The following is a 52,897-nucleotide window of genomic DNA, read 5'->3' on the forward strand; positions in this document are numbered from 1 at the left end:
AAGGACAGACTTTAGAGTTTCAGACCTGAGTGTGAGTCCTAACTTCATGGCGTGAGGTTGGCCACGTGACCTCGGGCAACTTACCTTCCATGCCTGCTTCTGCGCCACTGAGATGGGGTGATAACACCGACCTCAAAGAATCACTCATTCAACAGTATGTAATGTGGGCCTGCTATGTGCCCAGCCCATGCTGGGCCTAGGGACACAGGGATGAAAGATACACACAGATCCTGCCGCTAAGGAACTCATAGATGGAGTTGGGCGGCCAGTCACTGCTCCTGCCCAGGCCTCCACATTCTCAGGGGGATGAGAACCCCCACCCGGCCTCCATAGGAGGAGGCTCCAGGGAGCTAGCGGGTGGACAAGACTGACTGCCCAAACATGACACAAATACATGCTGGAGGTCATGCTTGGGGTCACTGTCATACACATTTCTGATGTCTTGGGGCAGGCAATAAATACTTTATGTTTTTTTGTGTGTGAGGAAGATTAGCCCTGAGCTAACATCTGTGCCCATCTTCCTCTACTTGATATGGGATGCCGCCACAGCGTGGCTTGACAAGCGGTGCGTCGGTGCGCCTGGGATCCGAACCCGCGAACCCCGGGCTGCCGAAGCAGAGCGCATGCACTTAACCACTATGCCACCGGGCCAGCCCCGATAAATACTTTAAACTGTGGCCAGGCACTCCTATCTTGGTATGCATTTCTCCTGAGAGCTGGTTCTTTTAGGGGAAGGGTCCTGAGCAGAGGAGTGTGAAGCACTGAGGAGCTGGAGCCAATCCTGCTGATAGACTTAAGCAACCCATACTACCCGGGAGGCCACTATGGTTGTAAGCACAGGCCGGGTGGCTTCCGAAGGAACCCATGACCACGTTGTCCGGGTTCCAGGCTCCCCAGAAATGGGCCAAGTAGGAGGGCAAGGCCAGTAGCAGTTTATGGTTATTTTTTCAACCTGTGGACCCGTTAGCTAACGAATACCACCTCCTGTTAGGAGGCAGAAGGGCACCTTCCCATGAGGCCAATTGAAAATCCCCTTCCATTTACAGTGAAACAGCCTTAAATGGGTTTGGTTTTGGGGCCGGGGGACAGGGGATATCTCCAGAGCAAAGTAGTAGAAAACCAAGGTATAGAATAAAAACTGGGTTCTTTCCTACCTGTTATTTTGGGGCAGTCAGGCAAAATAAACCAATATTTTTCGAGCAGCTACTATGAAGCAGGCAGAGTACTGGGAATTCCGTACAGTTATCTCCTTTACGCCTCACAGCCATCTGCAATGTAGGTTCTATTAATCCCATTTAGCAGATGGTAAAACTGAGAAGTTAAAGAGATTTAAAGCGCTTGCCCAATATCACACAGCTGAGTGTGGCAGGGAGGGCTTCCTGGAGGAGAGGGTGTTAGAACAGTGTTTCTCAGCTGAGGGTGATTTTGTCCCCCAGGGGACATTTGGCAATGTCTGGAGACTTTTTTGGTTGTGACAAATTGAAGGTAGGGGGGTGCTCTGACATCTAGTGGGTAGAGGCCAGAGATGCCGCTCAACATTCTACAACATACAGGATGGCCCACAACAAAGAATGATCTAGACCAAAGGTTGGTGGTGCCAGTGTTGAGAAGCCCTGCGTTAGAGCTGAGCCTTGAAAGGACAGGTAGGAGTGCAATGTGGAAGAGATGGTAAGGAGACAGGGCAGGGAGACGTGAGCATCACGTGAGGAGGAGTCCAGTTTGGCTAGAAGTGGAAGGACTGGCAGCCGTGACTGGAAATGTAGGTCGGGAGAGATGATAGGGATCACTAAATGCTATGCTAAGGAGTTGGTCCCGTAATTGGTTTTTAAGCAGAGAAAAAATATCAAACTTTGTCTTAGGAATCATTCTCAGAGATTTTGGGATAATGAGTTGGAAGGTAGTAAGATCAGGAGGCTTAGGAGGGGGTGAAAACAAGGGTCATCGCCAGGCTAGCAGATGTCCTTGGCTATAAGCTCACCCAAGTGGCTTATCATGAGGTTGTCAGCAGAGCTAACACATCAGCTGCAGGAGCAGAAGTCACTGTATCCAAACCAAGGAGAGAGAAGGTCCTGCTCTACCCACACCTCAGGGGGAGGCAGGAACTGTGATGAAAAGGGCAGACTTGAGAGACAGCTTGGGGTGAGCGGGTCAAGGAATCCCAAGTCTTTCAGCTGGCCGGCTGGAGAGATGGGCCAGGTCACCGAGGACCGGGTGGGCCCCACAGAGGGGCTTGGGATTTATCCTGAGGGCGATAGAGATCCATCAAAAAGTCTAAGCAGGAGAGTGACGTGTCAGATTTGCATATTGGAAAGGACACTGGTGGAGAATAATTAGACGAGGGAAATTGTCTAGACTCGAGAGCAGTAGTTCTCAAACTTCAGCGTGTGTTAGAATCCTCTGGAAGGCTGTTAAAGAGATTGCTGGGCCCCGCTCCTGGTCAGTCTAGGAGTTACTAACAAACTCCCAGGTGAGGCTGACACTGCTGGTCTGGGCAGTGCACACTCAGAGAACCAGCGCTCTAGACACTTGCTTCTCAAAGTGTGGTCCAGGCACCCGCAGCCTTGGTACCCTGGGAGCTAGCTAGACCCTCAGCGCGACCCTAGACAGACTGAATCAGAATCTTCCTTTAACAAGGTCCCTGACTGAGTCATACACACATTAAAGATGGAGAAGCACTGGTCCATCGGACTCGCTCACGCTGAAGAGCTGAGGTCTAGGACTCAGGAGCCCTGGGCTTCAGCTCTCGATCAGTCACTAACTCCCTACGTGGTCTTGTGCTTTCACCCATAACAGGAAACTGGGCCAAATCATGGCCGAGGGTTCCTCTATCTGGGACCCTCCCTCAAAAGTGGGGGGTGTTTAGTCCTCAGGAAGAGTGTGTCATGCCTATGGGGCCCGCTGCCCGGCGTTTCTCTTGTAGATGGCTGGGCTTTTAAGAACAACGTGGTCATCAGGAATCACCGGAATCTCCAGGACCGCCTGCGGGCAGCCCGCCTGCTGCTGGACAGGAGCCCCCAGTGCCCGGTGGTGGTGGACACGATGAAGAACCAGAGCAGCCAGCTCTACGCGGCACTGCCCGAGAGGCTCTATGTGCTCCGGGAGGGCAGGATCCTCTACAAGGTGTTGACGCGGGGCAGGGGGCCCAGGGAGGGCCGAGAGAGGGCTTTGTATCAGGCCGACCTGGATTCAAATCGCTGCCCAGCCAGTTACCAGCCATGTGAGCATGGGCAAGTCCTTTCCCCTCTTGGAGCTTCAGTTTCCTCTTCTGCAAAATGGAGATGTGGCCTCACAGGGCATGAAATAACGCACAGGAACGTCCCCAGCACGGGGACTGGAGCTGCAGCCTTCCTGCTGCCTTCTGAACCCAGAAGACTGGCCCAGCCCTGGTTTAGTTTGAAGCTGAGAGAGAACGTTGTTTCGGTTTCATAAACACTGCTCAGAGAAGGAAACTGACTTGCCCAAGGTCACACTGCACAAGGCTCTAATTTCAATTCTAAATCCTCTGAATGGGATGGGCCTCGAGTGGGCGAGTCCAGAGCTGCTAATCTCTGAGGCAGGCCTGAACCTGGAGGCGGGTGTAGGTGGTGGGAAGAGAGTGGGCCCTGGGGTTGGAGCTGGAAATGCTGCAGCAGGAATTCCAGGCAGGAATTGAATCCAGGCTTCCTTTCTGGTAACTGTGTCCCCCTCAAGGCTTCCAGCCCGGCCGGGGTGAGGGAGGGAAGCACAGCCTCTGACCCCTTGGGCACTGTTGGCCTCCCCTGAGAGGGCAGAAACTAAGTTTTATAGCTGCCGAAGGGATTTCCAGCCTTGAAGAGTACATGAAGCCCGACTATATGGCTGCTCCTCTGCCCCAGGTCAGGCTGGCCCCACTCATGCAGATGAGACAAGCGACGACTTGCAGATGAATCCCCGGGGTGCCAAGGGTCACAGCACAAAGATTCAGGTCCTTCTTCCTTTCCTCTCCCCGCGACATGTTACTAAGATGGCATGACTGGGGTAAGCTGGGAGCTGAGTCCCTGCTGTGGGTCAGGCCTTGGGCAAGTACTGGAAACACAACAATGAATTAAAAATGGCCCACACCTTACTGCGAGGTGCTCACACACTGGAGGACGAGGAAGACACAAATGGAGTGTCACAGTGTCCCAGGTGCCGTGAGGTTCCAGAGCAGGGATCAGCAAACCGTCTCTGTAAAGGGCCAGATAGTAAATATTCTCGACTTTGTGGGCCAAGTAATCCCTGTTGCAATGATTCGGTTCTGCTGCTGTAGCACAAAAACAGCTTAGACGATATGTAAACAGAAGGCTGTGAGGCATCAGGACAGATTTAACTCTCAGGCTAAGTTTTCTGACCCCTGGGGAACAGTAGGCTTTTCAGAGGAGGTGACAGTCCTTGGGCCTTAAAGGATAAGGAGCCAGTCCTGCGAGCATGGTTGGTGAAAATCATTGCAAATATCGGGAAGGGGGTGGGCACAGGCACTGGGGCATGTTGGGGCAGGGAGCAAATGGAGAATTGAGGACATTTGGGTTACAGGGGTCTCAGTCTAGACCGTGGAGTTTGGCCTTCATCTTAGGGCAAAGGAGAGCCATTGAAGAGTTTTGAGCAGGGGAGAGGCATGATCAGATCCTTACTTTAGAAAGATTGCTGGCTACTGGGTGAAGAATGGACTGGAGGAGCAGAGACCGAGGACTGAGGATAGTCGGTAGGTATGGCAGCTGCCTAAGTAGGGGGTGAAGAGGGCTGAACTAGAGCAGTGGGACTGGAGAGGCAGAGGTGGTTCTCATGTAGGGTGGGCAGAACTTGATGTGTGCGTGGAGAAGAAGATAAGGCCAGTCTGAAGGTCTGATTAGGGAAGCAAAGCTTATTTGTATAGACCCCTTCCTCCTTTTGAAATGATTCGCTTCACTCCCTCTGGTTTTCCTCCGACTTCTCTGTCCAGTCTTCCCATTAAAGGTTGGTGCCCCTCCGCACCCTCTCCCTGGGCGATCTCAGCCACCTCTGGTTGCACGTGCCCTCGACTACACAGCCTGTCGAGTCCCACACGGACGTCACTAGCCCAGCTCTCTCAGCTAAGCTCCAGACCCACACATTCCTGCACAGCGGAAGTCTGGGACTGCCGATTCATTTCTCTTGCAGGGTAAACCTGGCCCTTGGAACTACCATCCAGAGGAAGTCCGTGCTGTTCTGGAAAAGCTCCACAGTTAATCTGGAAAGATCCCCCAGTTCCAGGTGACCCGCAGGAGGGCTCTTCAAGGCTCGGCTCTCCCTCCAACACAGCTGGCTTTTACCTCTTGACCTGTGTCCCCAGCTGAATCACCAGCTCAGATTTTTCTGATCTAAGCAAACAGCTCTCAGCTGGGGAGTGCAGGCCGCAGCCCTCAATCAGAGGCAACTGTTATAATCAGAACATGAAGCAGCAAGTCAGCCGATTGCTAAAGAATGCACAACTCCACGCTGCCCCCACTGTGGGGACCACGTTCACTGCGGGACGTCTCAGCGTGAGAGCAGTTGCACTCTGTGGCACACTTCTGAGGTGTGGTGTCTCTCTTCAGCCACTCTGATACCGTGTGGTTAGACATGGCATCCCTTATATTAGGTAAATTCATTTCACCAAATTTTCCATTTATGGATTGGTAATTTAAGACACTAAGTTGGTTTTTAGAACCAGGCATTGGGAGAACTCCAGGTGTTTAGAGAAAGATAAAGAATCGGAAGAGGAGGGGGTAAGATTGGGAGGAGACAGTAAAGGTGGTAATCCTCTCCTTGCCAAAAGATGGAAACCAGGCGGCGGTGGCGGTGGTGGTGGTGGTGAGCGGTGAGTTTCCAGGGTAACTTATCTCCAATTGTACCATAGAAGAAGAGGGTACTCACTTGACCGTCTTTGAATATATTTCATAGAAATCTGGCTCTCTGTCCTGGAATCTTCCACTATCTTCGCTTATCAACAGAGTCACTTGCAGGGAGGACTTGCTTCCCCAAAGCATAATAACTTTGACCAAACTAGACAAGAGTCACTGCAGAGCTGTCATTCGGTTGTGCAGAAGCTCATATTTGAAATTCTGATTCTCTGATTTCTTTGCAAGTCTCTTAATGGTCATTTGTGTTAGATTACATCAGACTAATGGATAACTATTGGTATTCATCTTTTTTAACTCTGCTTCTTTTCATATTTGTTTATGACGGCCACAGCCTAAAGTGCACACAGCTGTGACTTGATTTGAAAAAATGTTTTAAGATGCAGCAAGCTAATACAGAATGATTAAAATATATCGGGCTATTTTAGATGGCTTCAGCGTGATCTTTACATTTTCTTTTCCAATTTGTGTCAGCCTGTGCTATCTTTTATTTTATCCCAATGTAATCTGATCAGCAAAAATATCGCATGCTGGAAGGACCTCATTTAGTGGGAAGAACGCTCAGCCTCTATGTGTCATGTGTCAAATGTGGTCTTGTCTTGAGAACTCCTGCTAGAGAATTTTTCACATTGGAATCAAACAACCTTCACAATGTGACATAAAAGAATGGACCTGGGAGACATTTTTCTAACATGAAAATCCATTGTCTTGACTCTGCCTTAGTTGCTACAATGTTAATTTTATTAATGTTGCTATTTTACTCTTTTAAAAATAGTTATCATTAATCACCTACCAGGCACAGGCACTTTCAGATATATGTCATTTAATCACTATATATCTCAAAGAGGAGATTATCATCAGCTGTTTTATAGACGAGGAAATCGAGGCTCAGAGTTAAGTAACTTGTGGAACGTCTTAGAACTAGTAAGTGACAAGCCAAGATTCCAACCCCATCTCTAACTTCAAGGCCAGAGTCCTGGCTCTGCTCCCTGCTAGCTGTGTGACTTTGGCTAAGCTACATTGGTATCTTGAACTACAAAATGGGATATGAGCAGTGCCTACCCCATAGAGGATTCATGAATAAAGCACTTGGAACTGTGCCTGGCTTGGAGAAAAGAACACGGAAATGTTGGCTATTATTATTATTATCATCATCTTTATTGTCCCACAACTGCCTCTTTGGGCCCCCTTTTTAGAGGGTGGAGGATGGGAAAAAGGATGGTAGGAACACAATAAAAACTCTTCATCCTGCCAAAGCAACTGACCAATACTGGCACGAGTTTGTGAGATCCCACTGAGAATGGGTAGCTGTGAAAACGGGAGAACTAAAGCACAGCTGGGCACTGTCCTTCCTAAGTACTAAGTTCCACAAAAGGAGAGAGCATATAAGGCCACGCTCTTCTGAATCACTTCTCAGAAATTCCTTCAATTCATGTCTATAAATGCACAGAAACCTTCCAGTTTTCAACAAATAATAGAAGCTGAACTGAGGAGTTTTCAGAATGATAAAATAGACCTCAGGCATTTCAGTTCAATTCTCTTCAATGTAATGCTTCAGACTAATTAAGCACGGGTTATTTTCTAGGTGCGGAATGACGCAAAGATGGACAAGGTCCAGCTCTTGTCCTCCAGCAGCTTAACCTCCTGGGGGGCCAGACACACACTGCGATGACCGTAATTCAGGGTGGAATACGATGGGTTAGAGCTGAGGAGAAGACTAAGTGCTCAGAGAGCACAGAGGAGGGAGCAATCCCTCGGAGCTGGGTGGATCTGGGAAAGCTTTGTGGAGGTGGTAGCATTTGGGCTGGGTCTTCAAGGACGCCCAGTCCTTCTATAATTTGGGATGGGGACCTGGAGAACATGGGAAGGGAGAAGGGCATTTAAGTGGAGAAAACTACATGCAAAGGTGGAAAAAAGAACATGTGCAGGGGACTGCAAGAGGTTTGGACCCAATTCTAATTCATGATGGAGAAAGGGCTTTTCTCTTTGAAGGTGACTTGTCTGGGGCTGGATACCGAGAATGAACCCATCCTGCTTGGCTAACATTGTAGAGTACTAGTAAGCAAAAGAAGCTTATTAATGTGTCCTGTCCAGCTCCAAGTAGAGTTTGCATTCAGGACATCAATTGATTTGAAGGAAATACTTCATCACGCCATGTCTGTCTGCTTTCACTGGGAAGGTTTCTCCCCTAGTTTGCTTGTTCTCTGACAATGATGCCCTTTGTGGTACCTGGCTTTATGTGGGGGCTCTGAGCCTACACCCGATTCTGGCAGACGCAAGACATTGCCTATGTGCCTGGAAAACTAGGGAGGCCTAGGAAACCACAGCTTGGAATACTGGGAGTTGGCAGATGCCCCCCGAGCAGCTCACTGTCTTTAATCCTTGCACACCTCCCTAGAGTGGGGCTCTCAATTTGTTCCTGGCCACAGACTATTTTATTTCTGGGAAACTCAGCCATTAATTTAAAAAGGTATGTTAAAATATTTTATCCAGCATTGTTAGATGTTTGACTGAGGAAGGATTCCAGAATACCTAATCTGCCATTTAGATTACATCATTTCAAGAAGAGCACATCAGTTGTGTGTTCTCTGAAGTCTTACATGCTTGCAACTGCCAGTCTGTTGTCTTCAAGCCTGAGGGATACCTGGCTGGGTTTCAGATTCTTGTGTTGCAGTTTCTTTACCTCAGACATTTGTGGACATTGCTCCACTGTTCTCTAGTGGTTATGAGAGGAGAAGTCTGAGGCTAGCCTAATTTATTTCCCCTGGCCCTTGAATTGATTTTATTCTGCCTGGAAACCCGTCAGATTCTTTTTTTTTTTTTTTTTTTAATTAATTTATTTATTTTCCCCCAAAGCACCAGTAGATAGTTGTATGTCCTAGTTGCACAGCCTTCTAGTTGCTGCATGTGGGACGCGGCCTCAGCATGGCCAGAGAAGCGGTGCATCGGTGCACGCCCGGGATTCGAACCCGGGCCGCCAGCAGCGGAGCGCGTGCACTTAACTGCTAAGCCATGGGGCCGGCCCAGATTCTTTCTTTATGTTTGAAGTTCAGTGACTTCACAAAGACATATTCCAATGTTGATTATTCTCTATCAAAATTTCCTGGAATACTGCTGTAGTCTGAATGTTTGTGTCTCCCTAAAATTCATATTCAAAATTCAATTCTAAATCCTGAAGTCCAGGGCCGGCCCCGTGGCTTAGCGGTTAAGTGCACGTGCTCCGCTGCTGGCGGGCCCGGGGTTTGGATCCCGGGCGCGCACCGATGCACCACTTCTCCAGCCATGCTGAGGCCACGTCCCACATCCAGGAACTAGAAGGATGTGCAGCTATGACATATAACTATCTACTGGGGCTTAGGGGGAAAAAAATAAATAAAATTATAAAAGAATAAAAAAATAAATCCTGAAGCCCAGCATGATGGTATTAGGAGGTGGGGCCTGTGGGAGGTGCTTAGGTCATAAGGTTGGAGCCCTCATGAATGGGATTAGTGCTCTTACAAAAGAGACCCCACAGAGCTAGCTTGCTCCCTTCCGCCAGTGAGGATACAAGAAGTCTGTGACCTGGAAGAGGGCCCTCACCTGGCCTTGCTGGCACCCTCATCTTGGACTTTCAGCCTCTAGAATTGTAAGAAATAAATTTCTGTTGTCTATAAGCCACTTGGTCTAGGGTATTTTTTGTTATAGTAGCCCAAATGGACTAAGGCAAGTACAATATCCTCTTTTGGTTCTAAGATTTAATTTTTTTTTTTTTAATTTCAGGGACATTTTCTTCTGTTGCCTTGAATATCTTTCTGTTGCATTTATTTTTATATTTATATTATATTTATATATGCATTTATATTTATCTATTACTCAGAAAAAATTATAATTATGAGTATGCTTTATCTCCTTTTCTTCCATAATTATCTTCTCTATAACTATTTTTTAAAACTTTGTTCTTTTCGATTCCATTTTGTGATTTTTCTCAAGCTCTCTGACCCTGATTCTTCTTAAATTGGGTTTATGATTGTGTCAGATATAGTTTGTTGGTTCTCACCCATTCCCACTCTTCCTACCTCTGGATTTCAGGGAGCTGGAAGCCTGAAAACTGCATTTCCCAGACTCCCTTGTCAGCTGCTCTCTGGTTAGGTTCTGCCAACAGGAAGCACTGGTGGGAGACTGGAAGGGGAGTGAAAGGGAGAAGCCATTTTTCCACTTCTGGCTGTGTGACTGCAGGTGACTGCACACTGTAACGGCTTTGGTATCACCTGCCATGGTGATGGAGTGGCTTCTCTTCAGAGGCAGTGATGGCGCCGCCACAGATCAACACTGAGTGTGGCTCATGGGCTCCAGCTCTGGGTTACATCCCCTCTCCTGCTTGTCTTCCCAGCCTTTTCAAAACTTTGTAACAGATTCCCTGCATTATTTCCCTCTCTGCTTTAAATATATATCTAGAGTGATTTCAGTTTTCCTAATTGAACACTGATTGCTACTATTACCATCATCATCATCATCCTTTTGTCTCTTACGTGGCTTTCACCAAACAGTTGTGTTTTTCTCTTCCATTTCTTAGCTCTGCCAGCTTACTTTTCACCTCTGTCTTATAATTTTTTCTTTAAATCGTTGCATCTCTCCTTTGAGCAGTTTTTGTCTTTTTGAGAGAGAACAATGGGTCTCAATTCTTGATGTGTTCATTGTGTAATTTCTTTTGCAACAAATGTTTGGTATCTGCCTTATTTTTCTGTTTTTTCCCCTCCATCCTTTTGTTTTAATTTCTAGGCATAGTTCCCTATGGTACACTGGTTCTCAAACTTTGGCAAACGTCAAAATCACCTGGAAGGCTTGTTAAAACACAGATTCATGGGTCCCACCCCTAGAGTTTCTGATTCAATAGATCTGGGGTTGGGCTAGGGAATTTGCATTTCTAACAGGTTCTCAGATGAGGCTGATGCTGCTGTTCCAGGAACCACACTTTGAGAACCACTGCTATACTGGATGTTATTGGTGCTCTGCCCAGATCCCTTTTACCAAGCCAGTGCACCCATCTGCCCGCTGCTGTGAGTGTTGGCTGCTAATGTCTCACAGATGCCCCTTCTCCTGAGAGTTGCCCTAAATGACAGGAGCTACATTACCCAAAACTGCCTGAGAGGTTATGTTCCCCTGAGGGTGGCCCATGGCCACTGATTGATGGATTGGGGAGTGTAAAGGCCTGGTCCTTTGCCTCAAGGTGGGGGAGTATACCTCTCTGGTGCCATTCATGCTCCAGAACTCCCTTCAGGGTCAGGTTGAGGCTAGACTTCAGCTGAAGTCTGCCTCAGACTATGTTTCTAGAGAACCTGACCTAAAGCAGTACCTTCTGGGTCTTTTCTGATTACTCTTCTTTAATGCTTGTTATTTGCTGAGACACAGTGTAGAAGGATGAGGAGTAAGCTGGGGCAATCTGCAACTTTCATTTAGATTAGTTGTCTTGAATGCCCTCTTATTAAGTTTATTACTTCCTTTGCAATGGGGCTCCTAGAAATCCCCTTCAGTCACTCTCTCTTTGCTTTGGTTGCCTTCTCACCACTTGCTGTGGATTGGATTGTGTCTGTATCCCCCAAAATTCGTATGTTGAAGCCCTAGGCCCCAGTGTGACTGTATTTGGAGATAGGACCTATATGGAGCTAATTAAGGTTAAATGAGTTCACAAGGGTAGGGCCCTGAAACAGAGGATTAGTGTCCTTATAAGAAGAAACACCAGAGAACTGGCTCTCCCGCTCCCTCCCCCCATATGCACTGAAAAGAGGTCCTGTGAGCTCACAACAAGATACTGGCCACCTACAGGCCAGGAGGAGAGGTCTCACCAGACACCAACCACGCTGGCCCCCTGACCTTGGACATTCAGCCTCCAGAACTGTGAGAAAATAAATGTCTGTCTAAGCCACTCAATCTATGGTATTTAGTTACAGCAGCCTGAGCTAAGCCCCCTCCTTCCCCACGCTGTACCTCCAGCAGTCTCCTCTAGTGTATCTCGCCTTGTCTCTTCTTCAGATCCATCTCCCCTGCCATTTCAAGTTATTAACCTGAGCCCTATGGGGACATCCTCCATCCTCCTGAGGTGCCTGCAGACTGAGATCCCTTCAATTGAATCAAGAGATTGTCGGACAAGACTTTCCTAACTGTGACATGTTTAAGAAGGTCTCTTGCTCTGGGAGAGCATGTCAGTTCTCAGCTTCCTCCTTCACCAAATCCTAATTTCACAGTATTTAGCAAGTATACTGCCCAGTTAGAAGTTGTAACTATTTCCTTGAACATAAATTTCTTTTCTTTCTTTTTTTAACATTTTTGTTGCGAACAATGACTTTTGAGAAAGAGGTTGGAGTGAAAATCCCTTTACTCTACCATCTTTAACCAGCAGTATCCATTCTATATGTGTATATGATTTATATACCATTATAAAGTATGATATATGATGTCTGTATATATCATACTTTCTATGGATGCATAGTTGTTTCCAGTTCCCATCTTAGAAACAGCATTGCTGTAAATCTTTGTCCATTTGTCACTTATCTGATTATTTCATTAGAACAGACTCCTAGAAATGGAATTTCTGTGTCAAAGGTTATATGCATGTTTAAAACTTTGATGCACTCTGCCACATACTATTTTTTCGAAGGCTTGCTATCAGGGTCTAGCTATGAAGGGTTGCTGGAACATCACCTGGAAGATGAAGCCCCCAAATGATGCCTCCAACAGAGGGGCATTCCTGAGACAAGACTCACAACTGCAGTGCTTTAAAAAATATCTAATTTTCATTTGTATAATATTTCTCTGCCTTGTTTGAGTGGATCGTTGAAAAGTTATTTATTTATTTTTTTGGTGAAGAAGATTAGCCCTGAGCTAACATCTGTTGCCAATCTTCCTCTATTTTGTATATGGGACACTGCCATAGCATGGCTTGATGAGCGGTATGTGGGTCTGCACCTGGGATCCGAACATGCGAACCCCGGGCTGCCAAAGCGGAATGCACGAACTTAACTACTACGCCACCGGGCTGGCCCCTGAAAAATCATTTTTTGTGTGTGCGTTTGAGGAGATCAGCCCTGTGCTAACATCTGCCAATCCTCCTCTTTTTTTGCTGAGGAAGACTGGCCCTGGGCTAACATCCGTGCCCATCTTCCTCCACTTTATATGGGACGCCGCCGTAGCATGGCTTGCCAAGCCGTGCGTCGGTGTGCGCCTGGGATCCGAACTGGCGAACCCCGGGCCGCTGCAGTGGAGCATGGGCACTTCACTGCTTGTGCCACCGGGCAGGCCCTGAAAAATCATTTTTTAAGGTAAGGTTTTTACTTTTTTTAATCTGACCCTTTCAATAAATACTGATTGATTGTTTCACTTTATGGAAGGCACTGTGACAGGCACTTGCCCACAGTAAGTGATCCAAAAATGTATAGATTATTACCTAGCTTTATTAAAAGCTCCTCAAAGATTTTACAGTATAAAGAGATACAGACATGCAAATAAATGAACAATGTTCATTTATTCAGTCAACAAATATTTATTGAAAGTCTACTATGTGCCAGGCCCTGTTCTAAGCCCTGAGGATATAGTCATGAGCAAAAGCAACACGACTCCCTGCCCTCGGAACTTACATTCTAGTGAGGGAGTGAGACAACGAACACAATATAAATGATAAACAGAGAAAAAATAGATTGTGATAAGCAGAGCTGTCCCAAAAAGGATGCGGGAGCTGAGGGCAATTCAATCAGTTGAGACACTCACACTTGAAAAGAGGCTGCACAGCCTCATCTTTCATAGGATGCTTGGGATATCATTAAAGGAACAAGTCTAAGTTGAAATGTAATGGTAGTGAGAAAAGAGGAGTCAAGTATAAGAACCCCTGAAGCACAGGACACAGGAGGCTACCTCAGTCGCCTAATCCCATGGTGACTTAACATAAGTATCGCCATATTTGTCTGCTTGGTGACCCTAGGAAACCAGCCACACTAAAAAAATGCAGAGCAGCTGCTTGTGGTGGAAACTGGCCCTTCTCCTACAATGCTAGCTGCAATTATTTAGGTTGTAAAACTCCTGGGATGTCAAGGACAGACACAGACCAGCCATCTGTGTCAGTCGGAGATAAGTACTGGGAGTTACAGTGCACATACACACGTGATAACAGCGAGAAGGAAAAATATCAAATGTTCCCATAGAGACGGTCTCTAAGTAAAAACATGCATAAAAGCAACTCACAATTCTGCTTGGGTGAGAGTCTCACCTGTTGGGGGGACGCCTTGCCAAGGACCTCTGTCGATCGGAACTCCCGCCTAACTGTGTCAGTTGAAGGGACTCTCTCTGGTGTAAGGGCATAGACGTTGTGAGTACCCGATCTGATGTTTTCTCTTTTCAGTCAATCTGATGTTTCTCTTTTCGATTAATCTGATGTCATTTCCCTTCGCTCAGTCTGATGTTTCCCTTTTTGATCGATCTGATGTTTTTCCCTCTTGTTATTTGACCTATTCGGATCTGCTTCTATCTCGGTCGATCTCATGTTTCCCTTTTCGATCGACCTGATGTTTTTCCCTCTTGTTATTTGACCTATTTGGATCTGTTTGCTGCCTTTGCCCTTACCCTTCCCTATATAATAAAGCATACATTCAGTCCACTCGTCTGGGTTGGAAAGTTTCTTTACGTCTCCGATCGAATCCGCCGAACCTCTCAAAACACATGGGCAGGGTGGGAGGGCTGGGAGTGGGGGGCTGGTGGCGAGGGCAGGGAGACGCTAAAATTTTAGATACAGAGGCCAGGGAGGGCCTCTCAGAGAAGGAGCTTTTGGGTCAGGATCTGGAGTAAATGATGAAGCTAGCTGTACAGATACCTAAGGAAAGAGCCCTCCAGGCAGAGGAAACAGCAAACTCAACGGTTTGGATCACACAGCGCACACAGCACAGCGGCAGTCAGGAGTTAGTGGGCAGGTGGAGAAGAGGTCAGATGAAGGGGACAGAAGAAGCCAACTTGAGACAAATGAGACTTAGATGACGGGGTTCAGCAGTGGAAAAAAAAAGATACAGCCATGTTATTATATCTATTGCTTGAAACTTGGAGTGGTTTTATCAGGTGAAAATAAGTTTTTAAAGCGTAGGAAAATGAAGGTTAAAGGATGCTGTTTTCAAATATCATAAAGTGGTATTACAAGTACTACACTGAAAACTTGTCCTCTGCACCCACAGAAGACAGAAACAGAGAAAAAAGACTTAGAGATAATTTACGAGACCTGTGCCAAAAAGATCACTCAGATAACCTCTGGAGACCTCTTCTAGCAATCTGTAAGCCTTAACACAGTCTTTCTTACACAAAGAATTATTGACATTTCAGTTTAGGAAGTTAGCAAAAAGGAAATCCTCAGCATTTCATTTTATTGAACATGAACACAATTGCTTTAAGTCACCTTCCTTCTCAAAAACCTGAAATGGGTCCAGCGTAACAGGAACATGTCTGAAAGCTCAGAGGCTCTCTGCGATCTGGCTGTAACGCACGGCTTTAGTCTTATTCTCTGGCCTTGTCAGACTTACATATTCATCAGTCCCCAAATGTGCTTTATGAAGAGTACTCACCCTCACCTCTTCGATCACACCCACAGTGCTCTTGGAATACCTTTCCTAGTCTCCTCCATTTATCTAAAATCTACCTTTCCAAGAGCAAATCTGTGCAACAAATCTTGGCAAGCAATTTATCAGGAAATACCAAGAGCCTTAAAACTGTTCATCACTTTGACTGACTGAGTCATTCCCTTCTGAGGAATGACTAACTCCCCTCTGAGAATCTCTTCTAAGGAAATCATCTGAGGGGTAGGCAAGGATTGATGCACAAAGATGCCCTCAGTAACATTGTTTATTTTTATTTTTCTATTATGAAGAATTTCAAGCATACGTAGAAGCAGAGAGACTAGTACAATGAAGCCCCATATAGCCATCATCCAGATCCAACAATTTATTGCCACGTTTGCTCCAACTAACATTTTTTCCTTAAAAAAAAATCTGCTTAAGTCATTTAAAGCAAGTTCCAGATATCATGTCATTTCACCCAGACGTATTTTCTTACATAAGCTTAATGCCAGTATCCCACCTAGTAAAGTGAAAAATAACACTCAGTCCATAGCAGATTTCCCCAATTATCTTAAAAATGTCTTTTTTTCAGTTGGTTTGCTCAAATCAGCATCCAAATAAGATCTACATGTGGCATGTGGTTTTTGGGGCTCTTATATCTCTTTGGATCTAGAGCAGAACATCTTAATTAACATTTTTCATGCCACTGACTTGTTGAAGAAATCAGGTCACTCGCCTTATAGGATGAGCCACATTCTAGATTTGTCTATCAGTCAGGATAGCGCAGGTTACACTGTGGTAACTAGCAACTCCAAAATCTCATTGGCTTAAGACAATGAAGCTTTATTTCTCCTATGTGTCCATCTCCGATTGACTGGGAGCTCTGCTACCTGTTATCCTCAGTCTCAATCCCGGACCTAGACTGATGAAGTAGTTACTGTGTAGAATACCATTGCTGGTCATTGTGTCCGAGAAAGAAAAGAGCTTTGAAGGGTCTCATGCAGGTAATTAAATGCTCAGCCTAGAAGTTAATTACCCTTCATCTCATTGGCCAAAACTGGTCACATGGACCTACCCAAGCAAAGAAGGCCAGGAAGTAGATCTTACTATGTGCAGGGAAAGCACAGATCTGGGCATTCAGTGAGCTGCATTAATGGCTGCGAGTCTATTTCCTTCCTTGTGGTGTCATTTTACTTGTTCCTCTATCCCTTGAATTTCCAGAAAACGAAAGTTAACTCTAGGACTTGATTAGATACAGGCTCAGTAATTTTGGCAAGAGCACTTCACAGGTTGGTCTGTGCACTTCATAGCGTGTCACATCAGGAGGCATACGGTGTTTAATTGTAGTAGATTGCAGCAGTAGTAGCCACCGCCCCTCCACCCCCCCCCCCCCCGATTTGGTCACACCTCCTCGTATCCATGCCCTTGGGTAGACCCTTCTTGTCCTGACTCTGGACTTGGCTATACAACATGATTTGGGAAACAGGAAAATAGCAAATATGATGCAAGCAGAGGCTCAAAAAATGTTTGCACATTGGGGCTGTCTCTCTCTTCCTGCTTTTTAGAATGCTGAGACCACCATGTGAAGAAGCCTGGGCTATAGCACCTACTGAAGGATGAGAAACCAATTAGAGCAGAGACGAACAGTCCCAGCTGAGACCACCTAGACTAACCAACCTGCAAGCCATAAGACACATGAGTGAAGTCACTCTAAACTATCTAAACCTCAGCTGAGTTGCCAGCTCACCACAGAGATCAGCCAAGCAGGCACAAACTGGAAAAAAATGCCAGCAGATCCACAGAATTGTGAGCAAATGGAACTGTTGTTTGAAGACAGTACTTTTTGGGGTGGTCTGTAACAGAGCAAAAGTTGATATACTGGTTAATCTACTTTTAGTAAATTAGTAGATTGAGGTGATAACAGCCTGATCCCTTCATTACAAAGTTCCCTACCAATCTTTCAATTAGGCTTTCATCTGGGGCTGGCCTGGTGGCGTAGTGGTTAAGTTCACGCGCTCCACTTCTGCGGCCTGGGATTTTCGAGTTCGGATCCCAGGCGTGGACCTATGCACCACTCACCACCCATGCTGTGGCAGCATCACACATGCAAAATGAAGAAAGACTGGCACAGATGTTAGCTCAGGGACAATCTTCCTCAAGCAAAAAGAGGAAGATTGGCAACAGATGTTAGCCCAGGACCCATCTTCCTCACCAGAAAAAAAAACACAAAAGTTTCATCCACTAATGATTGCTGCCCATATCAGTTTTGAATTTCACCTAAATTAATAATGATTTTCTAATTCTATTATACCTTCCACATTTATTAGCAGGAATTCTTCTACAAAGAACTTTCTCTTATCTACTAGGGTTATTTAGTAACCCTCAAATACAGTTTGTACACAATAGTTGTCTAATAATTTTTTTAAATACAAATTTTCAAAGGAGAAATTTTGCCCCAGTTACTTCCCATGGAGTCCAATGAGGGTTTTGTTTGTTTTTTTCTTTTATTTTCTCTTTCTTATATCAATATGAATTCATTTTTGAAATATATTAAAGGTGTTTCAATCAACTGCAGATTTTATTTTATTTTCTGCTCAAATTACCCCATCTTTGGCCAACAAGAGTGCCTTCATGTTGGCTTCTGTATTCTTTTAATATGACCCATCTGTCTTTACTTTCTGGCATAATAAAATGTCCCAGGCTTGTCTTGTGTTATTTCTTGTCCCAGATTTGAAATCAGCCATTCCTCCAAAGAGCCTTGGCTCCAATTACGGGGAAAGGTATTTAGAGACCACAATCTGGGTACTCAGTGTGCTCACTGCTATTTGGATGTCATTGCTTCTAGGCCTTTTCAGTGGACAAATGAAGAAATGTGTATTCTTGAGAAAGAGAGGGAGTTTATACCGGTATTTTCAATTAAAATTAAACCATAAGAAATTTACTTAATTTCTTTGATATCACACATATCTCTTTTAAATTATAATCTTGATTCCTAACCATATTATCATATTATTTGCATTATCCTACAATATATAGGATATTGTAAAAAGTAGCAAAATAAAGTATAATATTACCAACAATAATTAACTAAATGAAGTCTAAGATTTCCTTGCAGCTCTACTTGTCTTTACCAAAAAACCTGCATTAGTTAGGGTTCTCCACAGACACAGAACCAATAGGATGTGTGCATATATACGTGTGTGTGTGTGTGTGTGTGTGTGTGTGTGTGTGTGTCTATACAGTCATGTGCCACATAACGTTTTGGTCAATGATGCACTGCATATACGATGGTGGTCCCCTAACATTATAATGGAGCCGAAAAATTCCTATCACCTAGTGACATCATAGCCATCATAACGTCATAGCACAACACATTACTCACGTGTTTCTGGTGATGCTGGTGTAAACAAACCTACTGTGCTGCCAGTCATATAAAAATATAGCACAATTATGTACAGTACATAATACTTGATAATGATAACAAATGACTATGTTACTAGTTTATGTATTTACTATATTATACTTTTTATTGTTATTTTAGAGTGTATTCTTTCTACTTATTAAAAAAAGTTTACTGTAAAACAGTATGCTGTGTTACGCTGGCAGCAGTCTATTTACTGTGTCTCTTGATCGCATCATTTTCTCTTGTGCTTGATTAAATCTTGTGTTTTTTGTTAATCATGGCCCCTCAGCATATAAAATCCACTGCTAATGTTGTCAGTAAGAGACTACGTTGAGTGATTGACCTGGAAACAAAACTAAAAGTGATGAAGGACTACAAAGGTGGAAAATCAGTGATGGTTATTGCTCGCCAGTCAGGCATGTCCTATTCCACCAAAGCTATGATCTTGAAGAACAAGAACAAAGTGACAGAAGCTGTTAAAGGATCTGCTTCATTGAAGGTGACAAGAGTAACAAGAATTTGAGACGGCCTATATCAGACATGGAGAAACTTCTAATATGACCTGGATTGAAGACCAGACACAGAAGCGTAGCCCTCTCAGCACCATGATGATCATAGCCAAAGCAAAAAGTTTGTTTGTGATGTTGAAAGAAAAGGCTGGACCCAACTACTATGTTGAATTTACTGCTATCTCTGGGTGGTTTAAACGATTCAAGAATTATTATTCATTAAACAACATGAAAGTAAGTGGTGAGTCTGCAAGCGCTGATGTGAAGGCAGCTGAAGAATTTCTGGACACTCTAGATAAGGTGATTGTGGAGGAAAATTACTTGCCAGAGCAAATATTCAATGTGGATGAAACTTCCCTATTTGGGAAACAGATGCCTGAAAGGACTTTCATCCATAAGGAAGCCAAATCAATGCCAGGTTTCAAGGCTTTTAATAACAGGATAACAGCCTTGTTTGGGGGCAGTGTTGCAGGCTACAAATTGAAGCCCTTTGTGATCTGGCACAGTGAGAACCCCAGGGCCTTCAAGCATATCAATAAGCACACAGTGCCAGTGTACTACAGGAGCAATGAGAAGCCAAGGATGACCCAGCTCCTCTCCCAAGATGCCCTCCTGAATTGCTGTGCCAGCAAAATGGAGAAGTACTGTTTGGAGAATAACATACCTTTCAAGATTTTGCTTATGTTGATAATGCTCCTGGAGATCCTCCTTTTATTGGTGATCTTCATCCCAACATCACAGCAGTGTTTCTCCCTCCAAACACCACCTCTTTGATCCAACCAATGGATCAGAGAGTTATAGCAGCTTTTAAGGCCTACTACCTGAGGAGGACCTTTCCCCAGGCTATTGCTACGACTCAAGAAGACACTGAGAAGACACTGATGCAATTCTGGAAGGATTACAACATCTATGACTGCATCAAGAACCTTGCTTGGGCTTGGGGTGATATCACCAAAGAGTGTATGAATGGCATCTGGAAGAAGACACTCAAGAAGTTTGTCCATGACTTCAAAGGATTTGCCAAGGATGAAGAAGTTGCAAAAATCAAGGCTGTGGTTGAGATGGCAAACAATTTTAACCTTGATGTGAATAAAGGTGACACTGAGGAGCTCCTAGAGGTGGTTCCTAAGGAATTCACTAATGAGGAGTTGTGGGAACTGAACAGGAATGCACAGCTGAAGAAGAGGCAAGAGAAAAGGAAATTGCAAGAGAAGAGAAAGAAGAACCCCCAAGAAAACGCACAGTGAAGGGTTTAACAGAAGCTTTTGCAGACCTCAACAAGCTCCTTAAAAAGTTTGAAAATATGGAGCCCTTGGGCTGGCCCTGCGGTGTAGTGGTTAAGTTTGGTGCGTTCTGCTTTGGCAGCCCAGGTTCCAGGTTCAGATCCTGGGCAGGGACCTACACCACTCGTCAGCCATGCTGTGGTGGAGACCCACATATAAAGTAGAGGAAGATTGGCATAGACGTTAGCTCAGGGCGAAGCTTCCTAAAGCAAAGCAAAACAAAACAAAACAAGGAAGACTGGCAACAGATGTTAGCTCAGGGCTAATCTTCCTCAGCAAAAACAAACAAACAAACAAAAAAAAAAAATAAAGAAAATATGGACCCCAACACCAAAAGGTTTTCATTAATAGAAAGGAATGTTCATGGCACATTATCTGCTTACAAGCAGATATATGATGAAAAAAAGAAACAAACCAAGCAAACTACCATGGACATATTTCTGAAAAGAGTGACAACTTCTTAAGAAGAGCGTCAGGCAGGTCCTTCAGGAGGTATTCCAGAAGAAAGTATTGTTATCATAGGAGATGACAGCTCCATGTGTATTATTGACCCTGAAGACCTTCCAATGGGACAAGACGTGGAGGTGGAAGATGGTGATATTGATGATCCCGACCCTGTGTAGGCCTCGGCTATGGTGTGTGTTTGTGTCTTAGTTTTTAACAAAAAAGTTTAAAAGTAAAAAAAAAAAAAAAAAGAAAAAAATAGTTTACAAATAGGAAAAAGCTTATAGAATAAGGATATAAAGAAAGAAAATATTTTGTGTATTTGTACAATGTGTTTGTGTTTTAAGCTAAGTGTTATTACAAGAGTCAAGAAGTTAAAAAATTAAAAAGTTTACAAAGTAAAAAAGTTACAGTAAGCTAACGTTAATTTATTATTGAAGAAAGAAAAATATTTTTTCCTAAATTTAGTGTAGCCTAAGTGTACCATGTGTACACTGTGTGTATATATATATAGAGAGAGAGAGAGAGAGAGAGAGTCTATGCTGATTTCTGACTCCCAGCCTCCAGAACTTTGAGAGAATAAATTTCTATTGTTTTAAGCCACCAAGTTTGTGGTACTTTATTACAGCAGCCCTAAGAAACTAATACAGACAGCATATATATTCACATACAGACACATACAGACACCAGTCATGCATCACTTAACAATAGGGATACGTTCTTAGAAATGCATTGTTAGGCAATTTCGTTGTTGTGCAAACATCATTAAAGTGTACTTACACAAACCTAGATGGTATAGACTAATACACACTCAGGCTCTATGGTATAGCCTATCTCCTAGTCTACAAACCATGTACAGCATGTTACTGCTCTAAGGAACAGTATACATATATACAGCGAGAGACATTGATTTTTAAGGAATTGGCTCATGTGATTACGAAGGCTGGCAAATCCAAAATCTGTAGGGTCAGCCAGCAGGCCTCAGACCCAGAGAAGAGCCAGTGTTGCAGTACAAGTCCAAAGGCCATCTGGTGGCAGAATTCCTTCTTGCTCAGAGGAGGTTAGTCTTTGTTCTAAGATGTTCAAGTGATGGGATGAGGCCCACTCACATTATGGAATTACAATCTGCTTTACTCAAAGCCCTCTGATTTACTCAAAGCCCTCTGATTTAAATGTTAATCTCATCCAAAAAAAATCTGCACAGAAACATCTAGAATAATGTTTGAGCAAATATCTGGGCATTGTGACCCAGTCAATATGATACATAAAATTAACTATCACAAATATATTTCACTAAGACTGGTTTGTGGGTTGAATTGTGTTTCCAAAAAGATATGTTCAAATCCTAACCCCTAGTACCTGTGAATGTGACCTTACTTGGAAATAGGGTCATTGCAGATGTAAATAGTTAAGATGAGGTTATACTGGAGTAGGGTGGGCCCTTAATTCAAAGACTGATGTCCTTATAAGAAGAGGAAAAGATACACAGGAACAGATATGCACAGAAGGAAGATGGTGAGATGACAGAGAGAATGCCACGTGATGATGGAGGAGATTGGACCTATGGTGCCAGAAGCCAAGGAATGCAAAGGATTGCCAGCAACACCAGAAGCTAAGAGAAAGGCATGGAACAGATTCTCTCTCAGAACCTCCATTAGGAACAAACCCTGCTAATACCTTGATTTCTGACTTCTAGCCTCCAGAACTTTGAGAGAATAAATTACTATTGTTTTAAGCCACCAAGTTTGTGGTAGTTTATTACAGCAGCCCTAAGAAACTAATAAAGAAAGCATAGACAAAATATGATGTTCTAACGTCATTTTTTCCTGTGTGTTTATCAACTTGTGGTTGATCCATTTCTGTTAGGTTCATCCATTTCTGTTTGTTTTCAATATTTTGGAAATGCTTTTTCCTTTTAATTTTGGCTAAATTAGTTATTTATGCTTGCAAAGTCAAGCTATATAATAAAGTATATTCAGATAAGTCTTATTTTCCCCCAATCTGTCCCATTCCTGTTCCTTACCTCCCCAAAATATAAAAGAACATCAAATAATATCAATAATGGTTGTCTCTGGGAAGTAAGATTATATATTTCCTAACTCTTCTCTGAGGCTTTCAAATCAGGACAAAATAAAATTTAAGAAAATAAAATGATTTGTCCTACAGGGCCCAGCTCAAATTCCATGACCTCAATGAAACTTTCCCATAAGTACTTTCTCTTTTCTGAACTTATGCCCTGTTTACTGTCTCTACTGCTCACTTAGCCCTTTGCATCAATCAATCAATAAATTAAAATATTAATGCACTGAGATCTGTAATGCACTGAGATCTGAAGGGCACCATGTTAGATGCTGTGGGAACACAATGTATTATCAGTTAAGTTTTTATGTATAGTCACTTCCTTGATGAAGCTATACATCGAAGCAAGAGCTCTCTTATATCCTCCATGATGGCCATCACTGGTGACTGATGAAACCAAATCCCTTTGCACAAAAAGTTGAAGAGAAAATAAATAAAAACTGAAACAGATTGATACAAATCCCTTTAATAAAGTATATAAATGACAACTTCACATGTAAATAAATATATTGTTAAAAAATCATGCAAGACATCTTGTTATAATTACTAAGAAAGATTTGAGAGTGCTATTCCCTCTGCAGAAATGCTATGTACAGATGCAAAATGATCAAAGGCTGATACAATAATGAATCTCAAGTAAGTGGCATGGCCATCACGTCCCTGTAGGGGAAAAATCAATACGGATGCTTTTAGAAATTCTAGTTAACTGTTAAACAAGCAGTTAGCAGAAGAAAGCGTTCGATGCAAGAGTAATATTCTAAATATATAACAATATATAGGATAATATTCAGAAGAAAAGTCAGCCGCATATAACAGTACATTGTTCTAGTGTGTATCAGCTGAATATCAGCCTTGGTTTGATGAAAAATAGCAGCTGGAGCTAAAGACTGCAACTGTACATTTCTCATCAAATTTATAAGTGTCTTTCTAAAGTATTTTTCATGATAAGAGATTTCCTTTGGTTAATGATGCCTTAGAATATACTGAAATATATCCTGAAACATTACTATACTTTTATATTTATATAATTTCTCTGGAAAGCAACTTGGCAATATATAAAAAAAGCTATAAATATGTCTATATCGTTGGACCCAGTAATTCCATTCCTTGAAATTTAATCTTAGAAAATAATTTAAAAGGTGAAGATCATGGTAGCAGAAACATGCATAAGATGTCCCTTGTAGTATTACTTTTAATGACAGAAGGAGGAAAAAGGAAATTAGTTAGCATTTGCCTATTTACATACATTTAATCTTAAAATTATAATTACAAAACCTGTATATAATATTGAGTTAAAAAAATGATACAAAATTGTTCATCATTACTATTACAACTATGTGATGCCTATGGTCGACAACTAGGAGAAAGCAGGTATAGTAAAAGCTGTTGAGGCAGGGTAATAAAATTATGGATGATTTTCAGCCTCCCACCTCCCCTTACTGTTTTCCAGATGTTCTATAATGCTGCGACCCTCCCTGATCCACAGTGAGTCCTGAAACAAAATGCTGAGCAGAGACTTACTAATCGTAACCCATTGGTGAAGATGAGAAAAACAGGAAGATAAAATTCAGTCTAATTAATCATTTTTCTGGCCCCCGCCACCAACACTGGCCTTCCCAATCATCGGGCACATTTGCGTGGTAGAGAAGAGAATTAACAGGGCTCAAAAACTTCCTACAGAATCTTTTGAAATACTGATTTCATAGCAGCTCCCAGCTAGTTGTAAAGAAGGAAATTTAACGGACAAGGTACCACTTTAAGCCTCATTTAGAGAAACTTTAATTAAACAAACACTACCACCTGAAAAAACACACATTTAGTTGTTTCACTTTTTTGCGTTTGTCTAAAACCAGGGCCTGACCAACCAGCAGGAACAGAGAAACTCCTGATGAGGCAGCAGCTTCCTCATCAACGGCCATTCATTCCACTTGACAAGCAAAGCCCAATGGAATGTTGTCGAAAAATGCTGGTTCTCTTTCTACCTCATCTCTCTTTGGCTTGTTTGTTGCTGATCCTATGCTCCAGTTCCCCTCATCTGAATCTCCCTTGTCCTTTCATGCTTACATTAACATCCAATTTTGGCATCTCAACCTTTTTTGATTCCTATTCTAAAAGGCCTACAGAATCAAATGGAAGAAAGCAAAGCAAGTAAATATTTAGAATCAATGAATGAACAAAACAAAACAAAAACAAATAAGTGAATTCTGTTTTGTCCTGGCTGTCATTCTGTCTATGATAGATAAGAGCCTAACTTATGAATGCTACATTTAGATTAATATTATTGAGACTAACCTTCTCTATTGGTTGATTAGGTACAGACCTATATCATAAGGGTATTTATTAACTTTATAACTATAGAGATAGGTTTAAAATTTAAATACATTGTGCTGACTACAGATAATATTTATCTCTAAGAAGTATATTTACTTACCATAATTTCTTCATTTTGAAGTTGCCCTTCTGTGTGTACTAGATCTGAAACACAAATTTAACAAAAATGAGTTAGGGCTCAAAATACTTGAAGTGAGCCACTGAAATTTATGTTTAGCAAAACATGATATCTAGCCAACTATAGTTAGACCAGATTTACCAGTGTTTTGGGGTTAAAATTCAACGTAAAAATAGAGATATCTGATATAAAAGGTATGAAAGATAAACTATTCATAAGCTATAAAATATCTCTAATGAGTATAAACAAAAGGAAATGCAAATGTAAATTACAGTAAAGGAATATAAAGGAATTTATAAAATGTGAAAATCCCTTTTAAGGATTACGCTACTAACAGTAATTGCAGGCCTGAAAGGAGCCATCTCACAGTTCCATGGGTAATGACTAGACCTCAGTTCTCTCTGTGAATGTTCACTATGATGCTGAATTACGCTAAGCTGCTCATGAATTGATCTTTTCTGGTATCCAACTTTAGAAAACTTTTACTTTTTTTAGGACAGATTAATTTATTTGATTATGAGTTAATCATAACCATGAAATATTTGATATAATAATAAACATTGACATTATTTAGAAATTAATTTTATTCGTATCAAAATAGTTAGTGTACACAATTTTAAAAAGGCATGTAGTACAAAAAGGGGAGTCTCTGGGAAGTAAGATTATGTATGACTTTCTTTCTGTTTCCTAACCTTTCTCTGAGGTAATGAAAAGTAGTAATCCCCTGCTTGACTCCTCCTTTCTCCTCCAGTCCTGCTCCCCAGAGGTAAATGTTTTCAAAGCTGTTTCTCCGGGAATTATAATATGTTTATATTCTTCCTCTTGATTTATCAATTTTTACTGATTTTATATTACAGGAGGTGAAAACTTAGGTCTCAGAGACCAATATCCTCTTCCTCCTCCTCCTGCCATCCTCTCAATTTTGAAATCAATACTTGATGGTTACATTATTATCTATATAAATGTTATTTGCTGCTGAAATAAGTAATAAATTATGATCACATTTTCTTTCTTATATAACTCCTCCCTGACCAGGAGTTAATAATAACCTCTTTTTCCCTTTACTTAGATATTTTTAATTATGAAAAATTGGAAAATTTCAAACTTATGTAAAAGAAGACAGAACATGACTCCTATATATACCCATCATCTTTTACAATTACTAATATTTCACCATACTTGATTTATCTAATTTTTTTGCTAAACTATTTTAAAGCAAGTCTAAGACATCATGACATTTTATTTCTAAATATCTGATTATCCATCTCTAAGTAATAAGAATATTTTCTTACATAACCACAATACCATTACCATACTAACATTAAAAATAATGCTTTAATATCATATATAGTCACGTACCGCATAACGACATTTTGGACAATGACAGACCTCATATATGATGGTGGTGCCGTAAGATTAGTACCATATAGCCTAGGTGTGTAGTAGGCTATACCATCCAGGTTTGTCTAAGTACACTCTGTGGTGTTCAGATAACAACAAAATTGCCTAACGACGCACTTCTCAGAACGTATCCCCGTTGTTAAGCAACACATGACTGTAGTACCCAGTCCATATTCAAATTTCCCCATTGTCCCCCAAAATGTCTTTTTGTAGTTGATTTATTCAAATCAGAACCGTCTCTTTTAATCTTGAGCTGCTTTCTCTCCCACACACATATTTTTTTCCATGTCATTGACTTATTGAAGAGAGTAGGTCAGTTATCTGTATAATGTCCCGCATTTTATCTTGCCTCCTCATGGTTTCATTTAATTTGTTCCTCTATCCTCTACATTTTCTATAGATCGTAAATTAGAGCTAAAGGCTCGATTATATTCAGGGTTTGAGGTCTTCATCAAATGTCTGGTGATCTTTGGCTGTCCTTTGTTACTTATGAAAAACCATTTGAAAACAGTGGTCACGAGCCAGGCTCACTGACTAGTAGACTTTGATAGTGTGACCAAGAATGAGCTAGCCTTTCTCAATATCCATAGATCTTTTTTCTGGGGGCATTCAGTTTCTCCAAAGATGAGTCCTCCAATATCCTGGCTGGGACTATATTCTTGGTTGCTGTTATAAATAGCAGGGCACAGGAGGAGTTCTCAATCATTCAATATGCAGGCTTCCACTTAAATCCCATTTTCAACTCCATGTCTCACTCACTCTCTCTACTATGCCTGGTTTCCCTGAGTTCTGAGCCCCAACATTCAATGCTCCTAGTCATCCCTTGTGGGTGGTTTGTGGGAGGAAGGAGTGGTCACCTAGCTTTGTCGGGTAGGGGAGGGTACCTAGGGTCCAACCACTCTGAATACAGATATTCAACTAATCACCCTTGTTGTCAGGTCCATGTCTCACTCACACTTTCCATGGCACCTTTTGTCTTTAAGTTCTAGCCCTTTCTGGGGTTCTCTTGGGAAAATTGGCTTGCTTCTCACTGATATTCTCCTTGGCAGGCACTTAGGTTATAACATCTCCATTCAGCTACTGAAGCTACTTCTCCTCCATGGATGTCCACTCTTCCATAATATATATTGATCTTTCACATCTGCTTTCATCTCCTGGTTTTTTTATTTTTAATTTTTGTCCTTGTAGGTTTATGCCTCTCTTTACTCCTTTACTATTATTTTCATGGTATTTTGGGAAGGAAAGGAGATAGATACATGAAGGCAATATGCTGCGTTTAACTAAGGGCTACCAATTCTGCTGATGGCATGTAAATTGTACCATTAACCAGGAAGTAAGGAAAGACAAGAAACTAATATTTATTGTTTGCCTACCATACGCCAGACACTATGTTCACAGAAACCTTAAATGGTAGATATCATCTCTATTTTTCAGATAAGGATTCTGAAACTCAGAAAAATTAAGTAACATGTTAACAGTTACATAACCAGTAAGTGAAGAAGCAGTCTTGTATTCAAACCTGGGTTTTTCTAGGCTCTAAATAGGTCATACATAAGAATCGTTCAGGTCATTTTTTTTCACCAAAATGCAGCCGGATTGGAATTACAGAGTCAAAGGACAATTTTCTACTCCCTCATACTCAGAACAATGCTGGTGAAACAAACACATACCTCTTTCAATCCACTGCTCAAAATCAACTGGCTCTTTAGATGTGCTCTTTTCAATCCTCAAGGTCCGCACTGACGTTGTCAATAAAATAAATAAAATGTTAATTATCTACCTGATTCTATGTTGCTGCCCCTATGTTCCTTTTTTTCTCTGTCTGAGACTGTCAGACATTGGTGGGACTGTACAAAGTACTGGGATCAGGAACACTATGTTGTGAAAATCACTCTCACTCTGTTTTTCCATAAGTTCCTTTGATGCAATGCAGACTGTGTCACTGTAATTTTAAAAATACTTGTAAGCATACAACACAGAGCTGGTAGAGCCTTTTTGAATTTGGCATCATCCAGATTTTTTTTTTTGTATACTGGTACTAATAATAATAATACTATTACTGGTCTTGGTCATAAACCTTTATGAAGAAACTACTATAAGTCAGGTATATTTATTCATTCACTTTTGACTACAATCTTATGAGAAAAGTATTATTAACCTACTTTACTGATGAGGAAACAGGCTTAGAGAAATCAGGCAACTTAGAGAAGTCACACAAAGTGTTCAATGATATAGTGCTGGCAAGTGCCGGAACTGGAATTCAAACTTGAGGTCTGCCTGACTCCAGAGCCTCTACGATGAATGACAGAAGAGAGACTTAACAGGAATGCAGTCATCTTCCTTCCGCACTGGTTTTTCTCCATTACCCCTAACCTAGCTCCCGTGACCCACATCCGTTCTTCCCCTTCTCTGTTCTGTGCCCTTGCGGGGAAGACCCCTGTGGACTGCATCACCTGGACTCATTTGGCTACTGGTCGGATTTGGCCAATGGGAGGCACTGGGAGGAAACTGGAGGGCAGTGGGGAAGTGAGATGAAGTTGTTTTTTCTCCACTTCCTTCCTGCTTCAGTGCCATGTCTTTGACAGTGGCTATGTCCCTTCGTGATTACAGCTCCTGCCGGGCAGGTCCTTATCCACAGGCTCCAGCTCTCACTGGGCCCCAGTGATACTGTTTCCTTCCCTTGTTCCAGGGGTGGTAATGGCTTACTGCTGTAGCCAGTTTCTGGGTATCTCATCTTCCCTGGCTTGTTCCCTTAACCCAGAAGATAATTTTGTAAGTAGTCCCATCAATAAAGTCTCTTCATTTGAATCATCTAGGATGTACTCTGTTCCCTATTATGATTTTGTCTGATACACTTTATCCTTAAATAAACATAAGACAGGATTAGAATGATGTTCCAACGGGAGACTCTCCTCCTAAATCCCTCAGAAAATGCCATTATTTTTTTTTATTTTTTGTGAGGAAGATCAGCCCTGAACTAACATCTGATGCCAATCCTCTTCTTCCTTCTGAGGAAGACTGGCCCTGAGCTAACATCCGTGCCCATCCTCCTCTACTTTATATGGGATACCGCCACAGTATGGCTTGACAAGCAGTGCGTGGGTGCGTGCCCAGGATCCGAACCAGTGAACCCCGGGCCGCCGCAGCAGAGTGCACGCACTTAACTGCTTGCACCACCTGGCCGGTCCCCAGAAAATGCCATTATTAATAGAAGAATCAAAATTATCCAATGCAAATAGCCAAGGTTATCAGATTTTCAGAAACAATGTGACAGAGAACCCCAAGCTAAATGAATTTGGAATAAATATGTCAAGGAATCTAGTGTTCTGGCAAGCTGGCTTCTTATGTTCATAATAGGGTCTTTTGCCAAAGACTTTCACATAATAGATTGCATGAAAATTATTATGTGCTTTGGAAGGGTTTCAAATTTGCCGTTTCAGAGAGGCTAACTGTGCTCAAGGCAGTTAACCCATACTCCCCACTCTCCCACCCCAGCAATAAAACTAGCTCCATGCTCCAAAGAAAAATTAGTGTTTTGTCAAAAGTGTACATACGTGCCCTCTGCCTATGGAAAAATTAAAAGAAGATGAAAATTAATATATGATTTGCTTACCAAAGTAACTTTGGATTACAAGCCTTTCAATCCTTACTTGTTTGTGAAAACAAATAATGAATTCTTGGGGAAACATTCCTGTGGTGGTCCAAAATGTTTCTGGATTCCTATTGTAAATTTTCAAGAAAAAGAGAAAGGAATAGCCAAATAAAAATGTTTAACCACAAAATTCTAATGAATAAGTATTTAAAAAAAATAAACAACCTCTGGATTCTTGCAATCCCTCCCTCACTGTTCACTCTGCCTCTAATCTCTCCCCAACTTGAATAATTCTTCTTGACTACTACCAGATATATTTTTTTAAAACACAGAAACAAAGAATTGATGTTACTTTTGTCTAAAACGTTTCTGTGGTCCCTTATGACCTATAAATCAAAATTCCTTAGTGTGGCATTTTACGACCCTGTACAGTCTGGTCCCATCATTAAAATATATAGTCTCCCATCAGGATATCATGTCTCGTAACTGTAGTCACATTGGGCCAATTAAAATTCTGCAAACACGTCATGCATGCTCATGCTCCTGTGCCTTAGTTCATGAGGTTCTCTTGATCTAAAAGCCTTTCTTCCCTTACATAAGTTTATTCACTTTTTGGTCCCATCTCTCCAACCCCAACAAACCAGAATCATTCCTCCCTCCTTTGCACTTGCCTCTCACGCAGCATCCATTTTTACATTGGCACTGATCTCTTATGTGTTTATGGCTCCTGCTTAAGATGCTGAGCTCTTTGAGTCCAGCCACTTTCTCTTACTCATCTTTATACCCCAGCAACTATCACAATGGTTGACCCATAGTTAGTGCACAATAGATGTGTGTTGAAAAAAAATTAAAACTTGCACTCAATTTTATGTTATATATATAAAATTAAATATGTATATAAGATATATAGTATTGACTACAGAAATAATCATTTCTATTTTAACTACATAAGCTCTTCCTTTTTTGGAGGTAAAATTTACCAACAGTGTACAATTCAATGAGTTTTGACAAATGTATATGTTTATGTAACCAATATCCCAGGGCAACCAATACCTCAACCAAGATACGGAATATTTCCAGCACTCCAGAAACTTTCCTTCTCTTTCCTTCCAGACAATTCCTACTTCCCTTAGGCAACTACTGCTCTGATTTCTATGGCCATAGACTATGTCACAATTTACTCATTCATTTTTTTTTTTATATTTTTATTGGATATTTGGATTGCTTCCAGTTTTTCACTATTATGAATGAAGCTGCTACACACATTCTTGTACAAGTATTTTTGTGGACATACTTTCATTTCTCTTGGGTAATTACCAGAAGTGGGGTGGCTGGGTCATAGGGTAGAGGTATGTTTAACTTTAAAAGAAACTATCAGATTTCCAAAGTGGTTGTACCATTTTACATTCCTACCAGCAATGTAAGAGAGTTCTAGTTGCTCCACACCCTTGCCAACATTTGCTGTTGTCAGTCTTTTTAATTTTAGCCATTCTAGGGGATGTGAAATGGTGTCCTACAATGGTATTAATTTGCACTTCCCTGATAACAAATGATTCTAAGCACTTTTTTCATGTGCTTTATGGCCATTCATATATTTTCTTCTGTTAAGTATTTTCTCATTTTTTATTAAACTGATTGTATTTTCACCATATATTTGTCCTTTGTGAGATACATGTACTGTGAATATTTTTTCCCAGTCTATAGTTTGCCTTTTCATTTTTAATTGTGTCTTTCAATTAAGTAGAAGTTTTATTTTTGGTGAAGTTCGGTTTTATTACTTTTTCTTTTATGATCAGTGATTTTTATGTCCTAAGAAATCATTGCTTAACCCACTGTCACAAAGGTACGTACTTTTTTTTTTTTTGCTGAGAAAGATTGTCCCTGAGCTAACATCTGTGCCAGTCTTCCTCTATTTTGTATGTGGGATGCCGCCACAGCATGACTTGACGAATTAGGTGTAGGTCCACGCCCAGGATCCAAACCCACGAACTCCAGGCCACCGAAGTGGAGTGCATGAACTTAACCACTATACCACTGGGCCAACCCCAATCTTTTTCAAGATTATTTTGACAAGATTATCATTGCATTTCCATATACATTTCAGAATGAACTTGTTAATTTCTATTTAAAAGTCCATTGAGATTTTGATTAACATTGTACTGAACCTATAGGTCATTTTAGGGAAAAACTGCCATCTTAACAATATTGAGTTTTCCAATCATGAATGTAATATATCTTTTATTTAGTTCTTTAATTTTTCTCAGCAATATTTTATAGTTTTCACTGTAAAGATCTTGCATATCTTGTTGTTTATTCTTAACTCTTTTATGTTTTGACTGCTATTGTAAATGGAATTTTTTAAAATTTCATTTTCCAACTGTTTCCTGCTAGTATATAGTAATACAATTGATTTTTGTATATCAATCTTGATAAATTCACTTATTAGCTCTAGTAGTTTTTTTTGTAGATTCCTTAGGGTTTTCTATGAAACATTCATATAATCTGTGTACAAAGACAATTTTACTCTCTTTCTAATCTTTATGCTTTTTATGTCTTTTCTTGCCTTATTGCATTGGCTAAGACCTCCAGAAAAAGGCTGAATAGAAACGGTGAGAGCAAACATTCTTGCTTTGTTTCCAATCTTAGGGTGAAAGTATTTATCATTTCACCATTAAGCTAAATGTTTTTAGTAGATGTCTTTATCAGATTGAGGAAGTTCCCTTCTCTTCTTAGTTTGCTGAGAATTGTTACCACGAATGGATGTTGATTTTTGTCAAATGCTTTTTCGGCATCTATGGGGATGATTATACAATTTTTCTCTATTTTTCTGGTAACGTGAATTACACTCACCTTGTATTCCTATGATTATGTGGTAAATATGCTAACCTTGCATTTCGAGGATAAACTCCATTTGCTGGATTCAATTTACAAGGATTTTTGTGTCTACGTTTATAAAGGATATTGGTCTTTAATATCCCTTTCTTGTAATATTTTTGTCAGGTCCTGGTATCAGGGTTATATGGTTCTCATAAAACTATCTGAGAAATGTTTCCTCCTCTATTTTTGAAAGATTGCTATTTTTTCTCTAAATATTTGATAAAATTTAATTTCTATAATAGACATATTGCTATTCAGATTTTCTATTTCATCTTTCGTCGTTTTTATATGTTTAGTTTTTCAAGGAATCTGTCCAATTTATTAGCCTAAATTTGTTCTTTTTAAAAAAAATTTTTTAATTGAGGTATAATTGACATATAACATTATATTAGTTTCAGGTGTACAAAATAATATCCTAAATTTGTCCTTGCTATTGACTTATTTGTCTTTTAGAATCTGTAGTGATACTGTTTCTTTCATTGCTGGTACAGGTAATTTGTATTTTCTTTATTTCTTTTTGGTCAATCTTTCTAGAGGTTTATAACTTTTACTAATCCTTTCAGATAATCAACTTTGGCTTTGTTAATTTTTTCCAACTGTCTATTTTCTATCTCATTGATTTCTGTTCTTACTTTTATTATTTACTTTCTTCTGCTTTCTTTGGGTATAATTTGCTCTTCTTTATCTAGCCTCCTAAGGTAGAAATTTAATTATTGGTTTTAAAACATTCTTCTTTTTAATGTAAGTATTTATGCTATAACTTTCCTTGGAAGCATTGCTTTAGCTGCATCCCATAAATGTGGATATATTGAGTTTTCATTATTATTCAGTTAGAAATATTCTAGGGGCCGGCCCTGCGGCGTAGCAGTTAAGTGCGTGAGCTCCACTGCTGGCAGCCTGGGTTCGGATCCCAGACGTGCACCGACACACCACTTGTCAGACCATGCTGTGGCGGCATCCCACATAAAGTGGAGGAAGATGGGCAAGGATGTTAGCTCAGGGCCAGTCTTCCTCAGCAAAAAGAGGAGGATTGGCATGGATGTTAGCTCAGGGCTGATCTTCCTCACAAAAAAAAAAAAAAGAAATATTTTCTAATATCCCTTGTGATTTCTTCTTTGATTCATGGGTTATTTAGAAGTGTCATGTTTGATTTCTAAGTTTTGGGGGTATTTTTCTAGATGTCTTTTTGTTATTTCTAATTTAATTACATAGTGCTCAAAGAACACATTCTTTATTCCTCCAGCTTTATTGCAATATAATTGACATATAACATTGTGTAAGTTTAAGATGTACAACATGATGACTTGATACACATATATATTGCAAAATGATGACCACAATAAAGTTGGTTAATGCATCCATCATCTCACATAATTACCTTTTTTTTTTGTGAGGAGATCAGCCCTGAGCTAACATCCGCCAATCCTCCTCTTTTTTTGCTGAGGAAGACGGCCCTGGGCTAGCATCGGTGCCCATCTTCCTCCACTTTACACGGGACGCCGCCACAGCATGGCTCACCAAGCAGTGCGTCGGTGCGCGCCCGGGATCCGAACCAGCGAACCCCGGGCCGCCGCAGCGGAGCGCGCGCACCCAACCGCTTGCGCCACCGGGCCGGCCCCTACCTTTTTTTTGAGAACATATTCCCTAAGATTTTAATATTCTGAAATTTATTGAGATGTATTTTATGGTCCAGCACATTTCAGTGAATGTTAAATGTACACTTGATCCATGTGCCATTGTTGATTATAGTGTTCTATAAATGTCAATTAAGTCAAGGTGACTGATAGTGTTGTGTGGATCATCTATATCTTTACCGATTTTTTGTCTAGCTTCTCTATTATTACTGAAAGAAAGGTGTTAAAATCTCCAACTATGATTGTGGATTTGTCTATTTCTCCCTTTTTTTTTCAGTTTTTGCTTTATGTATTTTGAAAATCTATTATTAGGTCCATATACATTTAGGATTTTTCCCTCTTCCTGATGAATCGAACTTCTAACATTATAAAATGTCCCCTTTATCTCTGGTAATACTCCTTATCTTATATTCTACATTATCTGGCATGAATATAGCCTCAGCCACTTTCTTATGCTTACTGTTTATAGGATGCATATCTTTCATCCTTTTATTTTCAACCTATTCATGACTTTATATTTAAAGCACATCTCTTACAGACAGCATATACTTGGGTCTTACATTTTTACCCAGTCTGACAATCTCTGCCATTTAATTGAAGTGTTTAGCCTATTGGCATTTAATATAATTATTGATATGGTTGGGTTTAAGTCTAACATTTTGCTATTCATTTTCTATTTGTCCCTCCCATCTATTTTCCTCTTGTTCTATTTCTCCTTTCCTGTCTACTTTAGAATGAATTTAAAAAATTAAAATTCCATTTAATTCCTCTATTGGTATTTCAGATACACCTCTTTTTTTTTGATGAGTGCTCTTAAGGTTATAAGAACCTCATGACAGTCAATTTACATTGAACTCCACTTTTGTGCCATTGTTTTTCATATATTTTATATCTACATATATAAGACTTATTACATATACATATGTAATAAATCCCACAGTAAAATGTATTTTTTCCATTAAGCGGTCAGTTGTCTTTCAAAAAAATTGAAAGAAAAAAAGATAGTTTTTTATATTTACCCAAATATTTACCATTTCCAATGCATAACCATTTTAATTTCTTCCTATAGGTTTGAATTTCCACCTAGTATTATATCACTTCAACCTGCAGAACTTCCTTTAGCGTGTCCTGTGATGCAGGTCTACTTTTGATGAATAAAATGTCTTTATTCTATCCTCATTTTTGAAGAATATTTTAGCTAGATACAGGATTCTGGGTTGACAGGGGTTTTTTTTTTTTTTTAATTTCTCTTTTTCCAGTATTTTAAAGATCTTGTTCCATTGTCACCTGGTTCCTACTGCTTGTGATGCAAAGTCAGCTGTCATTGGTACTACTGTTCCCCTATATTTAATGTATTTTTTCCTCCAGTTGTTTAAATTTTTTTTTCTTTATCTTTGTTTTCCAGCAGACTACAATATGGTTATCTTTGTATTTATCCTGCTTCGGGTTTGCTGAATTTCTTTGATCTATAGGGTGGCATTTTTAAATAAGATTGGGGGAAAATTCAGCCAAAAAGTAGAAATAACCCAGATATCCATCAGCTGATAAATGGATTAAAAAAATGTGCTATGTCATCAAACCATATGGGACGCAGCAAAAGCGGTCCTGAGAGGGAAACTCATAGCGATACAAGCCCACCTTAACAAACAAGAAAAAGCCCTAATAGGCAACCTTAAATTACACCTAACAGAACTAGAAAAAGAAGAACAAACAAAGCCCAAAGCCAGCAGAAGGAGAGAAATAATAAAAATCAGAGCAGAAATAAATGATATTGAGACCAAAAAAACAGTAGAAAGGATTAATGAAACAAAGAGTTGGTTCTTCGAGAAGATAAACAAAATAGACAAACCCTTAGCCAGGCTAACTAAGAAAAAAAGAGAAAAGGCTCAAGTAAATAAAATTAGAAATGAAAGAGGAGAAATTACAACGGATACCATGGAAATACAGAGGATTATAAGAGAATACTATGAGAAATTATATGCCAACAAATTGGACAATCTAGAAGAAATGGATAAATTCTTAGACTTATACAACCTCCCAAAATTGAACCAAGAAGAAATGGAGAATCTGAATAGACCAATCACAAGTAAAGAGATTGAAATAGTAATCAAAAACCTCCCAAAAAATAAAAGTCCAGGACCAGATGGCTTCTCCAGTGAATTTTACCAAACATTCAAAGAAGATTTAATACCCATCCTCCTCAAACTATTCCAAAAAATAGAGGAAGATGGAACACTTCCTGAATCATTTTACGAGGCCAACATCACCCTGATACCGAAACCAGACAAAGACAATACAAAGAAAGAAAATTACAGGCCAATATCGCTGATGAACATTGATGCAAAAATCCTCAACAAAATATTGGCAAACCGAATACAACAATATATTAAAAAGATCATACACCATGATCAAGTGGGATTTATACCAGAGACGCAGGGATGGTTCAACATCCGCAAATCAATCAACGTGATACATCACATCAACAAAACAAAGAATAAAAACCACATGATCATCTCAATAGACGCAGAGAAGGCATTTGACAAGATACAACATCCATTTATGATAAAAACTCTCAATAAATTGGGAATAGAAGGAAAGTACCTCAACATAATAAAGGCCATATATGACAAACCCACAGCTAACATCATACTCAACGGGGAAAGACTGAAAGCCATTCCTCTGAGAACAGGAACGAGGCAGGGCTGCCCACTCTCACCACTCCTGTTCAACATAGTACTGGAGGTTTTGGCCAGAGCAATTAGGCAAGAAAAAGGAATAAAAGGAATCCAAATAGGTAACGAAGAAGTGAAACTCTCACTATTTGCAGATGACATGATTGTATATATAGAAAACCCTAAAGAATCTGTTGGAAAACTGTTAGAAACAATCAACAACTACAGCAAAGTTGCAGGGTACAAAATCAATCTACAAAAATCAGTTGCATTTCTATATGCTAATAATGAACTAACAGAAAGAGAGCTCAAAAAGATAATACCATTTACAATTGCATCAAAAAGAATAAAATACCTAGGAATAAATCTTACCAAGGAGGTGAAGGACCTATACAATGAGAACTACAAGACATTATTGAGGGAAATCTACGATGACATAAATAAATGGAAAGAAATCCCATGCACGTGGATTGGAAGAATAAACATAGTTAAAATGTCTATATTACCTAAAGCAATCTACAGATTCAATGCAATCCCAATCAGAATCCCAATGACATTCTTCACAGAAATAGAAAAAAGAATACTAAAATTTATATGGGGCAACAAAAGACCCCGAATAGCTAAAGAAATCCTAAAGAAAAAGAACAAAGCAGGAGGCATCACAATTCCTGACTTCAAAACATACTACAAAGCAATAGTAATCAAAACAGCATGGTACTGGTACAAAAACAGACACACAGATCAATGGAACAGAATTGAAAGCCCAGAAATAAAACCACACATATACGGACAGCTAATTTTCGACAAAGGTGCTAAGGACATGCAATGGAGAAAGGAAAGTCTCTTCAATAAATGGTGTTGGGAAAACTGGACATCCACATGCAAAAGAATGAAAGTGGACCATGTGCTATCGCCATACACAAAAATTAACTCAAAATGGATCAAAGACCTGAAGGTGAGACCTGAAACTATAAAACTCATAGAAGAAAATATAGGCAACACACTATTTGACATTGGGTTTAAAGGAATCTTTTCGGATGACATGCCTACCCAGACTAGGGAAACTAAAGAAAAAATAAACAAGTGGGACTTTATCAGACTAAAGAGCTTTTATAAGACAAATGAAATCAGAATCAAGATGAACAAACAACCAACCAGCTGGGAGAGAATATTTGCAAAACATACATCTGACAAGGGGTTGATCTCCATAATATATAAAGAACTCACACAATTGAACAACAAAAAAACAAACAACCCGATCAAAAAATGGGCAGAGGAAATGAACAGACACTTCTCCAAGGAAGATATACAGATGGCCAATAGGCACATGAAAAGATGCTCAACATCACTAATCATCAGGGTAATGCAAATCAAAACAACACTAAGATACCACCTCACGCCCGTTAGAATGGCTATAATCACCAAGACAAAAAACAACAAATGTTGGAGAGGATGTGGAGAAACAGGAACCCTCATACACAGCTGGTGGGAATGCAAATTGGTGCAGCCTCTATGGAAAACGGTATGGAGATTCCTCAAAGAATTAAAAATAGAGATGCCCTATGATCCAGCCATCCCACTACTGGGAATCTATCCAACGCACCTGAAATCAACAATCCAAAGAGGCTTATGCACCCCTATGTTCATTGCAGCATTATTCACCATAGCCAAGAAGTGGAAGCAACCTAAGTGTCCCTCGACTGACGACTGGATTAAGAAAATGTGGTATATATATACAATGGAATACTACTCAGCCATAAAAAAAGACAAAATCGTCCCATTTGCAACAACATGGATGGGCCTGGAGCGTATTATGTTAAGTGAAATAAGCCAGAAAGAGAAAGACAAACACTGTATGATCTCACTCATATGTGGAATATAAACCAACACATGGACAGAGAAAACTGGACTGTGGTTACCCGGGAAGTGGGGGTGGGGGGTGGGCACAAGGGGTGAAGGGAGTCACATATGGGGTGATGGACAAACAAAAATGTACAACCCAAAATCTCACAATGTTAGAAACCATTAAAATATCAATAAAAATGTAAAAAAAAAATGTTCAGAGAAGATTCTAATACATATCCGTGTACACACCACCCTGGATTAATAAATGTTAAAAATTTTGAATTAAAAAAAAAAAAAAAAAAAAAATGTGCTATGTCCATACAATGGACTATTATTTGACAATAAAAAGGAATGAAGCACTGATATGTGCTACAACATGGATGAACCTTGAAAACATGTAAATGAAAGAAGCATTCACAAAAGACCACATATGTATGATTTCATTTATATGAAATGTCTGAATAGGCAAATCTATAGAGACAGAAAGTAGATTAGTAGGTGCCTAGGGCTAGTGGGGAGAGGGGGAATATAGGGTGACTACAATGGGTTGTGAGGTTTCTTTTTGGGGTGTTCTAAAATTGTCTGAAATGTTCTAAAATTGATTGTGAAGATGGTTGCATAACTCTGTGACTATGCTGGAAGCAACTGACTTGTACACTTTAAATGAGTGAATTGTATGGTATATGAATAATATGTCAATAAAGCTGTCAAAAAAAGAAAACAAAAAGAAGAAGCCAGGTTTCCTAACTCACAATTCTGTTTTTTTAATACAATGTTTAATATTTCACAATTTATTTTTTATTTATATTTATATGGTTTTAAATTTATTTAAATAATTTTAATAATTAATTAAAATAAACTTAATTTTTATTTATTTAAATAAATTAAGTTTATTTTAATAAATGTATATGGTTTTAAATTTTATTTATTAAAATAAATATATTAAATAAATATAAATATAGGGCTTTTACCAAGACTTGGAGCAACCTAAGTGCCCATCAAGGGACGAATGGATAAAGAAGATGTGGTATACACACACAGTGGAATACTACTCAGCCATAAGAAATGATGAAATCTAGCCATTTGTGACAACATGGATGGACATTGAGGGTATCATGCAAAGTGAAATAAGTCAGAGGGAGAAGGTCAAATACCATATGATCTCACTCATTAAGTAGTAGATAATAACAACACCAAACAAACATAGAGACAGAGATTGGATTGGTGGTTACCAGAGGGGAAGGGGGGAGGGAGGAGGGCGAAAGGGATAATTCGGCACAGGTGTGTGGTGATGGGTTGTAATTAGTATTTGGGTGGTGAACACGATGTAATCTATGCAGAAATAGAAGTATAATGATGTACACCTGAAATTCATACAATGTTATAAACCAATGTTACTGCAATAAACAAAAATTTAAAAATATATATATAGGGGCCGGCCCCGTGGCTTAGCGGTTAAGTGCGTGCGCTCTGCTACTGGCGGCCCGGGGTTCGGATCCCGGGCGCGCACCAACCCACCGCCTCTCCGGCCATCCTGAGGCCGCGTCCCACATACAGCAACTAGAAGGATGTGCAACTGTGACATACAACTATCTACTGGGGGCTTTGGGGAAAAAAAAAAAAAGGAGGAGGATTGGCAATAGATGTTAGCTCAGAGCCAGTCTTCCTCAGCAAAAAGAGGAGGATTAGCATGGATGTTAGCTCAGGGTTGATCTTCCTCACACACACACAAAAATATACATATATATATATTTATATATATGTATATTTTTAAACCTCAAAAAAATAAATAAATATAGGGCTTTTAATTTCCCTATATTTTTTCTTGAGTGCTTTTAATGAACATGACCGACAATATCAAATAGTACATGAAGATGTATTTGGATTTAAAAATGACATATAAGTGAATCCTCATAATTACGTATAACAGTCATCGACATAGTAGTTTTCTTTTAAATAAGACTTTATAGCTAACAACTGTTTAACATCTATTATCGCGTGATTTTTTTCACAATTCTGAGGTAGTCAAGGAAGGTGGTATTTTTCCCATCATTCACACCAGGAAACTGTGGTTAGCCCAAGGTAACACATATTGTTCACTTACTCAGGAATTTACTGTAAATCTAGTATTCTTCTACATTATGTCAAAAGGACTAATTCTCTCTCTCTTCCACTTTTTCTCTTAACTCATTTTTTTTCTAATGTAGAACTTTTTTCTTCCTTTTTCATTGACATATTGAATACCAGAGGGGAAAAGTAGAGTCAAGGGCAAGTAGAAATATAATCACTTTCTTGAACTCTTATTTCTGAAGAAATTGAGAGTTGGGAGCACTGTCCAGTAGGAGCAAATTTATAGCACTATTGTCTCGAAATAATTCTATGGTTACTTCCATTTAGATAAACCAACTTATGAGCAGAGAACAATTTTTAATATCTACCATATAAAGTCTAATTGTATTTGTTGGAAATGCATACAAACTAAGTCTCTGATGTGTTCTGTTCAGTTATCAGGTCAGTGACTACTTTTATTCCATATAGTTTTCTGTACTAAAGGTTTTGTCTAACCTAAAAAATATCACATCCTTAATCATTCATTAATATAGTCTCATCTTTGGAAAGATCTCTATTTCTGGCAAACAACTTAGGTAAGTCTTTATAGGTCTGCGTATCCTCATAGCAGTTTCCACATTAATTTCTCTACTCCAAGGTAGAGTGGGATAAATAACTATTATCTGAATTTCAGGAAGTAAAAAACTAATAAGCATTAAGAGGCACAGGCAAAAAACAGATATTAAGTTTTTGATTCAAATCTTAAGTTTGAGTTATCATAGTATAGTACACAGAACCCCAAACTAGAAGTTAGGAGACATGAGGGTTAGTCTTGATTCTGCCACTTGATTATCTGTGTGATTTTGAGCAAGTCATTTTGCCTCTGAGCATCCTTTTCCTCATCTTTACAATGACGTTAAAAAAAATTTTTTTTTGACTCTTATTGCCCAAGCTTATGGTGAGGGCCAAATGACATAACATCTATGAAACTATAAAGCCCTATGCAAATTTAAAGTAACATATACATACGTATGTATGTGTGTGTGTGTATAAATAATCAGCTACTTTCCAATATTAGTTGAGTTTGACTAATATTTGATGGTCTAATTCACTAAACTACTCAGCAAATATTTTAAGACACTGTGGAGTCAAAGATGAACAAGTCATAGTCTCTGACTTCTAGGAATTCACATTTAAGAGAGGAAATGAACATTAAACATAACACAAGAAAGGAATAAATAAGGTAATAGAGGTATATAACAAATTCTACTGGAGTCCAACAAAAAGGTGAACTCATCCTACCTGAGGGGAAAGAGACAGATATCAGAGAGGATAACAGCTAGGCTTAAAGGAAGAGGTCGAGTTGCTAGAATTTTATCCATATCCATGGGCTTCACAATAGAACACAAAGAACCACAAGATCTGTTACAACTAGCTCTGCCTTCAGGAGTTAAAACTAGTACTTGACCTCTTTAGACCTCTCTTACCACAAGTCTAAAATGAAAGGTTTAGATAAGATGAACTACTAAGTCCTTCCAGCTCTAAAATTATATGATTCTATGAGTCAAACTCTGGACATTGTACAGATACCAAGAAAGAGAACTCAAGAGAGTAATAAAATAGCCAGAACTATTGAAAAAGGAGTTCTCTCATTAACTACTTTTTCTTGGAATTTAAAAGTCTGAGAATGATATTTATCTCTACCTAGAATAAGCTCTAGCACAGTGAAGAGTGGAAATTGGAATGATATCCAGAAGCTGAGAACCAAACAACGCAGGTGAATAGCAGGAAGTGAAACACTCAGTTTAGCAAAGATGTTGCTTAGACCAGTAAGGAAATAGGCAGCAGATAGGAATATAAACATTGTAACTTTCTATTTACTAAGAAAAACTTGCAATAAAACTATAACCAGATATTAAAATATACACGTCCATAAAATAAGGTGGTGGTTCTTGGAAGTTTTGCCCTGTTAAACCACTTCTTAAAAAACCATTTGTATGAAAAGGTCAGTTTAGGAATTATAAAGAAAAGGATCATAAACCTAAATAAACACAACTGAATTAATTCCAGGAATGGTACCACAGGTGGATACTAGTTCACTAAACATGTATTCAACAATGTTTAACAGTGCTAGTTGTTGTAAAACACATAGTTCCAGTGCTCAAGGGGTTCACTGACCTAATATCAAGACTTTCAAGAAGAAAGAACAGTAACTCTTACCCATCAATCATATTTTCAGGTGGGTGTTTTTCATCACTTGATGTAGCTAAAATCACTTCAGCCCCTTCAGAGCTCAAACAGAGATCAACTTTTCTCATCTTAGAGTGTTTAACCTGCAAATAAAACAAAAAGCAACTTCTCGATTCTCTGAACTTTACCTGAGGAAAAAAAGAGAAAGCCTGTTGCCTAGCACACAGCTTAACAACCAAGCTATTCAACAAGTGGGAGGGACTCTAGCATGTTTATTTCTGACCTCTCCCAGGGATAATCTGTAAGATATGACTATTTCCACTACTCTACAAAACAAGTCCCTGACTATTCTGATGTCATTTTTCTGCTTCTAAAATTAAAAGCCCTCGATAATTATATGGAAACAGTTAACAAGCTAAAGTGACATGCACTGATGGGTAATTTTTTTTAATTTTTTATATTGTTATATTTCTGAAATAAAAAAAATCTGGAGCATAAAAACAGATGCTTTGTGACTGTTTATCTATACACTTATCAAATGAAGCAGCAGTGTTATTGACATCTTAAAAGACACCTTATCATCACTATTATTTTTTTGAGTAGGAATGTAAAATGAGAGAAAACATTTTACTTATTTTTAAATTCTAAATCAGTCACTTGGGTCATGGACTTAAAGACATTTCTGTTGTATGGAAATATTTTAAGTTTAATAAAAGTTTCCTGAAAAGATATTGTTGAGCTCTACTATGGACCCTGGAGAGTAAGACAGATGGAAGATGAGAAGATTCTATCAGATCTCACTCACCCTCCTCCTTGGTCTGGTCGTGATAGGGCACAAACCAATATATACAGATAACAAAGTGACTGGGAAAGCTGTATCTACAGAGAATTAAAACAGAAAGAGTGTTTGGAAAAGGGAGGAAAGCTTCTGATACCCTTCATACCCTGATCCCAGTCTAACTTTTTAAAAAATGAAAGTATTTCAAATAAACAACAAAGTACAGAGAATATTACATATATTAAACAACTTAGTACCCACTGCCCAGATTTAATAAATGTTAACATTTTGCCATATCTACTTTTTTTTTTTTGTCCAGAAATAAGCAGCCCCTCACTGGCCCATTTTCTTCCTTGCCCAGAGGGAAGAGCTATCCTAAAGTGGGTGAATATCCCTCCTGACTATATTTTTGTACTTTTACCATATATGTATCCATACACAATACTACTGTTATTTCAAAACTTAGATGGTTTCACAGTGTATATATCTTTTGGCTACTTGCTTTTTTCATTCAATATTGTTTTCAAGATTTTATCATGTTGATACATGTAAATCTACTTTATTCATTTTAACTGCTCTAAGGTATTTCCCCATTTCTCTAATGATGGATATTTAGGTCAGTTTCCAATTATTTTGCTATCATAAACAAATTTGCGATATATATCCTTGTGTACATATCCCTATGCACATGTGGGAGAAAGTCTTTATAATAAAAGAGTCTTTCTTTATAGAAGTAAAATTACAAAAAGTTGGAATCAGTGTATCTTCAAGTCATTAATTGATCAACTTGGTCTCTAAATTATAACAATTTACATTACCATCAACAATGTATGAGAGTTTCTGCTTCCTCATATTCTCACCAACTTGGTATTGTTAGACATTTTGGCTTTAGCCAGTCTCATTGGTATGAAATAGTATCTGAATGAGGTTTCAATTTGTATTTCCATTACTAGTGAGGTTGAATACTGTTTCATACGTTTATGGGACATTCAGGTCTCTTCTGTTCTTTGCTTTTTCTTAACCTTTGCTCATATTTCTATTGGGTTGCTTTTTTTTTTGTCCTTTTCTTTCTGATTTGTAGGAAGTTTTAAAATAAAATATTCTGGATACAAATCCCTTGTTACACGTGTTGCAAATATATCTTCCTACTCTGTGGCTTGATTTTTCTCTTGAAGTTTGTCTTTTTGTGTAAGAGTTCCCTTCACCCCCTCCACATACTTTCTTTTTTGTCATTGAACTATAACATACATACAGAAAAGGACACAAATCATAAGTATATAGTGCAATAAATTTTCACAAAGTAAACACGCTCAGGTAACCACCACCCAGATAAAGAAATGGAACATTACCAGTACTTGAGAAGCCTTCCTTATGCCCCCTCCCAATCACTACCCCTCCCTCCCTCCCAAAGGTAAGCATGGTCCTTATTTCTAATGCTATAAATTTTGCCTGAACTATATATACACACATATATATCTATGAAATCATACAGTTTGTACTTAGTATCTGGCTTTTTTCACTCATCATTATGTTTTTGAGATTTATCTATGTTGTCGTATGTAGCAGCGTTCAAATGCAACTAAGTAAAGCTACAACCCAGCCCCCAGCCAGCTCAACTCAAGATCAAATAAATCAGCCTCTAAGTGGAGCTTCACAGGAAACTGGGTGTGAACTGAAAAACAAAGAAAGATTTCTGTGATCTGGAGTACTTAGATCCCAAAGCCCCAATGAAGGAGGGTAATGATTTTACTCCCAAATGTCTGCAATCAGAGGTAAACCAAAACTACTTAAATAAAACTATAACTCAGTCCAATGCCAGAACAATCCCTAGCTGGACTAAAGTGATTTTCCCCTTATCCTAGCTACTAGACAAAGAAAATGGTATGATCTCTCTGGGAAAAAAACGTTATCTACTTCAGTGTCTATTTTTTTTTTACACACGACATCCAACATACAAAGTCACTTGAAGCAGATCTATAAATGACCCAGGTGCTGGAATTAGCAGAAAGAAATAAAGATAACCACCATAAATCTGTTAGAGAATTTACTGAGAAAAATGGACAAAATAGGTGAACAAGAGTTTTAGCAGAGAAATGGAAACTCTAAAAAAGAATAAAATGGAAATTCTATAACTGAAAAAGACAAAATCTAAAATAAAGAATTCATTAGATGGGTTTAACATCAGACTGGATCCAACAAAGAAAGGGTCAGTGAACTTAAAGATACGTCAGTAGAAATGATCCAAAATGAAACAGAGAGTAAAAAAATATGAACATAACAGAGCACCAGATACCCAGAAAACAATACCAAACTATTCTGAAATACATGTAGTTAGAGTTCTGGAAGGAGAGGAGAAAGAGAATAGTGTAGAAGAAAAATTTGAAGAGATATGGCTGAAATTTTTCCAAAATCTGTGAAAGACATAAACCCACAGCGCCAAGAAGCTTATAACCCTAAGTTGGATAAATGCAAAGATGATCCTACTGAGGCACATCTTAGTCAATTGCTGAAAATTAAAGAAAAGATTAAAAATTAAAATCAGTCAAAGCAAAAACACATTGCATTTAAGAGAACAAGAATCAAAACTGACTTCTCATCAGAAACAATGGAAGCCAAAAGACAATGGAATGACATTTTCAAAGTGCTAAAAGACAAAATATAGAATGCTATATCCAGCAAAAATATTCTTTGAAAGTGAAGGCAAAATAAAGACATTTTTCAGGCAAACAAAACCAGCAAGTATTTGTTACAAGTAGACCCACACTCCAAAAAACATTAAAGGAAGTTCTTCAGGCTAAGGGAAATGATTCCACGTTGAATCCTGGATCTGTTGAAAGGAATGAAGAGCACTGGAAATAGTAAATATATTGCTAACATAAAGTAATATTTTAAAAATTTCTTTATAAGAGTATTGACTATTTAAAGAAAAAATAGCAATGAATGGTATGGATTTAAAGGATGTAGAAGTAATAAGTACAGTAATTATACAAAAGGCAAGAGGAGGGTAAATGAGACTGTACTTTTTGTAAAGTACTTTTGTAAAGTTCTTACAATGAACATGACTGATACGATATTAATTCAAAGTAGACTAGGATGTTAAGGATGCATGTTATAATCCTAGGATTAGAATAAGTCATCACTAAAAACCATAAAACAAAGAGTTATAGGAAGAATGCCAACAGAGAAGAAAAAACGGAATACCATAAAAATACTTGATTAATCTGAAAGAAAGCCAAAAGGAAGGAACAAAAGAATAAAGACAAATAGAAAATAAATGGCAAGAAGATAGTTTTAAGCACAAATACATCAATTATTCCATTAAATGTTAAGAAACAGAACACTACATTATCAGACAAAAAACCAATTAGATACTCTTTTCAAAAGACACACTAAATATAAGGATAGATTGAGTAAAAGGATAGAATAAGATATAATAAGTCTCAACATTTGGTAAGGTAAATTCCTCTATTTGATTTTCAAAATTGGTTTGGTTCTATGCTTTTGTACCTCGACTTTAAGAAAACAGTTTTGTTAACTTATAGAAAAAAAATTTTTTGAGATGTTGATTGCAATTCAATTCCATTTATAGATTAATTTGGAGAGAATACCATGTTTATGATAATGAGTCTTCATATGAATGCATCTGACATATCTCTTCATTTATTTAAGACTTCTTTTAAGTCTTGAAATTGTTTTATAGTTTCCTTCAAACATAGCTTCACCTCTTTTGTAAGATTTACTCTTAGATGCCTTATGGTTTCTATTGCTATTGCAAAAGGGATCTTTTAAAAAATAACATTATTTAAAAAAATCTTATTCTTTACCATGCAAGGAATATTTCTAACATTTCACCATTAAATGTGATGCTCACTGAAGGTTTTACAGTTCACTGGATTATAGAAATTCCCTTCTCTTTCTAGTTTTTTTCTAAGCGTGAATAAGCATTGAATTTTATCAAATGCTCTTATCACATTTACTAACATGATTGTATAGATTTTTCTACAGGTTGATAATGTGATAAATTAAATCAAGATTTTCTAATGTTATAGTATCCCTAGTTCCCAGCATAAACTCTATGTGGCCAAGGTGTATTTCTATTTTTATCCATAGTTGGATTCAGTTTGCCAATATTTTATTTAGAATTTTTGCAGATATATTTATAAGTGAGATTGGCCTATAATTTTCCTTTGTTATTCAGTCCATATCTGGTTTTGAAATCAAGATTGTACTCCCAACATAAAGAATTGGAGAGCTTCCCCTCTTTTTTCTAGTTGTTGGTACATTTTGTATAAGATAGGAGTTATCTGATCCTGTAAGCCTGGTAAAGTGTTTAGAAGTAGACTTTTTTGACTATTTCAAGTTCAATGGTTCTTTTCAGGTTTTCTACACTTTCTTAATTTTGAAATTTATATTTTGTATAAAATTATCCATTTCTTCTTAGTTTTTATATTTATTGGCATAAAGTTCATTTTTTATTGTAATTTAAAAATCTAATATGATAGTGTTAAAACTGTAGTAAGACTGGTTAAGAAAAAAGGCATATATTCCAATATTTTTTATTTGTGCCTTTTTTCTCGCTTTTAATACTATAGATACCAGAGAACTGGTATTGGATAAACATTGTTAACCCTTAGTTTGAAGAGAAGAAAGATGGTGAATGCCTAGAAATACACAGTGATGAACTTGGATGTTAATTCTCAACAAAATTCTAAAATTATTAAATTTCATTGTTAAAATGATGGCCTTGAAAGAGTAAACAATAGGAAGCAGCAGTAACATTAGTTCACAAAAGTTATACCAAACCTATACATTTCTTTCGTTTGATAGAGTTATGACCAATTAGGGACATGTTCTAAACATTTCCACAAAACTTCAGATAAAGCTTCTCAAGATACCCTGTGGCCCAGATGGAGAAATGTGGATTGGGTGACAGGCAGTACTTTGCATAGATATTTTTAACTCTCTGAATGGCTATACTCAAAGAATGATGATTAATGGAACAAAACGAACTGGGGAAGACCTCTATTCTTATTCCATTCATCATTTTTAATTAAGCATGGAAAAAGTATGCTTATCAATTTTGCAGATGACACAAAGCTGGGATGTCAGCTAATATGCCAGATGACAGAATTAGCACACAAAAAGATCTGAAGATGGGCTGCAATGAATAAGATATTTAATAAGGATAACAGTAAAGGCTTATACTCAGACTTAAAAATCAATCACACAAGGATTGGTCAAGATTGGAATTGGCAAATTACTGCCTGAAAGCCTAATCTAGCCTGCCACCTCTTTTTGTATGGCCCATGAGCTACGAATGCTTTTTATTTTTAAATATTTTTTAAAATTGAAATAATATTTTGTGACACACGAAAATTATATGAAATTCACACTTCAGTGAGCATGAATAGTTTACTGGAACATGGCCATGCTCATTCATTTATACATTGTCTATGGCTACTTTTGTGTACAGTGACAGAGTCGAGTAGCTGTGACAGAGACTATAAGTCTCGTAAAGCCTAAAATATTTATTATCTGGCCCTTTACAGAAAAAGTTTGCTGACCCTTGATCAAGATGTGTAAAATGTATAAGTCTGGTTCATTACAAAGCCACTATAAGGCAAGAGTGTACTGTATCTGCCCCCAAAGGTAAAGGAATGTGATCTTAGATTATACTAATAGAGTTAAAGAGAAACTACATTCCATCAAAATTTCTGAACACCAACTAAGGGCCACGCACTGTGCTAGTAACGCAAAGGTGACTACAACCCAAGACAAAGATAGTGACTAAGACTTGGTTCTTGCCTGAAAGCTCCGAGTCAAGGAAGATGGACAAGCATGCAACTAATAACATATGTTACGTGCTAATACTGTGATCTATATCCAGAATACTGTGCACAGCTCTGGGTGGTATATTTTAAGTAGGACATTGTCAGGCTTGATATTGTTCAGTGGAAAGCAAAAAGTTCACGAAGATCTATAAACTATGATACATGGAGAAAGTTGAAAGAACAAGGGCTGAAACGTTTCAAGAGAGAGATGAGAGAAATGTGATTACAATTTTTAATATCAAAAGTGTTCACAAATGGAAAAAGGATTAAAATTTTTCTTTTACAAGTCCAAGAGGGAGAAGTGGACTCAACAAATATGAATTTTAAGCAGGAAGACATCATAGATACAAGAACAAAAACTTAAAGATTTTAAATCTTTTCCATCTCTGAAAGCGTCCAAGAAGACTAGGTGATAATCTGTGGAGGAAACTAAACAAAGGATTCCTGCATTCATGGTTTTTTTAGACTGAATCAAATTCTAGGAAAGAGAGATTGGGAACAGATAATGAAGGATCTTAAAAGCCAAGTTAAAGACAATGGGTTTTATCCTGTAGTCCAGTGGTTTTCAACTGGACTGGGGCTGATTTTGACCCCCAGGGGACGTTTGACAGTGTTTAAAGACACTTTGGCTGTTACGACATGGGGGGTGGGTGGGGTGCTATTGGCATCTAGTGGGCATTTTGTGATGCTGCTAAATATCCCACCATGCACAGAACAGTCCCCCACAACAAATAATTACATGGCCCGAAATGTGAATAGTGCAGAGGTGGAACAACTCTGTAGTAACCTATTTGGGGGGTGCAAATGTGGGAGTTGGAGACTTAGGGAAAGAACTTGCTTTAAAAAAGAGTTATATTTTAGGGAACAGTATCTAGCATTGATAGGTAGTATATGAATACGGAAAAGCGTGTACTCTCCAAATGTTCAGTTCTTTTCTTCTCATACTCTTATCATCTAAGTTGTCTGCCGGAAACAAACATGTACTTTAACACAAAACTCATTTCATACCTCCTATATCCATCAATATCCCTCCTATTTCCCGTGTTGGGTAGAATTATTTAAACAGCAAGTAAGAAATAGCAGAAGTTGGGTTCTCGTTAAGGTTCCTTTGTTGTGGTTAGTGAGAAACAGGCAAAGTAACCCCAAACAAACCCATCGAGCAACTCAGCAGACACAGTGCCTTCCACAACTTCAAAATGCAGGTTTGGGGATGCAGTCTAAGCCCCCACCCTGGGATGCCTCACTCTAAATACTCATGTATTCCCTCAGGGCCTCAGCTCATCACAGGGGGTGCACTCTGGGGTGCTATCCTTTGCATTTTTAAAGATCCCTGACCCTGGACTCCCCTGATGCCTTATCCTGTCCTCTAAACCCAGGGCCACTTAGCCATCCATTCACCTCCAGTTCACATGCCCTTTCTAGGCTTCTTTCCGAAAACCGCTCCGGGCTAAGACCTCAGTTCACTTTCTCCCTAACCAGCCCCTTGGTTCTCCAACTCTAAGACCCTTTCCCCTAACATTATCCCTCTGTGTAAATTAGAAAACAGCCATCCTCCGCCTCCCAGGGGCCAGGGCCTATGCTCAGTATCACTTGAAAGGCAAACCAGCCCTGACAATACCTCCTCACCTCCATCCCAAAGCCTCCTCCTCGGTCCAAGGCCGTGTGAAGACCTGCGAGGACTCTGAACACCCATACTTCCGGGCGTCCAGCCCGAAATCATATAAAACATGCGAAATGAACCCGCATCCTACGTTAAATATAATTCATAACTATATGGGTTCCGTTGCAGTTGACAGGTTACATTTTAGTAGATTTATTAATTTCGATTTGCAAATGTCTTTCCCTTTTTGGGGTCAAAACATTATTTCAGGCCTCAAAAAAGTTTGTGGACTGGCACTAGCGTCTAAGGAGAGAGAAGAGACCTGCGTCAGACTTGCCCCACCCAGGTCCCCTCATGAGCCGCCCCTCAGCGCCCTCCCGCCGGCCGCCTCCGCTCCGTGCGTCCCCTCACAAGCTCCCTCCGCTCTCGCTCGCTCCCCTCTCCACCAGCTCCCCCCTCCGTCGGCCTCGTCCAGCCGGGCTCCCACCTCCCCCGGAGCCGGCCTAGGCCGCCGCGCCGCCCCGCTCGCCTGGGCCTCCGGTTAGCTCCAGGCGCACGGACAGTCGGGCCTCGGGATCTCCCTTCCGCCCCTCCCCGCCCTCAGGACCGCCCCCTCCCCTCTCCCGTCACGGCCTCCTCAGAGGCGCCCGGCGCGCGCACATCTCCGTTCCCGGCTCTTCGCTCCACCCTGCCCGCAGGCTCCGCCCCCCGCCCCGGGCCACCACGGAGTTCCCCGGCGCGCGCACAACTCTACTCCAGGCTCTGCGCTCCAATTCAACCGCAGGCCCCGCCCCACTCCGCGCAGCTCGCCGCGGCCCTCAGCCCCGCCCCGCCCCGCCCCGCCCC

General features: G+C 39.6%; 2 protein-coding genes across 6 annotated transcripts in view; one reads left to right on the top strand and one right to left on the bottom strand.

The window, feature by feature from the left end:
* DIO1 (iodothyronine deiodinase 1) overlaps nucleotides 1-6,013 on the top strand; it is a 16,369-nt gene extending 10,356 nt beyond the window's left edge. Inside the window, exons 3-4 of one of the 2 annotated variants that reach the window (XM_058551989.1) lie at nucleotides 2,921-3,120; nucleotides 5,134-6,013. In XM_058551989.1, coding sequence (XP_058407972.1) covers nucleotides 2,921-3,120; nucleotides 5,134-5,202 — 269 coding nt within the window. In that variant the 3' untranslated portion in view covers nucleotides 5,203-6,013. Of the gene's footprint in view, nucleotides 1-2,920; nucleotides 3,801-5,133 lie in introns of those variants that run through there. The other variant, XM_058551988.1, reaches the window with a different exon arrangement.
* Nucleotides 6,014-23,579: 17,566 nt separating this feature from the next.
* Nucleotides 23,580-52,624, bottom strand: IFT25 (intraflagellar transport 25). Of its 4 annotated transcripts, none has more exons than XM_058552478.1 (7): nucleotides 52,539-52,624; nucleotides 44,648-44,721; nucleotides 43,873-43,985; nucleotides 30,597-30,703; nucleotides 28,654-28,722; nucleotides 25,565-25,608; nucleotides 23,580-23,793 (listed from the first exon to the last, which is right to left on the bottom strand). In XM_058552478.1, the coding sequence occupies exons 3-7, from the start codon at nucleotides 43,968-43,970 to the stop codon at nucleotides 23,680-23,682; spliced, it is 432 nt and encodes a 143-aa protein (XP_058408461.1). In that variant the 5' UTR covers nucleotides 43,971-43,985; nucleotides 44,648-44,721; nucleotides 52,539-52,624; the 3' UTR covers nucleotides 23,580-23,679. The 4 variants fall into 4 exon arrangements, with proteins under 4 accessions (XP_058408461.1, XP_058408462.1, XP_058408463.1 ...); XM_058552481.1 differs by having other exon boundaries at nucleotides 23,704-25,250; XM_058552479.1 differs by lacking the exon at nucleotides 44,648-44,721.
* Between the last annotated feature and the right edge of the window lie 273 nt (nucleotides 52,625-52,897).

This window comes from Diceros bicornis, chromosome 13 (genome assembly GCF_020826845.1).
Source record: "Diceros bicornis minor isolate mBicDic1 chromosome 13, mDicBic1.mat.cur, whole genome shotgun sequence".
Lineage (NCBI taxonomy): Eukaryota > Metazoa > Chordata > Mammalia > Perissodactyla > Rhinocerotidae > Diceros > Diceros bicornis.

What these genes read in the sequence shown, in the direction of transcription:
- IFT25 (XM_058552479.1), bottom strand. Translation starts at nt 43,970, where the DNA reads ATGAGAAAAGTTGATCTCTGTTTGAGCTCTGAAGGGGCTGAAGTGATT. An exon ending in TGTAATCCAAAGTTACTTTG is followed by an intron (nt 28,723 to 30,596) that starts GTAAGCAAATCA and finishes TGACAACGTCAG; the next exon opens with TGCGGACCTTGAGGATTGAA. An exon ending in TGAGCAGTGGATTGAAAGAG is followed by an intron (nt 25,609 to 28,653) that starts GTATGTGTTTGT and finishes TTTGTGTTTCAG; the next exon opens with ATCTAGTACACACAGAAGGG.